This window comes from Sturnira hondurensis, unplaced genomic scaffold (genome assembly GCF_014824575.4).
Source record: "Sturnira hondurensis isolate 20B ecotype Veracruz unplaced genomic scaffold, ASM1482457v3 Scaffold0014099, whole genome shotgun sequence".
Taxonomy (NCBI): domain Eukaryota; kingdom Metazoa; phylum Chordata; class Mammalia; order Chiroptera; family Phyllostomidae; genus Sturnira; species Sturnira hondurensis.
The window spans coordinates 1,889,095-1,955,982 of NW_028086730.1; the positions used below are offsets into that span (position 1 = coordinate 1,889,095).

Below are 66,888 nucleotides of genomic sequence, written 5' to 3' on the forward strand. Positions count from 1 at the left end.
ACTTGGGTGCTGGGCACATTTCCGGCGTGGACCTGGGGACCGAGAGCCGGCCTCTCAGACCAGCAGGCAGCTGCAGCCACAGGGCTGCCGGCCCCGGGCAGTGTTGCCTGGAGACCCCTCCCCAGGGGACGGGCTGGCATCTGCTGAGTTTCGGGCTGTTCTCTGAAAAGGGGCCCGTGTTCTTTGCTGATTTATGCCTGGACGCGCACACAGCTGCACCCCGCCCCCCACGTCCCCACTCCCACCTTCCCTGGGGACAGGGCAGGGGACTGGTCTGGAGGTGCCCACCCCGGGGCAGGGTCCTGGCTCCACCCTCGCCCGGCCTCTGGTGCCTCCCTGGGCTGCTCAGCTCTCTCTGAGCCCCGAGGAGGGAGCCTAGGGAGACAGCAGCTGGATTGCATCACGCATGTTTACCTGGGAACCAAACACATTCTTTAAAAAGACGGTCTGGAGGAAGGGAAGCGGACGAAGCTCCGCCCGGTCGTCTCTCTCGGGGCCTTGGAACTTGGGCTGCTCAGCGCTGCCTGTCCCGTGTGAGCTGAGCCAGACACCCCCTCCGCAGCCCCCAGGCCTCTCCCTGCCAGACCCAGCACGGCCGGGGCCAGCACCTGGCACCCAGGCACCCTCGGCCATGCCCAGTTGCCGGCTGGCCCTGTGCCCAGGCTGCCAGGCGCCTGGCCAGGGCAGTGACTGCCGGTGGACACGTCAGCAAGAGGTGGGTGGTTCTGATGATCAAGGAGGGAGAAAGAGGGGGCAGCGGCCGCCCTCGCCTCACAGGGAGCATCACTGGGTGCCGAGTGGGGGTCATGGAGCTCGGTGACCCACGGGCGGCCGGCCCTCGGCAGCACTGCCTTGTTGACGGGGCTGCCTCCTGGGAGGGAGGAAAACTCAGGGCCTGGGTGAGGCCACCACGCACACCCCCAAAAGTGGGGGGAAATGCCTGTTTGGCCTCGAATGGTCCCCAAGGCCTACAGGGGCGTTGAGCTTGGGGACCGGCCATGGGGCAGACGGAGGGGCGGGGATGACGAGGGGCGGCCGTCTTTGTCTGCCGGCTGCAGCCTCCCCTGCACCCTGTTGTGTCCCCTCCCGCAGCGTCCCGTAGGGTAGGACGCAGAAGGAGGGTGCAGCTGAGGTGAGCTGGGGCCCCATAGGGTAGGTCGGAGAGGGCGGCCAGCCGGCACCTGTGGGAGCTGAGGGCGCACCGGGGCCCTGGCTCACCCTCCACTGCACTGGGGCGGGGGCCTCCGGCAGGCACTGTCCACCTGCGTGCGGGGGCTGCTGTGGGGCGGGTAGGGTGGTGGGGACAGCCTGTCCTAGGCCCTGGGATGCAGGGCTGGAGGGCTTCACGTGTGGCTCTGCAGTGGCGGACCCAGCCCAGGCCGGGACCCCAGAGTGTGAGGGTCCAGCGTTTGGAAAGCTGCAGCCCCCCAGAGTCAGGCCACAGGGACCCCTGGCTCCCCTGTGCAACCTTCCCTGGGAACTCAGGGTCCGAGTCACTCCATCCTCTGGCTTCTCACTGCTGGAGCCTCGGGTCAGGCTGGCAGCCACCTCGCCTGTCCCCAAAGGCACCTCCTCTGTCCTTAGTCTTTCAAACAGGGGGACGGGACTGGTGGGTGAGGTCAGCTGCTGCTTCAAGGCTTCTGCAAAATTCTCTCTTTGAGGCTGCAGCAGGAAGTGTGAGGCAGGCCACAAAAGCAGAGAGGACGGTGGGCCCAAGGCCCCTGGACACCCTGCTGTCACCAAAGCCAGGCCGACAGGGCTGTGTCTTTTCTCCTTGGACTCTGGTTTAAAATAGACCCCTGTGCTCACCTCTCCCCTCATTTGTCCTCCTTTGTCACCCGCCTTTGTAACTGCTGCCGGGAGGCACCCGGACCAGAAAGCCGAGGTTCCCCTCCAGGGGTGTGCAGGGTCTCTCCCGGGACGGCAGAAGGCAGTGGGGAAGGTTCTGGAAGATCGCACCCTGACACCGCTTATGACATTGCAGAGCTCCTGGTGGGATAGAGCCCGCCCTCCCGGAGACCACCTCCCAGGGACTCCAGGTGCTCTCCCCTCCCTGCTTGGGGCCCCCATCTGTTCTTGGCCACTTGGGGCAGCCCATGAGCAGAGCGAGGGTGAGAGAGGGCACGTCTGCGGTGAGCCCTGTGGGGCCCCTGAGCACCCAGCGTGTACCACCCCCCGGGGTCCTCATTAGCACCCGCTGTGTGCTGACTAGTGACTGGGCCCTGGGGGCCTCTCCCGGCTCCCCCAGCCACTTGTCCCTTGGAGGAGAGCCTTGTCCTGCGGCCCCCGGGCCCTGGTGGGCAGGGAGTTCCTTTTGTGCCCCGAAGGGTACAGCACCTCTCCCTCCTCACTGATCTCAGCCTCGTCACGACTCTGGGGTTGTCTTCCCAGAGTCACGGAGACTCATACGGGGCTGAGGTGGCCCCTGGCCTCAGGTTCGGGCTGTCGCTCAGAGACCTGCCCTTTTCACCCAGGCCCCAGGTGGCCCTGGGTCGGGGCCGAGCCTGGTTGTCACTCAGCCCCTCTCAGCACCCACGCCCTTTGCACCCGCACCCACCCGCAAACGGGGACTTCTCTCCCAGGAACGACACCGCGCCGCACTCGCCCCCCGTGGGCCTCTCCACACACATTCAGACTCCACGGGGTTGTGTTCCCTGGTAGGAAACTTCCAGAAGTCGTGCTATCGGCTCGAGGATGCGCACACTGGACGTTTTGGGTGACGTCCACCAACTGCCCCCCTCCCCTCACCCCTCCGTGGGGCTGAGCGGCAACAGGATGCCCCCCAGGCTGACCCCAGGACACAGGGCATAGCCAGAAAGCGGGGCACCCCCTCGACCTGCAGGCCTCGCTGTGGCTGCCCGGCCCGGGCAGCCCGGGGTCAGGTGTGGTTGTCCCGCTGACAGGAGCTGTGTCCCACCCCACGCCAGGCCCTTTGGGGACACGGAGTGTAAGGCGCATCTGGCCCGAGGGTCCCCACCCCTGGGGCCTCTGCCAGGCTCACCGGGGCCCCTCAAGACCCTGTGCAGCCCCCGCCCCCAGGCTGGCGGCCTCAGGCTCAGCAGCCAGGTGGCTGCGCACGCTCAGTGGTGCCCTCGGGCGTGGCTGGTCACCTGGGCCCGTCCGAAGTGGCTCCGAAGCCACCTCCCTGTGATACTTGGTTCTTCCTTCTGCGCTGGAGCTGGGCACATCCATCCCCCTGGGTTTGCCTTCATTGGCTCTGCCCCAGGCAGAGGGGACAGCCTGGGGGGGTGGTGGCCTTGGGACACAGACCCCTCCCGCCCACCAGTGACCCCAGTGTCTGACTCCATGGGGGACCCAGGAGCCACCGGGAAGACCCCCGAGCCCCACTCAGCCCAGGGCTGGGACGTGCTGTCCCCTGAGCCAGGGGGAGGTTTTAAGAGTGACAAGGGTGGCCCAGGCCAGCGGGATGGAGTGTCGTCCCGCAAACGGATGGTCAGGCTCGATTCCCCGTCGGGGCGCACGGACTCATCGATGCTTCTCTCTCCCATCAGTGTTTCTCCCCCTCTCTCCCCCACTCCCCACCCCTCTCTCTAAAAGAGCGCTATTCCCTCAGGTGAGGATTCACAGAAGAGAGCTGGGCCGGGGTGCCCCGTGCAAGCGTCTACAGGCGGCCGGGTTTCCCGGGGAGTCCCCAAAGGCGGGCACAGATGAAGGGGTGTCGGGCTGTCAGGGCCCACTGTGACCCAGGGCCAGCCTCCCGGCCGTCCCTAGGCCTCCCATTACTTCTGGCTGTCACCTGCTGCTCACGAGGTGCCCTCTAGGGCTTCCCACCGGGAGCCTGTCACTACCTGGTGTGACCAGCATGTCAGGGAACGTGGAGAACGAGCCCGTTCTCTCCCCGGCGGGTCGGGGGGACCCTTCTCCCCAGCTCCGTGACACCACCTGGCACCTCACGGGGGCAGTTGTCTGCCACGGTCTCTGTAAGATGGAGTCAGGTGTCAGAGGTCATGGATCAAGGCCACAGCGCTGGCCACTGTGGTTGTGATCAGCGAAAACGTGAAGTCATCGCTTCCATGACTTCCTTGTCAAGAAACAGCTCCTGTCACCTGAAGTCACCGCTGCTGGCACTTCTGGGTGTGGCCTTCTAGATGTTTGCTGTTTCCGTCCTTCAGTCCTTCTGGCCGAGCGGTGTCCCCTGTGTGGGCGCGCAGCCGGCCACCGTGGAGGGGCCTGGGCTGTGGCGTGCCCCTGTTTGCACTTCTCATTGGTGTGTTTCTATTTCGGTCTCTGGGGGCCCTCGACACGGCCCCCAAGGCTCCTGGGGCAGGCTGATGTCACACTGACACTTTCTCCGGAGGAAGCTGGGCGCTGAGATTCCTCCTGTGTGGTTTTGCTCAGGGCCAGGACAGGGGGCTCAAGGTCCACTGAGCACAGAGGCCCCGAGGCTGGGCCTGGGGACCTGCCAGCTTGGTCATCCCACCCGGACGTCACGCACCTTCCTGGACTCGCCCCCGAGGCAGGACGTGGAGGACGTGCTCAGCAAAGCGCCGGCCCGCCCTGCCCGACTGGCAGGGCTGCTTTCTCCGCCAGACGTACAACTCCTGCCTGACTCGTCTCCCCGTTACGCCCTGGGGAGGGCCCGGTGGGGCTGCGGCTGTGGGCCGCCCGCAGCCTGACACGGGGGGCGGCCAGCTGCCCCAGAGGGTTCCAGAAGGCAGGCTCCTGCCCACGGCCAGCACCGCACAGTCCCAGGAGAATAAGGCCTCGGCTGGTGGTGCGGACAGCCCTCTCCTGATGGGGGACAACCTGTGGACCAGGCTTCAGCGGGGACAGACGCTCACAGACCTGGCTGCAGGGTGGGCTACAGCGGGTTCTGACAGCTTGGGACCTGGGAGCGGGGTGGGAGGGCGGGGCGGCCCACCCACCCAGAGGGGTCCTGGGCTGTCAGGGCTCGGCCAGGGGCGCCAGGACTGAGGCAAGGAGGCCGTGGGCTTCCCGGTGTGGGAACCACAGCCCAGTAAACGTCCCCACCCAGGCTCTCAGGACAGCTTTTGCCCTCACTGAGGCATGATGTGGGGGCCCAGGACCTTCCCTGGCAAGCTGGGGGTCAGGGTGCCAGGCGGGAACCGGGCTGCGGGCCCCCGGGGGAGCCAGCTGTCACTCCAGCCTCAGCTGCCACGTCTGCCCAGTGAACAGAAGGCAGCAGGCAGAGTATTTGAACGCCAGGGGTCTCTCCTGCTTCCCACATGTAGGGTCTTCCCAGCCCTTGGAAAGGGGAGGGCAGGCAGGAGTGGGAGGAGGGGACGTCGCCCGCCTGCCACCCCGATGCGGGCTCTGTCCGTGTCTGGCTGGGGAGGGTGCACGCAGGGCAATGTGTGGTCGGTTCCGGGGGGCCACTACTGTGTGAGAGCTGGGACCTCTGGAGCGCCGGGGACTTTTCAATTTACATGAGAGCCGCCCTCGAGGTCAGGGGAGCCAGCAGCACCCCCTGCCCCTCTGTGCAACTCAGGTTGTGATGAAACCCCTGAAACCTGCTGCCTGAAGGCTTTGGGGAGCCCCCACCCTGGTGCCACATAAGGCATTCCACCCCCTGAAAGGCCAGCTGTGAGGGGGACGCAGGGGTGGGAGGTGGAGCTGGACCCTGTGCTGGGGAGGGCGGGTGTCTGGGGTCCAGTCCTCCCCAGTGCAGCCCCCAAATTGCTAGCCTGTGGGGCCACCTCCCCAGGGGGAGGTCAAGTGAGCAGGTGCCCCAGTGGGAAAGCGGGGTGGGGAGGCATCGGGGTGGCATTTGCACCCCGGGGCGTGTCAGAGGCTCTAGAACAGAGGCCAGCCCACAGCATGGAGGCTGGGCATCTTTTCTACTGGAGGGCGAGGGGTCCCCCTGGGGCCCGAATCCCCCGTCCTGTTTCAGAGGCAACGTGAGGCCCCGTGCTGGTCTGGAGTGGGCAGGGTCCCCAGCCTCCTGACACCCCTCTCCCCATCGCCCTGCACTCCTGCCGGCCCAAGTTTGCATCCCACAGCAACTCTCCTCCCCCCTGGGGATGCTGGGGATGGCAGCCAGGCCTGTGTAGGACATGGTGGGGCCACGCCCGGCCCAGCCGCCTGGCTGGGGCTGCCCAGGCCTGGGAGTGGCGGGCTGCAGAGGAAGTGGCCAGTGGGTGGTGCCAGGCTGGCTGACCATGGCGCTGAGCTTGCTGTTGGCCCAGTCTGGGTCAGGAGGCCAGGCGGGTGGGGGCGGGGGACCACGTGACCTGGCTCAGTCAGCCAGAGAACTTCAAGGTGTGGCCGTCACTGTCCCCTGCACAGGGTAAGCCCCTTCCCGCTCCTCTCCCCGGGGCTCAGCCCTTAGCTGCTGTCCGGGAAATATCCCTTTGGGGTCATTTGCCTGGCCCCACCCCCCCACCGCCCGGAGCCTGGCCTGCTGCCCTTCTTGTGGGGACCCGGCCGTGGCTTGAGCCACCAGACCTCATGCTGGTCTCTTCCCGCCTTGGGGCCATGGTTTCCGCCTCCGTGAAAGGGGGCGATGAGCTCCACTCCCCCTCACCTGAGTGTCACAGAGTCGTGTCAGGTGGGGAACAACTCCCTGAAGGGCCTGGGGCACCGAGGGTCCGTCAGCGCTGGGGACTGGACGAGACCCAGCCGGGTCCCCGGTCTGGACCGCAGTCTGGCACACCGGGGCGTTCTGTGGGCCCAGAAGCTGCTCCCGCAGGGTCCGGCCGGTCGGTCCGCCCACGTGTGGCCGCCCGGCATGTTCCCAGGCCCCGTGCTGGTTCTGCTCCTGGGGACCGGGGTGGCCTCCGCAGGGCGGTGTTCTCTGCCCTTGTGGTCACTGGCCTTAGGGCCTGAGCAAGTGTCTGGAAGACAACAGACACCCCCATGTCCAAGCACTCTGGGCAGTATCAACAGGGTGACCGCTATCCTGCCCTGGGACCCACCGCCTCTCCAGGGAGAGTGCAGATGGGGCACCAAGTGGGTGGGCTTACGCCACCTCCCCCAGAGACCCCTGTGACCTCAGAGCCGTCCCCCGAGTCCCGGTCGAATCCGCCTGCCGGGTAGCTGTGTGCGTGCGGGCACGTGGGTAGCAGTGTCTGGACCCGGTGCGCCTGCTTCTGCCCCCACCAGGCGTCGTGCTGGCGGCCGGAACCACGTCACTGCTGCCTTCAGGGGACCGAGTTCCCCTTCCCTGCCGTGCAGGGCACCTGCCTGTCACCCTGCACCCCTGTGGGCACCGGGGAAGGGCTCACACTTTCTTCCCTGCCTCGGCCTCTGCCCCCGCCCTAGAGCAAGCCCCCACTGACAGAGAGGGACGTAGAGATAGGCGTGGCCGGCTGAGGCCCCCCAGCCCCCCAAGGCAGGGCTGGCTGCTTCCCCCCAGTCCCGTGTGGTCCCCCCAGACCTCCGGGGGACAGTGACAATGATTATGACGGGAGGGAAGAGGTCAGCATTGTCTCCCCACCCCGCCCTGCAGGTGGGATGTGACTCCTCCTGAAAACTAGCCCCTCCCCCAGAGACGGAGGCGACCCCCACCCCCAGATGCTGCATCCGCCTGTGCAGCCTGGACCTCAGGCAGGGTGACCTTTCTCTACAAGAGTTTCCTTATTCTGGCCTGAAGGGGGGGCGTTTGGGTGGCAGGAGGGGCCACGGGGGGCGGGCAGCAGCGTGCCCCCTGGAATGCAGCGGGCCTGGGCTTCCTGTCTGCTCTCCAGGCCTTGTTCTTGCCCACTCGGCCTTGGTGCAGAATCAGAGAGCCTGTCACCTTCCAGGTCCCAAACAAGCACTCAGACTCAGGGACCGGGCGGGGCCTGACCGGCACCTCCTGCTCCGAGCCAGCACCACCTGGACCCAACAGCCCGCTGAGGCTGGGGTGCTGCCTTCCTCAGCAGCACCGGGCACCTGGTGTGGGGGTGTCGGGTGGCCCCGCAGGAACCTCACCAGGGTGGTTCTGGAAGTCAGCCTCTGACCCGGCCGTGGCCACCTCTCTGCCGACCCTCCCTGACCCACAGACAGGGAAGCCCGGGACCTTTGCTCTGACGCCCGGGCCACTCACCCCGCTGCACACCCTGCTCCCTGAGCTGGGGAGACGCGGGGGACAGGCAGGCAGGCAGGCAGGCAGACATGGCCCCCTTGCCCAGGACCCGTGTGCTATGGGGGAAGCGCTGACAGAACCAGTGAGTGGGAAAGCCTCGGGGAACTCACGCTGTGTGAGGCACGGGGTGGCAACCCCTGGGAGGGGACATTTGAGTCAGTGTGGAATCGTGGAATTCGAGAAAGATCCAGCCACTGGAGGTGTGGGCAAGGGCGTGGGGCGGGGCAGGGAGTTCCTGAGCACAGGCCCCGGTGGGGAGGGGTGTGAGTTTGGCAGAGAGGGTGAGGGAGCCAGGTAGGCGCCAGGTGGGAGGAAGGCGCGGGGCTGGTGGAGACCCCACAAAACCGCGGGACCCTGAGGCTGGCCTGAGCTCTGAAGCAGTGAGGAGCAACCGGGGCGAGGTGGCCTGGGTTTACCTTGGCAGTGGCCAGAAAGTTCCCCCCTTGACCCCACAAGGTAACCCGCGGCTGGCATAGGCGGCCCCCACCAGCAGCCAGGGGGTGTGTCTCAGGAGAGCTGGGCGGAGCCACCGAGCAAGAGGTGCTGCCCTCCCTGTCGGAGCCGATGGCGGGCAGGGGCCCTGGCCTTGGGGTGACGGGGTACAGAGGGGACGTTCGCCATGTACACCGGGCTGCATTCGACTTGGTGGGGATCAGGGACATTCCAGTGTCACTTCTGATGTGTCTGCTGGGCAAGTAGGAGAGTCCCGGGTGGGGGGGGGACTGGTAGATGGTGGACCGATGGAACATAGTGGATGGATGGATGGGGGATGGGGGGATGGGTGGGTGGGTGGGTGGTGGGTGGTGGACAGGTGCTCGCCCTGCCCAGGAAGGCCCAGGGCCCCGGGAGAAAGTGCAGCCATTGTCCTGGGCCGGGCAGTAGGCCGCTGGCCCATGGGGGGGGGGGGTGGCTAGTGGCAGCCCTGGGCCCAAGAAGAGCCTGTCACTCCACCCTCCTTCAGCACTTGCTTGGGAGCGGATGGAAAGCAGGACAGGGGCGGGACCGCCCCCCCAACACCTACAGGCTGGGACCGCAGGGCAGGGCCTTCTTGCCACAGCCACGTTGTGTCCTCTGCACAGCGGGCTGAGGTCAGAGGGCGTGGCACCGTTAGTCGTCGGTCTGCTGCCTGGGCAGGCCTGGGGTGGGGGCGGGGTAGGGCTGTTAGGGGGCAGTGGGGGCAGGGGCTGGGGTCGTGGGACTGCCCTTTCCTGGATGGCACCCTGAGCCTCGGGCAAGGTGGGAGGCCTGGTGGGAGGACTCCATCCTGGTCGCCCTTGCTGGGGGGCGGGGCGGGGGTGTTTCAGGGCGGGGCCGGGAGGCTGCAGGAAGCCAGTGCAGCGGTGGGAGCCTCGGGGGGGCACCCGGGCTCAGAGCCCACCTGTGCCCCTCCACGTCCAGGCTTCGTGGATCTGAGGGAGCAGGGCCACCAGGCTGAAGGGGGCTGCGACGGCGCGTGCCAGCCTCCCCCTAGCTGCCTGGGTCACCAGGCTCGCCTGCCTGTGTCCCCTCTCTCTGGGCCGCCTCCCTGTGTGTGTTGACGGCTGTCTCCCCATTGTGGAGTTCCATCACCAGAGAAGGAAAGCCTGGTGGTCTGTTTTGGGCCAGTGGCCGCCGCAGGGCCACTTGGCTGGGGCCGGGGACCTACAGAGCCAATGTGGAGCTGGGGCTGGGGCTGGGGCGGGGGCGGAGGGCAATCTCCTGTGACAGGCTGCGCTGGCACTCAGCTGTCACTGCACCCCCCCACTGGCCCTGGCAGGTCCACACTCCTCTGTGTGGCCCCCGGGCTGGCCGCCCCTGCTGAGCTGCGAGTCCCCATCTGAGACATAGCGGTGGGGGCCTGGGTGTGAGATGGGGTGGCCCCTACTGCTCCGCCTGGCTTGCCAGGGTGGGGGAGGTGGCCCCCGGCCTGGCGTCCCCACCGTGCTGTCCCTGATCTCGTAACAAGGGGGGCCCATGCTCTGCTTCCTTCCTCGCAGAAGCCGCCCAGCGCCCGCGCCATGAAGGAGGAGACCTTCCTGCGCCGCCGGCTGTCCCTGTGCCCACCGTCCTCCACCCCTCGGAAGGCCGAGCCCCAGAGGCGAGCCCGGGACCTGCTCCTTGGCGGAGAGAGCGATCTGTACCCTCTCAGCCCAGGTCAGTGCCCGGCCCAGCCTGCCCTCCCCGCTCTGCAGCCCCGCTCTGAGACCTCAGCAGGCCCTTCCCCCTCCTGTGCCTTCTGGGTCAGTGAGGGCCCCAGCCTCACTCACCCTGCCAACCCAGTGCAGGGAGCTGAGCTCCATAACCCAGGCCAGGTAAAGCCCAGGCAGCCTTGGGGGTCCAGCGGAACTCCCAGTCCAGGCTCCGGGGTCAGCCCGGCACCCTCGGGAGGGCGTGGTGCAGCGGCCCCACACTCAGGCTGCCGGGACGGGCAGCCTGAGTCCCCACCGCACTCTCCCGGCCAGGGGACGGTGCTGCTGGGCCAGCAGGAGGACCTCTTTGGCCTCGGTTTCCTCATCTATAAAATGGAGGTGCCATCGGGCCTGCTCCTAGCCTCAAACAAGTCCCAGGCTCTGGGAGGGGACGGTCAGACCAAGGTGCTCTCTTGAAGCTTGTGGGCAAAGTGCCAGGCACACAGGACACGGGGTCACCCCACTGCCACCTCACCTCATTCTCCAGAGCCCCACCCAGCAGGGTGGGGTGGTGACTGTGGGCCCGAGAGCCCAGCCCTTCCTTCTCAGTGCCCTTGTGAGGGTGGGAGGAGGGGCCGTGCCTGCCCCCAGAGACCTCCTGCCTAGCCCCCTCCAGCCTGCCCACGGCTCCCTGCTGCTCTCTGGAGGGTTGGCGGGGAACAGCCCCTTCCCAGCCACAGTAGCCGTCTGCTAGCCTCAAGGGAGACTTGGAGTGTCAGGCCCACAGGCTCTCAGCACTCAAGGGGCTCCTGGGCCCGGCCCATCCAGAGTCTCGTCAAGCACATGGGGACACTGAGGCTGTGGGTGGGCAGGGCCTTGTGGACATACACGGCAGGTGGGGGTGCAGGGCACCGGGGGAAGTAAATCCCACATTTATTCTCGGTCACCAGCCCTCACAGGAGGGGTGGGGAGAGGACAGGTCCTCAGACTTGTGGGGAACTGGCACCCCTGTCTCTCAGGTGCTCCAGGGCCCCCTAGCCCTCCCCACCCAGCAGGCAGCAAGCAGCCCACGGGGAAGCCAGAGGCAGGAAAGGGCCCCTTGCCGTGGAGAGGGCCCCTGTCACGCCCGGCGAGGGTTTTGGGTCCTTGGTGTGGGAGGCCGGGCTGTTCCTGGGCCCTTCCGCCCCGGGTGAGCCTGGGGCCTGCAGGACAGCGGCACTTCCTCGGCTCCCGCGCTGACTGCTCTGCTCCCTGGTCCCGGCCCCCCAGCCCCTTCGCAGGTGCCGGGCTGGTGGCTCTCAGGGTGCAGGTCCTCGCAGCCCACAGGGGTGGCTCCACCCCCAGGGTTCCCACCTCCGCCTCCCAGCCCAGCAGCAGGGGCCTCCTCCCGCCCATAAACCCTCGCTCTGGGAACACGCTTTGTGACAAAGAGGGTGGGGGAAGGGCAGCTGACAAGGGTTCCCACCCTCCCTCCCTCCGTCCCCAGGAGGGATGCAGATACCTGCAGGGACCTTGTCCTCCACCTCCCTCCCGGGGTCGGGCTCTCAGGGCAGCAGGGTTTGGGAAGGGGATTCGGGGTGTGGGAGGCGGCTGGGCACAGCCCCGGGAGGCCCTGCACCTGCCTGTGCCTCCCAGCCCGGACTCTGCATTGGTCACCTTGACACACCCACCACAGCTCCTGCAGAGGCTCGGCTCCGCCCTGCAGGCTGTAGAGGCCAGAGGTCTGGGTGCCTCCTGGCACTGACACCCCTCCCAGCTTAACGGTGACACTAGCGGGTGTTGATTAGATCTCCCAGGCAGTGCCTACAGCTGCTGCCGCCTCCGCCGGCTTCCTGCCCCACCCAGGCCGCGCACCACACGAGGGCAGCCAGCCGAGCGGCCAGTGCCTGCCGTGTGCCTCACCCCAGAGCTCTCTCGCAGGCAAGGACATGGAGCCGAACGGCCCGTCGCCGCCACAGGATGAAGGACCCCCGACCCCTGGCTCTGCCACCAAGTTGCCACTGGTAAGAACCTGGCCAACGGAGGATCCCAGGGCCGAGAGCCCGCCTAGGGGACCACGGGAAGTGGCCAGAGGAACGGGCTTCAGGGGCACCAGTGAGCCCGTCATTCCGGCCCATCGCACGGGGTCTGCTCAGAGTCCCGGGCTTGGAACCGAGGGACGGCTGCTGCCTGCTGGGTGTGACGAGGGACGGGCAGGCTGGCAGGGTGTGGGCTGCGTGTGAGGTGGCATTCGGGGACAGAAAACCATGGTACAAGGAGCCCCTTTGTCTGTTGTAGTGAAACCCGCGGCGACACGAGCCTCTCCCCCCTCCCCCCTCGCCCGTGCGGCTCCCTTCGCCAGGTCCGCCCTGTGCAGGGGATGCTGGGTCCTGGAGAAGTGTGTGTGCACACTCGCATACACTCCTACACTCACACACAAACACACACACACTCACAGCCACACATTCACACACTCATCCACACACAACCACACTCAAATACATGCACTCACGCACATTTACACACAGGCTCAGCCATACCCTCTAAGCAAACCTTCACTGCAGGGAAGGTGAGGAGGCCCAGGGGCCCCCTGCAGGTCCCCTCCCACCCTTCCCTCTCCTGGGGGCCATGCCAGGGAGCCAGCCCGCATGCCCTGGCAGAGCGGGGTGGCTCTGGGCTCTGGCCAGGGGGTGGGGGGCAGCACAGACAGAGGCCAGGCTCTCCCCCCACCCCAGCCACCTGCGACCCCCGGCCAGCCTGGCTGCTCGGAGGCCCGTGTCCAGGAGCAAACAGGGGGCCCGTGGAGGTTCTGATGGGCTGCCCCTGCGTCTGTCTCAGGGGAGCAGCCGCCAGACCTCCAGGGGGCGCCCCACCGCCCGCCCTGCATGCCCCACCCTCGGCCCAGGGCCGGCGGCTGCAGGGCCAGCAGTGGGAGCACCTCACCTGTGTGTGTGTCTGTGTGTAAGTGCATGTCACGTGTGCGTGTGTGCGTGTACATGTGTGCGTTGTGGAACTTAAAATACTTTTTTGGAAGATTTCCATTGCAGAAAAATAGAGAGGACGTAAAATCCCTCACCGTGCCCGTTTCTCAGCACACCGTGCAGCAGCGCTGAACACACTCACACCGCCGTGCGGCCGCCCCTCCGTCGTCTCCCCCACGGACAGTCCGTCCCCACTCCACCCTCGCTCCCTGCCTGCCCCCCGCCCCCCACACCCGGCGTCCACTCTCCTACTCTGACTCTGACCCCTCTGGGCCCCCTGTGAGTGGGTCAGGCAGCATCTGTCCTTCTGCGCCTGGCTCATCTGCTCAGCACGGTGTCCTCGAAGCCCAGCCGCCCTGCAGCGGGGGCCAGAAGGCCCTTCCCCTATAAGGCCAAGCCACCATCCACTGTATGAGTGGGCCACGTGTCCATTTATCCATCGAGGAACACTGGAGCTACTTGTTTTTTAAGATACAAGTTTATTGCGTCAAAACCCTGACCACATGGTTATGACCTTCTACAAGGTCATAAAATGGACTGCAGACACGCTCAGCTTGCTCCTGTTGCAACGCCATTCACTCGGCCAGCAGGCGCTTTCTGAGTGTCTTGTCTGCGGAGGGCCCATACAGCTGGGGCGCTGGGGGTGGAGTCCCGGGCACCACGAAGTCCCCGCTGCCACGAGCTGCTGCCCTAGCGGTCAGGACAGGTACCAGGCACAGCCCGTGGGCCTGTGATGTGGCCGAGGCTCTGTCCACCCCGAGGTCCCTTGGGGCTGCTCAGTGGGGGAGATGAAAACTCCCCCGTATGTGTCTGTGTGTGTCTATATATGTGTGTGCGTATATCTTTTGATGAGGTGAAACAAGTTCTTTTAGCCATTTTAGGTGTACGGTTCAGTGGCATGTGGTGCATCCACAGTGCAATGCAACCACGGCCTGGACTCGTAGAACGTTCCAGAACATTCTCCACAGGGACACCCGCTCCCACCAGCAGTCACTCCCCACTCTTCCCCCGCCCCTGCTTCCCAGCCCCACGCCCTGCCGGCTCCGGCCAGGCATGTAGCGGAGTCACAGCACGCAGGGCTCTGAGTCGGCCTCTGTCACACGTGTCATGGTGTGTCAGCACCCGGCCCCCCGCCAGGGCTGAGGAACACTGCCACGCGTGGGTGCACCATTCATCCCATGCATGGTGGTGCGTCCATTCATCACCGGTGGGTGTGCATTCGAGCCCCTTCCACGTCTCGGCTCTTGGGGATCACGCTGCCAGGATCGTGCGTGCACACACATTTGTTAGCCCACTGACTCCCTGCGTTTTCGGGTCCCTGCTTTCGGCTCCTTGGATGTGCTGGCGCCGGGGACAGCAGCTCTGAGCCCTCTGCGGTCCCAGGCCCCACACCCACGCCCCTCCCCCCTGCACCGGGCTCTCTTGCAGGCAGACTGCAGGCCCTACAACGGGTCTGACAAGGAGTGTGTGTCCCCGACGGCCAAGGTCACCAAGAAGGAAACTCTCAAGGTGGGCAGGGGCCTGGGGAGGGGCCCGGGCGTTCTTTGTGGGGTGAAGGGGCACCTGGGCCCGTGAGGACACCCCCCAGTTCACCAAAGGACAGGGGACGGCCGGTGCCCTCCTGTTCCTCTCCGCTCCCTGCCCCGCTGGACCCGGAGGCCCCACGATGGAGGCCCGGGTGGCCGCAGCACCGGAGGAGCCCGGGGGGTGGCCGGGACCTTCCCCGCTGACGCGCCTCACACAGGTGCAGAAGGAGAACTACCGGCAGGAGAAGAAACGAGCCACGAAGCAGCTGCTCAGCGCCCTGACGGACCCCCGCGTGGTCATCATGGCCGACAGCCTGAAGGTAGGCGCCACGGGCATGCACGTCGTCCAGTGTCCACCGGCTCGCTCGGGAGGCCTCCGCAGGGGCCGTGCAGAGTCGCCAGCCGCCGGCGGACCGGTTAGCCTATCTGTTACCACAAATCCGGGCCCCTGCACTGGGGCTGCCCCCACGAAGGACCGTGAGCCGGCGCTCGAACCAGAGGAGCTCATGCTCTCCCAGGCGGGGGCCAAAGTCCGGAACAAAGGTGCCAGCGGGGCCGTGCTCCCAAGATTCCAGGGGAGACCCTGCCTGCCTGTCCCAGTCCCTGGGGCTCCGGGGGTCCTGGGCTTGGGCCGCTCCCTCCACCCTCCGTCTCCGTCTTTATAGGCCCCTCCCCCTGCCTCTGAGTCTAGTCCCTTGCAGGGGTGAGTCCTGAGTCAGAACCCACCCTACTCCCCGCGGCCACCTCTGCACAGACCCTGTGTCCCACTGAGAAGAGGGTGAGGCCCTGCTGGTGGGGGCCCCAGGTGCCCCTGGAGCCCTTGGCTGGGGACGGGGCGCAGAGGGGAAACTCGGGCACTGTGGGAGAGGACCGGGGTTGGGGTCGCAGCCCCGTGTCTGGGCCTCCCAGAGGCAGTGGGTGGTTCCCTCAGCCCCCACCCAGCCTCGGCGTCCCCCTCTCTACACCGGGGTCGGGGGGCCGTGAACCGCCAACCAGACAAGCGTGAGAGGAGGCTGGTCGTCTGCAGGGCCCTGGGCCGCCCGTTCTGTGTGATTCTGTGGATCTGTGGGGAAAGAATGATGGGCCGGGTGTGTTTGGACTGGGAGAGGAGATGACGGACACCGAAGTTCACAAAGTGACGATGACGACCGTCACAGCCCGTTGCTGTGGGAGGGCCTTGAACCTGAGCTCTGTGAACTCCAGTGGTCCGGTCCTGGCTGCACTGTCTCCTCTGGACTCAGTCTAATTCATGAGCCTCTTTGGAAAACGGGGAGAGACCCGCGCCTGCAGCCCAGAGCCCCACCCCGCTCGGCCCCCGCAGCGCCGGCCGCCCACGCACTGACGCCCCTGCCCCCCCGCCAGGTCCGAGGGACCCTGAAGAGCTGGACCAAGCTGTGGTGCGTGCTGAAGCCGGGTGTGCTGCTGATCTACAAGACGCCCAAGGTGGGCCAGTGGGTGGGCACGGTCCTCCTGCACTGCTGCGAGCTCATTGAGCGGCCCTCCAAGAAGGACGGCTTCTGCTTCAAGCTCTTCCACCCGCTCGACCAGTCTGTGTGGGCCGTGAAGGTACCGCGGGGGGAGGCCCCTGGGCAGCCGTGCAGGAGACAGACACTGCCGGGCGGTCGGGAGGCTTGTTGGTGGGCGTGAGAGAGGGCTGTCTGTGCCACACGGGCCCGCCGGCCCGCTGTGGTCCCTGGCCCTCCGCGTGGAGCGCAGGGTGCGGCTCAGGGCCCGGGGGGCACCGAGGGGGCAGCATCCCACCTGTCCGGAGGTGGAGGAGTGGGGCCCTGTGGGCAGCTGGCTGATTCAAGCTGTGACCTCAGCCCTCCTTCCCGGGGCTGCCCGGCCCAGGGCCTGCTGCGGCCAGGTCACCAGATCAAATCCCGAAGGCGCAGCGAAAGTGGGGTGTCAGAGAGACATCAAACAGATGATTTAGTACAAGTATATCCCAAATATGACACGGAATATACTTAGGCTTTTAAGAAAGGTTCTATTATTTTTTTGAGATTCTAATTTAATTGGGCATCCTGGATTTGGACGTCCTGACTCTGGCCACCCTGAATCGGGGGGCTCGGAGCTGGAAAGCCACTAAGGAGGGGGACAGAGAGAGCTCCCCACCCTCACTCCTCTCCTGCTGTCCACCTGGGTGTGTGGCGGGCGCCTGACGCTGCCTGGAGACCCTGAGGCCCCAGAAGTGCTTGTGCGTGTCCGAGTGGCCCCGAGTGGCTGTGTTTGCGCCTGTCCCAGGTGTCCTTGGGGGTGACGTTGGGCGTCTTGCCCCTCCAGGGCCCCAAAGGAGAGAGCGTGGGCTCCATCACACAGCCCCTGCCCAGCAGCTACCTGATCTTCAGGGCCGCCTCTGAGTCCGATGGTGAGTCCCCACCTGCTCCGAGCGTCTCTGTAGTGACACACACCCCCACCGCCACCGGAGCAGTGCCCCTTGTCCAGGAAGCAGCCTGCCATCCTGACACTGTCCTGGTGCCCAGCAGGCCTGCCACTCACTAGTACCGGCCTCTCTGGGCCTCAGCTTCCCCATGGGCAGAACGTGAATAAATAGCACCTGCCTCCTAGTCATTGGGAGGGTTTGCTAACTTCAGATGACGCAGCCAGGTGGCAGTTACTGGGCCCCAACCACGTGCCAGGCAACCACTGGGTCAACAGATTCCACTGCGGTCACCCACCTTTGACTCAGGAGGCAGGGGAATCCCACCCAGCAAGAAAGTGAAGGAGTCGGGGTAGGAATCCTGATTTCCTCCTGCCCAGCGCATCGCACGTTGTTGGAGTGCCCTCCAGTGGCTGCTCCTTGTAAAGCGGCTGCTGCTCCACGCCCACAACCCCCACCCAGCCCTAAGGCCTGGCACCTCCTTGGGAAATGGGGTGAAGGGCTCCCACCCCACCAGCAGTCCAAGGTGGTCGGGGCCCTGCGCGCAGGGCAGCCTGGCCTGACCACTGGGCTGCAGCCGTCCGGGCGGGAGCCTTGGGCCCGCGGCGGACCTGCTGGTGGCACGGCGCCCCCTGGTGGTCGGACGCTGCATCCTTGCCCCCATGCGAGAAGTCCACCCTCCTTGCCCAGCCCCCACTCAGCACCAGGCTCCACGTGTGCCCGGGGATGGACAGGGAAGCCATGCCCTCCGGACCCCAAAGTCCGGTGGGGGGCGGGGCAGGACAAATAGGGAGCGGCACACAAGGGGATTGGGACTGCTGGTTCCTGGGCTTGCATGGGTCAGGATCCCCGAAGGGCAAGGGTGGAGCTTCGTGGGAGGGTGACTAGGGTGTTCTTTGGGGAGCAAAGGGTGAGTCCCCCATGTTAGAGGTGAGGAGGGTAGGGGTGCGGGGAATGGGACAGGGACGCTCTCTAGGGCAGGGGACAGGGGTCCAGGTCCCTGGGGGAGCCCGGGCGCCCCCAGGCAGTGATGGAGAGGGGGGCGGGACACTCTGGGACAGGGTGGTTGTCCAGGTGGGTGGGGCTGGGCTCCCGGTAGGGTGCGGGGCAGACGGGAGCTGAGCAGTGGGGCCACCCCTGCCCGTGGCTCACACAGCGTCCCCCGCCCAGGCCGCTGCTGGCTGGACGCCCTGGAGCTGGCGCTGTGCTGCTCCAGCCTCCTGCGCCCCAGTGGGTGCAAGCAGGGCGGCGACCGGGGGGAGCCTGGGTCCTCGCCGGATGCCTCGCCCTCCTCGCTCTGTGGGCTGCCGCCCTCGGCCGCCATGCAGCACCAGGACCTGTTCCCGTGAGTGGGGCGCGGTGGGCAGCGTCGGCCCTTCCCCGGAGTCCCGGCTGCTGCCGTGGGCGACCCGGCTCTCACTGGCACTAACATGTGGGTGCCCTTGTATGGGGAGGGGGACTGTCCCCGCAGTGGTGTGCCGCTGGGCACGGCACCTCCTTCACTGCACAGCGGACCCAGGAGCCTCAGTTTCTCTGTCTGTAAATTAGGCTCATGGTGCAGATGCCAGCTGCACAGAGGATTAGGCCCGATGTGGGGCGCCTCAGGGGGGCGCTGCCCAGAGGTGGGGGTGCTGGGCCTCACCTGTGACTGGGGACCCACGGACGCCTTCCAGACTGAATGGGTCCGCCCTGGAGAACGACGCTTTCTCAGACAAGTCGGAGAGAGAGGCTGCGGAGGGCTCGGACAGCGAGACCCAGGAGCGCAGTCGGAAGACCAATGAGGGCACGAGCGACCTGTTGGAGGCCCCTGGGAGCCCAGCGCCACGAGGGACCACCTACGTGGAGCAGGTCCCGGAGGAGTTGTGGGAGGTGAGACCCCGCCCAGCCTGTGCCGCCCTCTACCTCGTCCCCACCCGCTGAAGCAGCCCTGGCCACACCTGGTGTCCCCCAGGGCTGGTTTACAGGGTCCCTACAGGCCCCCTGGGAACAGGACAAGGGGGAGCAGGCCCTGCAGTGAGGGTGTGGGGAAGGCCGCGGGGGTTGGGCTGGGGGCCTGCAGGGTCCAGGTGAGGGCCTAGGGGCTGAGATGGAAGCTGGGGCCATAGGGGAGCGGCTGTTGCCCAGAGAAAGCCCAGGCACTGAGGTCCGAGGACCCGTGGCCGTGAGACGGGAGAAGTGGGACTTCGAGACACATCCGGAGGTGACGGCGGTTCCCCAGCAGACCTGACACCAGAGCTAAAAAGAGCTAAAGGGGGGAGCTTCAGGGGGAGACATCAGTCTGGACTTTCGGGCATGGAGCCCGGGCACCCCAGTCTTCAGAGGCGGAGCAGAGGCTCCACGAGGGGCCCAGGGGGGTGGAAGGGAACCGGGGTGCTTCCCCACAGCGGAAGCCATGTGGAGAGGTGGAGCAGGAGAGAGAGGGCACTATGGGTGGGGTGCAGAGGGCGGGGCTGACAGGGGTGGGGTGCAGGGTTCCCAGCTGGGGCTGCTGCCTCGTGAGCCCCGAAGGTGGCCTGGAAATTCAGGCCAGGAACCCAAAGCCTCTGGGTGTCGGGAGTGGCCCTTGGTCCAGGGCCTCCCTGTCCCCTAGGCGCCCAGAGATGCTGTAGTGCCCCCGCCTCAGCCACAACTGAGCATGAGCAGAGAGGTAAAGAGACTTGTCTGAGGCAGCCCAGCAGGGTGGCGACTCTCTGTTGTGTTGCTGCCACCTGTGGCCCTGAGTCGGACCCCCTTACGCAAGTCACTTGTCTCCTCTGTAAAGCAGGGTGACTGAGGGGGTGTCTGGGGAGGGCTAGGAAGAAGGAAGGGCCTCGCCCACAGCCTGGGGCCTCTGGGGATTCAGGGGGCAGCTGCCAGGGGCATCTGCACCCCAGGTCAGATGTTGGAGCCCCAGAGGCCCCCAGCAGTGCTGGCAGGAAGGCTGCGAGGGCCCAGGAGGCGGCAGGGGCTTGGCGGTGGCCCAGGCACTGGGGCTGACTGCGGCTTCCTGTGTGGTGGGTAGCCCTCGTAGGAGGCCCCACCACAGTGGCTCTTCCTGAGGTCCCCGTGGCTTCCCGAGGCCCCGCTGGGGTGGGGGGAAAGGCAGCATCTCAGGAAACACAGGAGGGTCCGGGGCAGCCCCCACCTCTAGTTGTGGGGCCCTGGACAACGGAGGGCTCTTCCGAAAGAAAGCGAAACCTGGAAGCTTTCTAGCATCCGTGTCAGCCCATCACCTGAGTCACCCAGCAGTCCTGAAGGTCAAGTGGGCTGGAGGGCGGCTGTCCTGTGCAGGTGACACAGGCACAGAGGTGTGCAAAGTCCCCAGCAGGGTTTCAGTAACCAGGATGAGAAGGCTCCACCCTGGGCTCCGAGAGTGGGGGGTAGGCCCAGGTGGGCAAGGAAGGGGGTTGGGCGGGGGGTGAGGCACAGCCTCCCCACCTCCCGTCCTGGCCCCTCCAGCCACAGGCCCTGCCGGTGCCCCGCCCACCCCTCCTGGCTCCCTGGGGAGCTCAGTGCTGGGGGCCTGACCTCTGCCCCTCTGCCGGCAGGGCGGCGAGGCATCCCAGGTGGAGGCGGTGTCGGAGGAAAACAAGAGCCTGATGTGGGTGCTGCTGAAGCAGCTGCGGCCGGGCATGGACCTGTCCCGCGTGGTGCTGCCCACCTTTGTCCTGGAGCCCCGCTCCTTCCTCGACAAGCTCTCCGACCACTACTACCACGCGGACCTGCTCTCCAGGTGAGTGAGGGCACTCTGTGTGTGCCCAGGGAGCGCGCCCCACCCGCGGCTCTGCCTGCCGTCCCCAGGTTCCTGGAGGGTCCCCCCAGCTGAGGCTGAGCTCAGTCCACTGTCCCTGCTGACTCAGCCTCCGAGGGGACCCAGTCTCCCAGAGCAGCCCCAGAACAGCCCCAGGAGGGACTGGTGGGGAGAGTGGAGCAGTTCCAGGTCTGGGCAGGGCAGGAGCGGTCAGGGGGAGTGTGGCTGGGGCCTCCCTGGGCACCCTCTGCAGCCCAAGCACTCTGCCCAGTGCTGGCGCCCTGAGCTGGACCACTGGCTGGGAGGAGCCCACTCAGAGGGAGCTGGGCAGGGGCGGGAGCATCTCGGTCAGGGAGGAGGGTGGCCCAGGGCCCTGGACTGGAGTGAGGGAGCTCCCTGTGCACCTGTGCGCCTGTGCGCCCGTGCACCTGTGCATCTGCACAGATGTGCACCTGTGCGTCTGTGCACCGGTACAGGGCCTCACTGGAGGAGGACGCCTACAGCCGCATGAAGCTGGTGCTGCAGTGGTATCTGTCCGGCTTCTACAAGAAGCCCAAGGTGAGGTGTGGTGGCTGCAGCCCTGAGAGATGCCCCCTGGTCCCCACTCCATGGCCCTGGGCTGTCCCCTACCCCTCAGTGCCTTGAAGGGTCCTGCTCACCCCCACACGGCCCCAGGCACCCAGATGAGGTACAGGCACTAACTTGTCACAGAGTCCCCCCGCCCCCGACTGGTGGGGCCCCCAAGGGTGCTCCTCACCCTCGAGGAATCAGCTGCCACACACGTGGGGCAGCAAAGGGTCTGCCAGCCCTGGAGCCCCGTTTGAGAGCACCAAGTGCAGGCTCAGACGGGTACCGGCTGCTCCTGCAGTGACAGGGAGGGGGCACCTGAGTCCCCCCCACCGGGCCCAGCCCCACCACAGAGCCCTGGTCTGCCCTGGGGCACAGCTTGAAGCCACGACTCTGTCTCCACGATGCGCTGTGTGGATGGGGAAACTGAGGCTCAGGGAGGGTGAGGGACAGCCCCCGAGTGACACAGCAGATTGGGAGTGGAACCAGGCCTCCCAGCTATGCTGGGGCCTCCTCAGAGATCGGCCCCATGGCCCCCCGCAGCACTAGGCATGGGCACGCTCAGCAGCCTGGAGCACATGGGCTGTCGGAGCAGAGCGGGCACTCAGGGGGACTTCCTGGAGGAGGAGGCTCCACCTGTAAGTCTGTCTGGGACAGGACAGTGGGGTGACACGGGGTCAGTTCAGAGCTGGATGTGGGAAGCCCAGCAGAGGAGGGACTGATGGGAGGCAGTGCAGAGCATTCTGCAGGCCACTGTCACGGGGCGAGGCAGAAAGCTGGAGGTGACAGAGAGGGAGGTGTGACCGGTGCGGCCCGGCTACCCCCCATCCCATCAGGGTGGCTGATCTGGACCGCCTGCAGACCAGGGTGAGGGCTCTGCAGCCTGGGGAAGGCTCCCCTTGGGGAGGGGGCGAACCTGGGCTGTTTGGGGAGCAGAGAGGTGGCCGGCAAAGGGTGGGGGACAGGGCCAGGGGGACAGGGGCCCCTGGTTCTGCCAAGAGTCCTGGGAGAGGGTGACCTGGTGAGGGTCTCGGGTCCCCTTGGAAACCGAGAAGTGGCCAGGACACCTCGTAGGATGTCTCCCCGCAACACAGACTGGGGCCAAGCGCAGTGTCCCCAGAGCAGGAGAGGTGCTGCACCCCGACACTGGGGGCAAACCAGGGGGCCCCCTGTAGCGACCCGTGCCCCAGGGTTGCCCCTGGGTCCAGCTGCTCCCAGCCTGACCGAGCTCCTCTGGTCCCCACTTTGGCTCTTTGTCGCCACCTGCAGGGGATCAAGAAGCCCTACAACCCGATCCTGGGGGAGTCCTTCCGCTGCTGCTGGCTCCACCCCCAGACCCACAGCCTCACCTTCTACGTGGCGGAGCAGGCAAGGCTGTGGCCCACACTAGGCTGGGACGGAAGTGGGCAGTGGCCGGGACTCCGACCCCGGGGGCACGATTCCTGGTGGCCTCAGCTGGTTCTGCCTGGGGTGCTCCAGGCCTCATTTCTGCCAGCCAGACTCTTTTGATAGGAGCGGACTGGGACTGGCAGGCCACTTCGTTAGGGAGGGGACTGAGCGAGCCGTGCCCCCAGGGCACCCTAGGCCGACACGGACCCCAGTCTGCTCCGGGCCCCAAGACTCAGCCCCGCTTCTCTGGGAAGCGCAGTGAGGGCCCTGAATGCAGGAGGGGTCAGGGATGTGGGCTGGAAGGGGGCAAGGAAGCTGGGCTCTCGATCGCTGCTGGGGCTTTCTGCCGCTGGGGCCATTCCAGGAGCCACCTCTGTGCCCACAGGTGTCGCACCACCCGCCCGTGTCTGCCTTCCACATCAGCAACAGGAAAGACGGCTTCTGCATTAGCGGCAGCGTCACCGCCAAGTCCCGGTTCTACGGTGAGGGGCCCCCCGGGGCTCCGCCCCAGGCCTGGGGAGTTTGGGGAGGACTGGGCTTGCAGATTCCGTGGTCCCCAAAGCCCCACCAGGTGGTGGCTGTGTGTGTGTCCCTCCCACCTCTCCTCCCCAGGGACCCTATGGGTGGGGGTGGGAAAGTGCTCCGAACCTGGAGTGAGGCAGAGCCCGGGCATCCGTCCCGACCGGCATCCACGCATCCAGGCATCCATGCGCAGGGCCCGGGAGGCTGCGAGAGGGAACCTGCCTGCAGGGCGCCCTCCGGAGCTGAGCTGCCGGCTTGGCACCACCAGCCACTGCGCTCTGTGTGGGAATTGATCAAAGTGAAATAACGCCCCCAGGGCAGCTCCTCGGCCACAGCGGCAGAGACCACGCGTGGATGGTGGCTGCCACGTCGGATGGCACGGGACGAGGTTTCTGTCGCCACAGAAAGAAAGTGCCATCGGGCAGTGTCACCCTGGAGCGGGGCACTGTGGCTGCCCAGAACGTTCAGACCCACTTTCCCATCGGCCATGCCTCCCTCCCTCCTGTTTTCTTGCTGGGCGGGTCTCCCGCACCCCTGCATGCCCCGCAGTCTGTGGAGGAGGCTTGGGTTCTGCCACCTTGGCAGGGACCCTCCACCCACACTCCCCCGCACTGGGGGGGAGGCTTAAATCCAAGCAGGGGCTCAGGCCAGTTAGAGAGGCCACAGCCCGCCCCCCAACACCCCTGCCTCAGTGACAAATAAGCAGCCAGTGCGGTACCTCCTGAGGACCCAGGGCACGAGGGACCTGGCAGGGCTGTTCCAGAATCTGAGGCTCAGAGAGGTTGAGTGATGGGCGCACAGCTGGGGTCTCCTCCCACCTGTGGGAGGAAGCTCCGAGCCTGTGATTTCGGGGTGGGGCCCCGGGACCCAAGGGCGGGCTCCACTCACGGGCCCCCCGCCCGGCCGCCTCTGCAGGGAACTCGCTGTCAGCGCTCCTGGATGGCCAGGCCAGGCTCACCTTCCTGAGGCGGGCGGAGGACTACACCCTCACCATGCCCTACGCCCACTGCAAAGGTGAGAGCCCTCCAGCCACCGCCCCCCACCCCGGGAGGGCAGAGCAGGCCGCCCCCTGGGCAGGGCGGGGTGCAGGGGCGCTGCGCCTGGTCCTGGCTGGTTGGGAGCCCTCTTTCATGCTCACTCCTCAGCGACTTCCCTGGTGGGGACAGAATTCCAGGCCGATGATTGTGCCTCTTCTCTCCTCTGCGGAAACATTTTCCGGCCTGGCCTCGGGCTTCCGGGCTTCCGGGCTTCCGCTGTGGTTGGGACTGGAGGCTGGGAGCTCCCTCCTTACATTTGCAGCGTCTGGGAAGCTGCTGACCCGCCGGTCTCCTGCAGCGCGTCGGGGTTTGGACGGCCTGTTTTATTTTTCAGTTAAAGGATTTGGGTGGGCTTTTCTAGGTTTACAAAAACAGGAAGCAGGAAACACTGAGGGCTCACGTAGCGCCCCCCGCACATGCGGACCCCCTTTTGGACACCTGGCGTGGGTGTGCTGCAGTGCGGGCAGGTGCCGGGCACGGTTACCGAGTCCAGTCCGCAGGTGGCGTCGGGCCCTCTGTGCTGTGCGTTCTGCGTGTGGGTTTGGGCGAATGCACAGTGTCGCCGTCCCCACCCCAGCAATCTGGCCTGGTCATCCCCGAAGAGATGAGTCTGCCTGTTCGTCCTTCCCCTCCGCCTTCTGGCCATGTCTGGGGACACGCGCCCTTGTCGCTCCGGCCCAGTGCCTCCATCCTGCCCACTCGCGGTGCCCCTGTGGCCAGCAGGAGCCGCCGGGTTGGCTCCCGGGCCCTTTCATTATTAGCAGTTCACGTCCTTCTGATGGGACACCACGGGACCTTGAGACCTGCCCTGTCCCCAGGGAGCCTCAGGTTCCTCCCAGCAGGAAGTGGGGTTTTGGAGGCCACAACCCGTGTGTGTTTGGGGGCTGGGTAGGTAGCTAGACACTGGGTCCCCTTTCTTCAAGTGGAGGGGGTGTACAGACACCTCCCGTTTAAGTTAAAGAAAAAAGCTCTGGAAATCGATCATTTCTGGTGGGCAGGAGGCTTGAAGCAGAGACCCTGGGTCCCAGGCTGGCCCGGCCCTCAGCCTCACAGGGGAGGGGCTGCAGGACGCTCCCCAGGCTCCCTGGGGGGCCGCCTTCCACCGCCACGCGGGACATGGCGTGCTGGAGACTCCCGCGTCGCTGGGGCTCATGCGTAGTGTGACTCTATGAGTGTGTGAATATAAACACATCTTTTAATTCCCTGGAGCTTCTGGCTCCCACCAGACCCTGCTGTCAGTCATGGAAGGAACCCTGTCCCCTCCCTAACACCCACCTCCTTCTTCTTTGTGGTTTTGTTTTATAACCTCAACGTAAAGAAAAAAAGAGACCACAGTCTGTACACGAGACATTTTCTTCTTCCTTTGCTTTGTTTTGCTTTGCTTTTTTAAAAAATATTTTATTCATTTATCTTTAGAGGGGAAGGGAAGGAGAGAAGAAGAGAAACATCAATGTATGGTTGCTTCTTGTTCATCCCCTGCTGGGAACTGGCCTGCAACCCAGGCATGTGCCCTGACTGGGAATCGAACTGCAATCGTGTGGTTCACAGGCCCGCGCTCAATCCACTGAGCTACACCAGCCAGGGCTTTGCTTTGCTTTTTAAATCTCCACCCGAGGATATGTTTATTGCTTTTAGAAAGACAGGGATGGAAAGAGAGAGAAACGTCGAAGTAAGAAACATCAATCATTTGCTTCCCGTACAGGCCCTGACCGGGGATTGAACCCATAACCTCCTGGTGTGGGGCACGGTGCTCCAACCCGGCCAGGGCCTGATCTGTGTCTTGAGAGTGGTTTTGTCATTGTTTCTGGACCTTCCCATGGAGCTGAACATAGAAGTCTTTTTTTTAGATTGAAAGTCACTTCTCGGCCTTGGGTTGAAAGAACCGGTGGCGACTGAGGCAGGTCGGGAGGTCACACATGCCCTTCCAGGGGGCTCTGTCTGCCCAGCAAGCTGACCTCTGAACCCTCTGTCCACCGACCCCTGGTCACTCAGAACACTGGCCTGAGCGTGGCTCCCACACGGTGGCAGCTGCAAGGGCGCATGGCTTGATCTCTGCAGCCGTCCCTGTCCCCAGTGGGTCCCTCTGGGACGAGGACGGTCCTCTGGACCGTTACCTCTGAGGCTGGGTCTCCCGGGGGACACCGGCTTCAGTGCCCCCCTTTTCCTCACGTCTGATTTCTAGACACTTGCCTCACTCCAAAGCCAACGCTGCCCAAGGGCCTGCAGCGAGAGAAGTCGTGCGTCTGAGACCCCCGCTGCGCTCACCCGGGTCGGGGCAGCGCAGAGCCCCGACCCCGGCTTTTCTACCCTGTGCGCAGAAGGCCGCGGCGTCTTCGCCGCCTTTTGCTAACTCGCTTGCTTTTGCCTTTCGGGAAAGAGGCACCGTGGGCGCAGGTTTCTGAGTGGCCTCAAGGGGGGCGGCGATTCCTTCCTCTCTGAGACTGAGGGTTTGTGTGGCAGGGGTGGGAGATGGGCTCCTTCCTCCCCTGATCCTCCCTTCCTTCCCCACGGCTCTGCCTGGCCGCTGCCACCCTCTCCCCTCCCCTCCTTGTCCTCCTGGGGTCACACAGTCCCCAGGGTCCCCTCGCTGGGTCCTGACGCGGCAGGGGCCTGAGCGCCGACCCCCGTGCCGCTGTGTTTCAGGAATCCTGTACGGCACCATGACCATGGAGCTGGGCGGCAGCGTGGCCATCGAGTGCCAGAAGAACAACTTCCAAGCCGAGCTGGAGTTCAAGCTCAAGGTAGCGCTGGCCACAGTACCTCCAGCCACTCAGAGGGCCTTGGGGCCATGGGGCCTGAACCGGGGCAAAGTGAGGCCTTGGGGACCCCCTCCTGCGCTCTTTGGGCCCAGAGATGGTTTCCTGAGCACGGGCACCAGGAGGAGCCGTTCCTGGCTCCCCGGCCGTGTGCAGCTGGGGCCCAGAGAGGGGAGGGGGGTACCTGCGTGCCACACTCGGAGTCAGGACAGGCCCACAGTGGGGCTGGGAGGCCGGGAAGGACCCCTCAGGTCCCGTCCCAGCTGGCATCTGGGGAGCTGAGGGGTCAGAGCCTGCACCCCATGAGAGCGCTCACTCCTTGTCCCAGAAGATGGGCCTCTGGCAGGGGCCTCCTTGCCCAGCTCACCAGGGGTGCACGGGGCTGCAGGCAGGCCACCAGGCTCACGGGCGTCCGTCTCGGGCGTGTCCCCTCAGCCTTTCTTTGGGGGCAGCACCAGCATAAACCAGATCTCGGGCAGGATCACGTCGGGAGAGGAGGTCCTGGCGTATCTCTCCGGACACTGGGTAAGAGGCCGCCCCTGGGACCCCGGGAACCGGGAGGGCCACAGGCCAGCGCCGCTGACCCGCCTGGCCGTCTGCGGCAGGACAGGGAAGTGTTTATCCAGGAGGAGGGGCGGGGAAGTGCCGAGCTCTTCTGGAACCCGAGCGGGCAGGTGCGTGAGCAGCGGCTGCGGCGGCGCACGGTGCTCCTTGAGGAACAGAAGGAACTAGAGTCGGAGAGGTGAGGCCACCCAGCCCCCTGACCCCAGGGGTCCCCGGCTGACACAGCCAGTCCTGGGCAGGCTTCTGGGCTATGAGCAAGTCCCCAGGACTCCCTGGCAGGGTGGACCTCATAGTGGACCCTGGGGCAGCTAAGATGTGCAGTGGGGGCGAGGTCAGCTGGAGGGCCAGGGAGTGGGGCTGCCGGCAGGGGGCCAGCAGCCTGTAGGAAGGGCCCTGCTGGCGAGAGGTGTGAGCTCGATGTAGGAAAGAACCATCTCGAGTTGAGTAAACAGTGCCCTGGGAGACACGGGCACCCTGAGAGGCAGTGAGCTCCCTGTCTCTGGGGACAATCAAGTAGAGGTTGCTCTAAGCCTCCCCTCTGATGCTGAGAGGGCGTGGCTGCCCAGGTCCCCCAGCTCAGAGGAGGTGCCCGCCCGCAGGCTCTGGCAGCACGTCACCAGGGCCATTAGGGACGGTGACCAGCACAGGGCCACGCAGGAGAAGTTTTTACTGGAGGAGGCACAGCGGCAGCGGGCCCACGAGCGCCAGCAGAGCCTCACGCCCTGGACACCCCGGCTGTTCCACCTGGACCACAGCACCCAGGAGTGGCGCTACCGATTCGAGAAGTGAGTGCTGGCAGGGGGCACCCAGGGGCCAGCAGACTGTCCCCAACCCGTCTGGGCCCTGGGCCTGAGAAACATGTAGGGCTCTACTCCCCCCAAGGAACAAGTGATGGGGGTGGCGGTCCTATTGGGGCTGCTCTGTCCGGCCCTCGGTGCGGACCCTGCACACAGGTGTGGACAGCGGTCACTGTTTCTATGGGGCTCTGGCTGGGATGGTGTCCTCTCCCCCCGCACTCCCCTCACCAATGGACATCCTCTGGACCTCCAGCCACAGCCCCTGGGACCCCCTGAGGGATATCACCCAGTTTGAGCAAGACGGGGTGCTATACACCCTGCAGCGAGAGAGCCTGAGCCCCCAGACCCGCGTGGAGGGCAGCCCACGGCCTGGGCACCAGGTCAGCACCCCAGGGCCCCTGCCCAGGTCCTCAGCCGTGGGAGGGGCAGTCCGGCTGCAGGTGTGCCTCACTCCCCCCAGCGGGGCCTCCTCCTCTCTGTCCCCTGCCATCACAGTCCCACACCCCCCAGGCAGGCCCCATGCCTCGTCCCCTACCCTGCCTTCCCCAGTGTGGGGCCCGAGGCTCCTGGACTCTCAGGGACTTGGTGTGCAGGCTCTGTGCCACGGACGGGTCCCAGCACCCTGCTCCCGGAGGCGCCCTCCCTGGTGTCAGCACCCCATCCCCTTGCACCCAGCGAGGCAGCTGAGGCTCAGGGGAGCCGGGGCCTGGCCAGGGGACAGCGGAACGGACAGCCTTCGCGTGGACACCAGCCTCCAAGGGCGGCCGGAAGGGGCTGTGCTCTCTGAGGGAGGCTGGGCTGCGGGTGGGCTCCTGCCCAGCACCTCGGTTCCTACACAGGGGCCTGGCCCAGACCAGCGACTTCGCAAGGCCAGCGACCAGCCCTCTGGCCACAGCCAGGCCACCGAGAGCAGCGGCTCCACGCCAGAGTCCTGCCCGGAGCTCTCAGATGAGGACGATGACGGAGACTTTGTCCCCGGTGAGTGCTCCTGAGCAGGCCCTTCCTTGGGTGCGGAGGCCAGGGAAGTGCCCTCCCCGGGGGGTCCAGTCCCAGGAGGACGCTCCTCCCCCAGCCTGGCTGTCCTCTTAAGGCCCTCCAGGGGTCTCCCTGGGCCCAGGGCACATGGGAACTGTGCAGCAGAGCCCAGGCTCCCCAACCCTGGGCTCAGAGGGGAGGGACCTCCCTTGCTTGGCGAGAACGTGTCTGCACAGTGTCCCTTTGTCTGTGACCCTCTGGTCCCACCCCACCTCTCCTTCTGTTGCCCTTACGGGCCCGAGTGCCTGTGTCTCCCAGCTTGGTCCCCACCTCTGCGGTGATGGGCCACACTTGGCCAATCCTGTCTCCCAGTGCCTATTAGAGGCCAGCTGAACCCAGGCTCCCTCCTGAGACGCCTCTTGGTGCTTCTCCCTGTCTCTCAGCACCACTGGCTTTGTCCCGAATGCTCCCATGGGGCGGGGCGGGGCCTCCAGCTGGGCACAGCCCGGGACCCCCCCACACTAGCTTCCCAACCTCTCAGCTCCTCCTCCAGTCTCCCTCCCCTCCCGTGCTCTCTTGTCCCTGGCCCTGCAACTGGCGGCCTGTCCTCCCAGGCAGCGAGAGCCCGTGCCGGCGGTGTGGGAAGGAGGCCCGGCGGCTGCAGGCCCTGCACGAGGCCACCCTGGCCCTCCAGGAGGCGCAGCAGGAGCTGCACAGGTAGCCCCTGGGCGGTGGCGGTGGGGCAGGGAAGGGGGCCGGCAGGGAGTCCTGGGGGAGCAGCCGAGCCGGTGCGGGTACGGCGGGCTGGGCAGAGCAAGGGTGCCTGAGGAGGATGCGGGGGCTGTGGGCCGGGAGGGGCCGAGGTGAATCCGAGCAGTGGCCTAGGTCACAACCGCCCGGAGCCAGGCAGGGGTGGAGCCAGCTCTGCTGGCAGTGGCCGCCCCTGGGCGCCTGGGGGTTCACCGCTGTGTTCCCAGCCACCCTCATGGCAGACTCTCGGGTGGGAAGGGTGAGTGAGGCCTACTCAGTGACCATGATAGGTAAGGGCCGCCCTGGCCACCTGGGCCTTTCCGTGGGCAGACTCCCCGGGGGGGGCACAGAACCACAGACCCCCCAGGGTGGGGGCGCAGAACCACAGACCCCCCAGGGAGGGGCACAGAACCACAGACCCCCCAGGGTGGGGGCGCAGAACCATAGACCCCCCAGGGTGGGGTCACAGAACCACAGACCCCCCAGGGAGGGGCACAGAACCACAGACCCCCCAGGGTGGGGGCACAGAACCACAGACCCCCCAGGGTGGGGGCGCAGAACCACAGACCCCCCAGGGTGGGAGCGCAGAACCACAGATCCCCCAGGGTGGGAGCACAGAACCACAGACCCCCCAGGGTGGGGGGCACAGAACCACAGATCCCCCAGGGTGGGGACACAGAACCACAGACTCCCCAGGGAGGGGCACAGAACCACAGACTTCCCGGGGGGGCACAGAACCACAGACCTCAAGGGTGGGGTCACAGAACCACAGACTCCCCAGGGTGGGGTCACAGAACCACAGACTTCCCGGGGGGTCACAGAACCACAGACTTCCCGGGGGTCACAGAACCACAGACTTCCCGGGGGGTCACAGAACCACAGACTCCCCAGGGTGGGGTCACAGAACCACAGACCCCCCAGGGTGGGGTCACAGAACCACAGACTTCCCGGGGGGGCACAGAACCACAGACTCCCCAGGGTGGGGGGCACAGAACCACAGACTCCCCAGGGTGGGGTCACAGAACCACAGACTCCAGCTCTGCTCCAAGGCTGGGCTCCTGGCTCAGGCCTAACTCACTGGCTGTGGGATCTTGGGCTGCCCATGCCTGTTTCCCACTGTGTCCCTGGGCTGCAATGAAGATGGTGCAGGGGCCTGGACTCTGCCCAGTACCTCGCTCCTGGCTGCCCCGGGAACCCAGTGGCGGCCTCAAAGCCCAGTCCTCCACCAGAAGTCTCCCATGTTGCTCCCAGAGGGCCCAGCTTCACCGCAGCTCCAGCCCCCTGGGAGGCTGCGGGAAGCATGGAGAGAAGGCAGCTGGCACTTTGGAAGACTGCCACCTGTGTGGTCAGGGAGGGCTTCCTGGAGGAAGATGCAAGTGGCCGGGGAAGAGTTGCAAGAGGGAGAGCAGAAGGTGCTACTGAGAGTGGTGGGACCACAGGAGGGCTCATGCTGGGAAAAGTGTGAACCCACCAGTCTCGTAGGGTGTGAGTGTCCTGGGGCCACATAACAAAGTCCCACATACGTTCAGCTTAAACCACAGACACTCACGGTCCCCATTCTGGAAGTGGGAGTCCAAGACCCAGGTGTCACAGGGCTGGTTCCCCCTGAGGCCTCAGTCCTGAGCATGTAGACAGCTGTCCTCCCCTTGTGTCCCCACATGGTCATCCCTCTGTGCATGTCTGTGTCCTGTTCTCATAAGGACACCAGTCACATAGCATCAGGACCTACCCTAGTGACCTCATTTTCCCTCATCGCCTCTTTAAGAGCTCTTTCTCCAAATACTGTCACATCCTGAGGTCCTAGGGGTCAGGGCTCCAGGCTATGACTTTGGTGGGTGGCAGGAGGTGGAACACAACTCACCGCCAGAGCCGGTGGGGGGGGCGCTCTGCTCCCCCACCCCTGACCTTGCTCCCTGGAATGGGTGCCCAGGAGCCCAGGGCCACCCCTGTGCCCTGGGTGCCCTCCCCCGATCATGCCCCAGCACCCACATCCCCGGAGGGTGGGACGGGCCCCCCGTCCTGGCTGTCCTGGCTGAGCCGCCGCGCCTTCTCCTTGCAGGCAGCTTGCGGCCACGCTGAGCTCCGCAGCCAGGGCCCGACAGGCAGCGGCCTCGGGCCCCCTGCAGAGCCCCCGCGCCTGGTGTCTGCTCTGCGTGCTCCTGGCCTGCCAGCTGCTGCTGAACCTCGTCCTCACCTGAGCGTCCTTCAGGGCCGCGTGGCCACCACCTGCGCACCTCAGCCGCTGCCGCCCTCCCTCCCGGGCACCCAGCACTTTAAATCAGCCCAGGGAGGCGGAGGGACACTGTGACCTCAGCCCCTATGAACAGAGGGGCCCTGGTAGCAGGAGGACAGAAGGAGGGACCTGGGGCCACCCTGCTCTTCTCCGGGAGGCCCTGGCCTCCCGGACGGGCCCTCACCCAGCACTGGCCTTAATGCTCAAGCCAAATGCCCCTTCGTCATGCAGCGCGTACCCTGGTCATCTGGCCTCTCTCCTGGTCCAGTTCCCCCCTGCCCTGTGGAGTTGACACAGGCAGGGAGTAGGAGGGTCCCGCAGCATTGGACATCTGCTCCCCAGCCGGGTGCAGGGGAGGGAGGGGCAAGCCAGGGGTCCCCGGGGCTGCCTGGTCCTGGCGCACGGGCTGTCCCTCCTGAGACTTTGCCCCTGTCACCCTGGCATGGCCCTGACGGGGCCCCTGGAGTCAGTCTGCCACAGGCCTGTTTGGAAGGAGCCTGGTTAGAAGTGAGGAACCTGCCCCACCCCCGCAGCCCAGCCCCCTGCAGTGTGGTGCGGGGCTGGGGGGCACCTGTGATCGCAGGTGCGTGGGCGCTGGGCCGTCCTGTGACACTGGCCGTGGGTGGAGCACAGCCGCCCTGCGCCCGCCTGGGTCGCTTTCCCGGGCCCAGCGGGGCCCCGCTCTCCCCCACTCACTTGCTGGACAAACGCCGCGGCAATACCACACTGGGGCGGCGTCTGCCCTCCGCTCTGTGTCGGGCGCCACGCATGTGTGTGTGTGTGTATACGTGCGTGAGCTCCCACACGTGTAGGCGCACACGGAGCCTGAACTCTGCTGTGGCCATGCCCTCTGGGCTGATGCTGCATTTTCCGGCTTTTGTGCCCATGTCCTGGGCCCCCCCAACAGTGTGGGGACAGGTCTGTGCCCCATTCCCTGAAATAAAGGAACACATCCATTGGCTGTTGTCTTCTTGGGGGAGTTCTGGAAAGGAGGGGCGTCTTCCTGGGCACAGACTCCATTCCAGCAGGGGGCTGCCTGGGGCCCAGGGCAGGGGTCCAAGGTCATGAGGATGGAGGGGCCCCCGGGGAGAGGGGAGGGGGGGAACAGTGAAAAGCAGGCCCACCCTGTGAAGCCCATGCAGGAGGCAGAAGTCCAATGAACCAGCTGGGGACACAGACCAACACTGTCCTCTAGGACACTCCAGGGAACCCCCAGGCCTGGGTGGCCCCCAGGCTAATTTTGCCTGGTCCCTTCCTCCCACCGACTGCCCGCTCCCTGCCCTGCTACCCTGGCCCATCTCCTGCTTCGATTCCTCAGGGAACACTATCCCCAGTGCTCCGTCACCAGGGCCAGAGTGGGTGGCCTACCTTTGCTGGGACAGCCCAGGGTGCCAGTGAAGGAGGGTGGGGCCGCTGTCACAGACCCCACAGCCCGCTGCAGAGGGAGGCCGTGGCCCCGCGCTCACAGCTCAGGACGGAGGAGGGACAAGCTAGAAAGGGGAGGGCAGGGCACAAGGGGACCCCTGGGGCCCCAAGATGTCTCCAGGCCTCTCTCCCTGGGCCCCGAGACCCAGGGGCTGGAACTGGAGTCCCACAGGATCCAGCAGGGGCAGCCTTAGGCAGATCGCACTGCGCCCCCGAGGGGCACCCTGCTGGAACGTGAGTGCTGTGCGATTTCTGCAGGTGGGGTCAGGGTGGGCTGCTCTGGGCCCTTCGGAGCCAGAGTGGTCCTCACGACCCCCCACAACTGACTCAGGAGCCCCCGTCCCCTGTCCTGCAGCCTGGGGTCCTCTGCACAGTTCTCTCTGTCTTCGGTGTGAGAGCAGGCATCTGCCCTCACACGACAGGCCCAGGTCTCTGGGCTGCACCACAGGTGCTGGTGGCCATTGTCCAGAATGCCGTGGGGTCCAGAGCTGGGCCTCCAATCCCACTCCCCACGCAGGACCCCCCACCAGTCCAGCCCTCAGTGTGTCTGTGGGGCTGAAGGGCTGGATGCTGTGAGGAGAACTCCTCCCCAGACAGGGGGCCAGCCACAGGACATTGCAGTTCTGGGGACGCAGACTTTCCAGTGGCCTTTGCCAGCTGGAGGAGGGAACATGTGACATTTTGGAGCTCTGTTTGGACCCAGGAACCAGCTGCGTTTCCCTCCTCTCTGGGTCAGTGGGCCCGGGTGGGGGTCCTTGGAGGAGGGTCCGCAGATTAAGGGGGTAGAGCCACCCCCACTGCTGTGCCAGGGCTGTGCCTTGCCTGGTCACCCCCTGGAAGGAGGGGTCCCCTTCCCCTGGAGGACCCTGGGAGAACCGTGTCCTCGCCAAGCCCCCACTGTCCCCCACACTCCCCATCGTTCCCCCCAGAAGCCGCAAGACCTTGTGCGCTGAGCGCAGAGAGAGGGGCAGCGGCGGGGTCCAGGATGGTCCCCGGGCTGAGGTCGGAGTCCGGGGCCACCTGGGTGTGCGTCTGGGGTCCGGAGGGAGCCGCGTCCCTTCCCTCGCCCGTGCTGAGAGGGCGCGTGCAGAGACCCGGCGCCTGGGAACCCACGGGGACCCCGAGGGTGGAAGTCTGGACGCGCTCCCGTTTTCCAGTCCGCGGCAGCGACCGGTGAGATTCGAGGGCTGCTGAGGCCGGGGGCTCCTGCCGGGTCAGGGAGCGGCCCCGAAGCTCAGCCGGTGGCCCCGCTGCTGCGTCGGCCTATTGGGAAGCGGCCGCGTGGGAAACCGTGTGGGCGGAGAGGCTAGCCAGGCCCGCCGCCCCGGTTTGGGGCATGGCCACTCTCTAGCCTGCTGGGGTTTCAGAGCCGCGCGCCTTCCGCGGTCAGGGCACCGGGTCCCGGGCAGCTGGGCGCCCGCAGACCCTCTGGCCCGACCCTGCGGTCCACCCTCTTGTCCCTTAGTTGCCGCTGCCTTCCGCGGGCGCAGAGGGGTCAGGGCGCAGACTCCGAGGAGGGAAGACCCCGAGCCTTGGAGGGGCTGAGCGCAGGTGTCGCGCAGTCTCGGGAACCGTGGGAGTGGGCGCGGGGGGAGGGACGGGCCCCCCCGCGGAGGCTGAGCGCTGCGGACCCCGAACCCGGGTCCCCGTGCGGGGCCTGGAAACGCGAAGTGAATGGAAACAAGATTCTCAGTGTGTGTCAGCGTCAGGTTGACAAGTTCCGGAACTTTGAACGAAGTTTTTAAATTTGCGTCTTGGCTCAGAAGTGGTGACTCGGTGGGTCGGTGAATGCGCGGCTTGCGGAGAAACCCGTCTGCACGTGGAGAGCTGTGTCGGCGCCGGTCTCCGATTTCCTGTGCTGTTGAATGATGCTCGTTTGATCTCTCATTATCTCGTTGGATAATGAAATGACTTCCTCTTGAAACGAAAATTCTTTGCAGCGCTAGAAAGAGGATTTGCCTTTATTTTACACAGATTGTATGTTCATTTTAGAATATGCTCATTTTAGACATCGGTCAGCCGTGCGTCACTTCCTTTTTCTCAACTCAAGAACTCCTGGCCGCAAGGAGGAGAGCCGCTGAGGGACGTGATTCGGCCAGAGGCGAGAGGCGCCAGCCAATCGCCGGGCTGCCAGGGGCGGGGCGGGCCGGTAGGAACCACGCCTGTTCTGTCTGGAGGATAGTTGTCCAGCACAGAAGAAGCGCGGTTTTTCCAGGCTCCACACCTCCGTCCCGCGGTCCACGCAGCCCGGCAACACATGGCCTTGCCGTCTGCTCTCTTGTCGCAGTCGCTACTGCTGCTGTGGCTTCTGCTGATGCTCGGGGAGCAGGTGGGTGTGGCGGGGGCTCCGGGGAGGGCGAACCAAGACAGTGCAGCTGGGCCGCCCAGGGCGAGACCACGCCTTCGGCGCAGTGTGAGTTCTGCAGCCTGGAGGGAGACCAGCCGCGTTCCGCGCGCCCCGTCCCCACCAGCACCCGAGCGCCCATCGGAGCGGCTCTGGGTGGGAATCCTCCCAAAGCAGGGAGGACGACAGATTTTAGGAGGACAACAGGCTGCTGTCTCCTCTCCTCGCCTCTCCCCACTCCTCTCCCCTCTCCCCCACCCTGTCCTCTCCTCTGTCCTCTTCCTCCCCCTCTCCTACCTTCTCTCACCATTCCCCTCCTCTCCCATCTCACCTCCCATCCCCCCTTCCTCTCACCTCTTCCATCCCTTCCCCTCTCCTCTCTTCTCCCCTCTCCCCTCCACTCTCCCCCTTTTCTCTCCCCTTCCCTCAAGCCCCCTCCTTCCCCTCCTCGCCCTCTCCCCCCCTACCTACTCCTTTTCCTCTTCCCCCCTCTAACCCCTCTCTCTTCTCCCCTCTCCTCCCCCGTCTTCTCTCTTATCTCTTCCCCCTTGCACACTGTCCTTCACACTGGCAAAACCCACGGTGTGCAGAGATTCAGAATGTAAATAGGGAAAAAGAAAATAGGGGATTTGAGAGAAGACAGTAAATGAAACATGTAGGCCTAAGCAGGTGGGAGGGCCAGGAGGTTTCTGTACACCAAGAAGCCCTCGGTCTCCTTCTGTGCTGGGCGCCCCCAGATGGCTCCTTGCTGGTGCTGGCGTCACTGTTACTAATTCCTGTAGTTCCCCAAACCTGTGCATTGTGACCCGTCCCAGCCCAGGCGACGGGGTGGGCGGGGGAGGCCCCCTTCCTGACCCCACGTGTGGAGCCAGTGAGCTGACAGCCTCGGGTGCTCAGGTGGGGGCACTGGCTGGATTCTTGGGGGGGTCAGGCGTGTGAGGGGAGGGGCCCCAGCTCTGCAGGGAGAGGGTCTGGGAAGGAGACCTGCCGGGTGTCGGGGAACAGCACCTGCCACTTGTGGGGGTGCTGGGATTCACCGAGCTGAGACGTGTGGGGAGATGAGGGAACCGCCCTCCGATGCCCAGGGGCCAGGACAGGCGGGCAGTCTGGGAACATTTCTTGTTCAGTTCCAGCTGGTGGGGACCGCCCCGACCCACTGGACCTCCCAGCAGAGTCCGGGGCGCCCCAGCCCCACCGACAGGTGCGGGCCCCGTGAGTATTGGTCCACAGGCCGCTGCTGCCAGCTCTGCCCCGCAGGTGAGTCCGGGATGAGTCTGCCTGGCGGGACCACGGAGTGCACGTGAGTGGGGCCCTGGGGAGGGGCCCTCTCCTGACAGTGAGGAGGGAGGGCTGGCTAGCAGCACCCCTGAGGGGGACGTGGCACAGGGGGCACCTTCTGGAAGGAAGCGCTGTCTGCCCTCAGTGAGCCTGGCGGGAACCTGCTGGCCCAGTGAGGTGCTCTGGGTCGTGAAGGGCACGCCTGTCCCCTGTGAGTGGGAACTGGGCGGAGGTCCTCCTGGAGGCCGAGCCTGGGCCCTGGCTGGGAGGCGGAGCACTGGGACGCGGTCCTGCTGACAAGAGGCACGTCCTCCAGGTCCTCAGTGTCTGCCGGTCTGGGGGCCGGGGTCCCTGTGGTGCCCACAACACAGCTGTCAGAGGGGCGGGTGCAGGGCAGGGACAGGAGTGCCGAGGGGGGACCCCGGGCGGTCTGTGCTTCCTCATGTCCGAGAAGGTGTGACGTCCAGAGGTCACTCTGATCCGAAACGGCAGACAGAAGCACCTCTCTGTTCCCACTGGCGAGGCTGCCCCCAGGACGGGGCGAGCAGGCCCCACAGCAAGGATGCCCCTCGTGCCTGGGGGGGTCCAACCACAGCGCCCACCTCCTGCACAGGGGAGCATGTCCGTGAGCCCTGCAGCCGCCCCCACACCCGGGGACAGTGCGAGAAGTGTGACAGAGGCACCTTCACGGCGTCCCCCAACGGCCTGGAGTCCTGCCTGCTGTGTGGCACCTGCTCCGAGGGTGAGTCTCTGCCGGGCACCTTGCCTGACCTTGACCCTGCCGTGGCCTACCCTCAAGTCGGCCTCAGGACTTGGACACAGGGAGGCTGACGGCTCAGCGGAGCAACGCTGGGGGGGTGGGGAAGCCGGGGCCCTCAGGTGAAGGAGGGACGTCATGGCCCTGCAGAGACGTGGCGGGAGAGGCCCATAGGCGCACACATCAGTCCCCAAGTAGCGTGACAGCAGGAGAGTGACGGGACCCAGAGAGCCACCCGGGTTCCACGTTCTCGGCCCCGTTTCTGTTCTTAGTCGTCGCATGCAAATGGGAAGGCGGTCAGTTCTATGTGGAAAAGTGGGGACACCCTCTTTTTCCAGACAAGGAGGCAGCCCGGTACAGTCACCCCTCAGGATGTCAGGGACTCTTTATTGTTCACTGCCAATACCGTCCAAACCGGGGGGGAAGTGAGGAATAGAACAGAGGCCACCGACCATTTAACAGTTGGCGGTGTTTGATCACCTGTGTGTGTGTGTGCAAGCGTGGACCAGCATGTGTGTGCATAAGTGTGTTTTTGTGTGTGCAAAGGGGTGAGAACTACTCGTATGTCACCTGCAGATGTCACTGTGTTCCACCCCAACTCACCACCTCCCGCACTTCCTACACCCACCAGGGGTGCCTCACCCACCCAGGGGAACCGGCAGCGACCCCCAACACCAGCCCACACTCGGACGGACTGTCACCCGTTTCCCTTTGAAGACGCCCCCATCATGTACCTGCAGAGAGCGAGGTGGAGGCTCTGCCCACCCGCCTGCTGCCCCGACGCCCTGGGTGTGGCGGAGGCTGGACTCCTCCCTCACTCCCAGTCAGACGACCGTGACCTCACCTCCGGGGTCCACTGGCTGTGACCCCTGAAGCCTCAGTGTTCCCGCGGGCCCAGAGGCCATAACCACACTTTACAAGTGGCCAACCCCACAGGAAAAACACCCCGATTTTCTCGTAGCCACAAAGCTAGACACGCAGTATTGATGAAGAACACGGTCAGGCAAGTTCTTCCTTTTTTTAAAAAGGAAACTGCCTGGTGGTGGCATTTTGAGACTATGGTTCACAATGTGTCCATGTGACCCCATTCCTGTACCAGCACCCCAGCTCCTGGCGCGGCCCCTGGGGACACAGATGTGGGACCAGGTGGCAGAGGTGTCCCCTGCAGGTTTACAAGAACCCTCGGACCTGCCCAGGGTCCAGCCGTGGAGGCCTGAGCTCCAGCCGGGCCACAGGGTCTCCAGCCCAAATCCCGAGCAGGTGGCCCTGTGCACGGGGACAGGACGGGTCCCCAGGACTGACGCAGGCTTTCCTGAACTGCAGATCAAGTCGAGGTGGGGGAGTGCACTGCCACTAGCAACCGGATGTGCCAGTGCCGACCTGGCCGTTTTTACAAAGCCCCCGGCGAGGAGGAATTCTGCAGGCGGTGTAGCTTGTAGGTGGCTCTGTGCGCAGGTGCCGTGGGCGGGGCACGGGGCTGTGGGCGGGGCTGCTGGGGGGTCGTCCTCTGGAGGAGCAGGGGACCAGGTGACCACAGGCCGCACCAGCCCAGGGACCGTGCAGACCCCACCTGGCGGTTTTCCTCTTTCTGGGCTCCCCCCGGTTCTGAACTCTGCATTCACTTTCACACTGTTCCTAATTTGCACAAATTCTACTTTCCATAGTTTATTTTCTTCCTCCTAAAGTTTTCCTTCTTCTTTTATAATTTTATTGATATTCAGAGAAAGGGGAAGGGCGGGAAAAAAAGAGGGAGAGAAACAACAATTTCCCAGAGGAACATCAATCCGTTGCCTCTTGCTCACCCCCAACGGGGGGCCTGGCCTGTGACCCAGGCCTGGGCCCTGACAGGGGATGGAACCGGCCATCTTTTGGCCGACAGGTGGCCCTCAGTGCGCTCAGCCACATGGCCAGGGCTCATTCCTCCCGTCTGCGGACACCTGTCCGTGCTTCCCCACACAGCCCGCCGTCCTCCAGCCTCGAGTTCCTGATAGTCTTGGCGCTGCTGTCCCTCGCTTCGTCCCCAGCTGAGGCCCCCGCTCAAGTCTGCACCCAGCAGCCCAGACAGGGCCTCCGCTCCCTGCCCTCCTGGGCTCCCCCCACCGCCCCCCCCTGTCCGGGTCCCTCCTTTGCTTTGCTGGAAAGGCCCTGATGTCACCTCCTGGGAACAGGTGCCATCGGGTCGCTGGGTCCCACAGAAACGTTCATTCTGTCCTCTTGACTGCTGGCCATCTGTGTGCACACTCCTGGGTCACCGCACCAGTGTCCTCGGTCACCCAGGTGGCTGACCGGTTGCCCAATCGTCCCAGGGGAACGACTGTGTCTCGGGGTCCAGGACCTGCGTGTGCGGCCTCTCTGAGGTTGCATTCAGTCACAGGAGAGCAAAGGGACAGGCTGGACAGGCTTTCGGCTCCTAAACGCTGTCAAAGCTGGAGGAGTCTCCAGCATTTTTCACGTTGTGATCTGGGGTTTGGGGTCTGAGAATAAGCCCTGAGCTTCTCCAGAAAGAAGGTGGGGGACCCGGGGGTGGAGGAAGCATGGGGCCGGTGACAGAGTCCTGGACAGGTGCCACCCTGCTGTGCGGTGCCGTGGGGGCTGTGAGCACCCACACGAGGTCCTTGGTGAGTGAGTCGCGCCCCCGGGAGTGAGCGAACCTGCCCTGGACGTCAGAACGTACTGCACTGAACCGGCGCTCTCAGCTGGCAACAGTGAGGCAGGAGCAGCCGCGTCCCAAGCCTTCGTTAGAAGCAGGACGAACCCCTCTCCTCCAGTTCCCAGGCCTACACACAAGGCCATGGTCATCCATCCGGGGGGAAACAGATCAACTGTCCTCCCAGTGGGACCAGGGCTGGTTCTGGGGTGAGAGCTGCGGGCTTCCCGTGACCCCAGGACCCTCGTGGAGTCTGTGATCATAGCACACAGTCCTCCGCAAAAGTGGGCTGGGGAAGTGCCCCACGGAGACACCATCTGTTGGTGACAGCGTGGACCCTGGTGCCTGGGCCCTGGAGAGAGTGGAAGCAGGAACAGTGAATCTGTGTCACCCCCACCCCCAGGTGCCCCCAGGGGACAGTGGTCCTGCAGCAGTGCAACTCCACGGCGGACAGCGTGTGCGGCCCGTCCGGCCCAGGTGAGAGGGCTGCTGTTGTTAAGGTGTCTGTCTGTTTGAGGGGAAGAGAACCCCATAACCCGGGGAGAACCGTCTGACGGGGGGGGTGCAGTGCAGGTCCTACTGGTTCCCATGAGCCCTGGGACCAGCCTCACTCCCCTCCCCTCGGCCCCCAGCAAACCTGAGTTACTTTCTGGGACGGGTTCCCCTTTCAGGGTGTGTCACAGACATGAAATCCAATGACAGGTGGCCTTGTGTGCCCGCCTTCTCTCGTTCAGGCTTGAGTCCCCAGCCCTTGGGTCACGGTGGGACCTGCCAGGGCGTCCCCTCTCTGTGTGGCCGAGTGACACTCAGATGTAGGTGTAAGCAGACATGGGTGGTGGTGTTCACTGTCCTGCTCATGGACTCGGGGACATTTTTAATTAAACAGACCCTGAGCCCCACCTGCTCTATGACAAGGACGGCTTCTCAGTAAGTGGTGTTGGGGACCCTGGACGTCCCCAGGCCCAGAAGGAGTTGGGCCCTGACATCACAGCAGACACAGAAACGCACTCACAACCACCCAAACACCTCCCTGCAATGTCTGAACACGACAACACCCCTGGAGGGGTCAGAGGGGATGTCTCATGACACTGGGTGGTGTTTGGGGCCCTCCTGACACGGGGTCACCTGGGGTGTCTGTGTGAGTGCCCCACGGAGCCCCCGTCCCCTGGTGTATCCACGGTGCTAGGATGACAGGGGTCTCCTTCCTGTGGTGTCTGGTCCACTGTGTGTGTGTGTGCGTGTGTCTGTGCACACACGCGGCCGCTCTGTGCATCTCACCGAGGGTGTCCGTGTCTCCCCTTAGTGAGTGGCGCTGCGGTGGACGCGGAGTGCAGGTGCCCCGACCCGCGGCTTTCCCGCCCTTTGCGAGCGCACGTGGGGTCGGCTGGACTCGGCCCCGCGGCTGCTGGAAACGAGGTCGGCTCTGACCTGACCCACACGCTTTCTGTCTCTCCTGAGGTCAGAGAGCAGACACCGGCTGTGGTTGATCGGGACCTTTATCATCTTGTCCGCGGTTTGTCTGGGCATCGTCATCCTCACTGCCTACGTTAAGAAGGTAAAAGACGGAGGATTCCAGCCCGGGGGCAGCAGACTCCCCAGCGATGGTCTCTGGGAGCTGGAGCCACTGGAGGAGAGTGAGTGACAGCCGGGCTGGGGGCGGGGCCGGGAGCTGTGTCAGGACTGGGCGGGGCCTCGGCCGGGTCTTCCAGGTTCTCCTTGCCTCAGTTCCCCACAGAAAGGAGAGCAGCCTGGAAGCCATCACGGTACTTCTGTGATGAACTCCAAGCCCCTGGGGCTGAGGGACGGGTCTGGCTGGTTTTGGGGTCCCGAGGCCTCATTAATCAGTGTCAGCTCCATCTCCAAGGCATACCTGGCATGGCACAGAGGTGTCTGGAAGGTCCATGGCAAAGATTTGGGGGCTGCTGTGCTAGATGGCGCTGGGTATTCTGGGTACAGAGAGAAATGGGTCTGTTGGAAGGTTCCAGAAGCTGTGGAACTGGAACACTGGGGAGGGGGATGAAGGACACCAGGCCCTTCCTGCAGCTTCCCCGGTGGGGTTCTTGGCCTGGGGAGGAGTCGCTCACCTCCCAAGCCACCCCATGGCAGAGAGGACCCTCCTGGCAGCCTCCTGTGACCACACTTTGCTGTCTGTCTCCACAGGAACCCGGGACCGAGGAGGAAGCCTGGTGACCACCACCCTGGTCTGTCTCCACAGGAGCCCGGACAGAGGAGGGAGCCCAGTGAGCGCCTCCTGGGGCACAGGCAGCCCCGTCCTCACCTCCGCGTGGGCGCAGGTCCTGGCCCTCACTCCCGTCTTGGTCAGGCAAGCCCCACCTGAGGAGGTGGTCGCATCAGCTCTAAGGGCCCCTCGCTGCCCAAGTGTTGGCCAGACATGAGCCCAGGGCTCAGAGCTGGGGGAGCCTGAGACTCTGGAGGATCCCATTCACAGTGGGGAAACTGAGGCACCCAAGAGGCCTCGCAGGGCCTGGACTGAGGCCAGCAGGACTGGCGGTGAGGGCAGAGCTGAGACCAGAGCCGGGCCCCTGAGCCTGGGGTCCTGGGACCCTGTCCTGTGGGGAGGCCCCTGCGCTGAGCCCCCTCAGGACCCTCCTTGTGTTTTCAGGGCCCTGAGAGCTCAGTGTGCTCCAGGTCATCGCATGGGACCCGAGAGGCAAACCTTCCCAGCCCCACAACAGAAGACGATGGCCTGTCTGCATGAGGCTTGGGCTTGGCGTCTGAGGCCCTGAGCCCCGCAGCATCCCGGAGAGCCTGGCGGGTGTGGGGGGCCCGCGGGCTGCAGCAGGTGAGGAGGCGGGCCCTGCACTGCCCTCCGCCCCCTGACCCCGCATCATCAGGCTCGCTGAAAGAAGTAGCTGAAAGAAGAGACACGGCTACTGGGAAGGCCTCCTGGGGGCTCACTGGGCGTCAATAAATCACTTTATTTTTAAGATTTTATTTCTATTTAGAGGGCAAGGGAGAGAGAAAGAGAAGAGAGAAATATCTATGTGTGATTGCCTCTCACATGCCCCATGCTGGGGACTTGGCCCACAACCCTGGCATGTGCCCTGACTGAGAATCGAACCAGTGACCCTTTAGTTTGCAGGCCGGTGCTCAACCCACTGTGCCACACCGGCCAGGGCAAATTTAATTTAACTTAGAAGCAGAGCCTCTGCTGCCACTTATCAAAGCACAGGGCCCACCAGCAACACAGAAGCCAGCTCCAGACGGCAGAGATGGTCAAAATCCCGGGACACATCGCGAACGACTGTGTGCCTGTGAACCTGGAAACCAAGGTGAAATGGACACGCTTTATGGAAATGTAAACTGGTATGGAAAAGGTTTACAGAGCCCTGGCCAGTGTGGCTCAGCTGGTTGGACATCATTCCGCGAATGGAAGGGTCGGCAGTCAGGCTGTTCCTCAGGGCACTCGCCTGGGTTGCAGGTTCAATCTCAGGTCAGGGCGCCTACTAGAGGCAACCGATGGATGTTTCTCTCCTTGTCTTCCTCCCTCCCTTCCCCTGTCTCTAGAAGTCTACACATCAAATCTCTTTTGAAAGCAGTCTGGGGAAAACCCATGGGGCCGAAAGCTCGGTGGGGACCTTGTCAAGGCCAGGCTCCAGCCTCCGAGTTCTTGGCTTGGAAGACCGAAGGGAGACAGCCCTTCAGGCTTGCGTGCGGGCAGGCCGAGGGGCTGGTCCTGGCCGGTGCGGCGGTCCCGTTTCATTTCTGGGAGAGAGCCCAGGGGAATGTGGGATGAGCCCACGGATGCCAGAGACGCAGAAGAAATTTCTGCTGTAATATGTGAGAAGTGGGAAGATCTCCAGAACCGTAGAGAGAGAGCCCTGGCTGGTGTGGCTCAGTGGACTGAGCTCGGCCTGCGAACCACAGCGTCGTGATTGGTTCCCAGTCAGGGCACTCGTCTGGACTGCAGGCCCGGCCTCCAGTGAGGGGTGATAGGGAGGCAACGGCCCATTGATGTTTCTCTCCCTCTCTTCCTCCTCCCCCTCTCTAAAACAAACAAACAAATAAATACAACTTTAAAAAAATACGGAGAGGATGAACTTTAACGGTATTAAAGATAAAAAGTTGATAAAGCAATTCTGTCCTACAAGGGACGTCAGCTCTTGTTTAAATTGTTACTACATACTTCTTGAATTTTTAAAATTTGTCTTTAGAGGGGAAGGGAAGGAGAGAGGGAGAGAAACACCAATGTATGGTTGCCTCTTGTACGCCCCTGCCGGGAACTGGCCTGCAACCCAGGCCTGTGCCCTGACTGGGAATCGAACCGTGATCCTTTGGTTCACAGGCCAGCACTCAATCCACTCTGAGCCACACCAGCCAGGGCTTACTTTTTTGATTTTTAAAGATTTTATTTCTAGAGAGGGGAGGGAGAAAGAGAGGGCAACATCAATATTCCACCCAGGCATGTGCCCTGACCAGGAATCAAACCACTGAAGCTTTGGTTTGCAGGTGACCCCCATGGGCACAGAAACATCGATCCATCAGTTGCCTCACACACACCGCCAACCAGGGACCTGGCCCACAACCCAGGCAGGTGCCCTTTTAGTTTGCAGGCCTGCACTCAATCCACTGAGCCGCACTGGCTGGGGCAGCTACCACGTTCTTAAAGGGAATGAACGAACATTCTACTGGGCAAGGGCATAATCAATGAAATACAATTAGAAACCTTTTGTTTCTTTTTTTATCCTCACCCGAGGACTTTTTTCATTGCCTTGGGAGACAGAGAAACACGGGTGAGAGAGACGGGGAGGAGGGAAGCACCCGCTGCTGGTCTCAGGAACGCGCCCGACCCGGGAGGAACCCCCTCTGGGCGCGCGCGCTGCCCGCGAATGCAACCCGCGGAGCCCTACGGCCCTGCGGAGGACAGTTTAAGACAATTGTCCCCAGCGTCACAACTAAACGCATGGGGCCCCGCCCACGCGTTCGCCCCACGGACCAGCTCCGGGACCCAGGAGCGGACACCTGGGGCGGGGAGGGGAGGGGAGGGGAGGGCCCGCTCCCCGCCCCCCCGGGCCCCGCCCGGTCAGGACACCCGGGCGCGTCCGCCATCTTTCCGCGATGTCGTGGTGGCTGCGGATCCTGCTGCTCACGGCCGCGGTGAGTAGCTTTGTGGCCCCGGGGGCGGCGCGGGAGGCCTGGGGGCGACCCCCGGCGAAGCCTGAGGAGACTCCGGGACGGGGGTCCCGACCTCCGCCTTCCCACTGCTGCCAGGTCCCGGCCGCCGGGACTCGGGCAGCGGTCTTCCGCCTTTTCGGCGCCGGGGACCCGTTTCTCCACGGGCAGGGGGCGCGGGGGCCGGACAGGAGGCGAGCTCCGGCCAGCTTCGCTCCAGGCCAGGTTCCTAGCCAGCCCCGGGCGGTAACGGGCCCGGGCCCCGGCGTCCCCGACCGCCTCCCCGGGCAGAGTGCAGGGCCGCGGGCGCCCGGCTCTGGGCTGCGTCGCCCCGCACCGCGGGGTGCGCGCCCTGGTGCAGGTCACGCGGGCTCAGGGCGGCCCGAGATGGGTCCCCCGTTTTGCGCGAGGGATGGAGACTGTTCACCTTCCGCCCAGGCCTCCGTGGACGCGGTGGGCGGACTCCCTGTGGGCGCGGCGGTCCGGCCCTGCGGGCAGAACTTGGGGTGCTGGCGGGTGTTGGTTTCCCGGAGAGGGGAAGGAATTCCACGTCCAAACCCACACCGTCCGCGGGTAGGGCGGAGATTTTTATTTTAATAAGGAGTGTCTTTTATTCTCTAAAAATCCACTTGGACGTTTTAAATTATCTAGCTGGAAAACGGTTGCCTGCAGCTACCCTGTGGCAAATGTCACCGTTTCCACAATTACAGGGTCACAGTAGGTGACCAATGGGTTTAGTTTGTTTTGTTTTTGAGAGAGAGGCCAAGGGAGGGAGAAAAAGGACAATGTGACCCTCGCCCCCAACCAAGGACCCGGCCAGCAACCCCGGCCCCAACCGGGAATCGAACCTTCAAGCTGTGGGAGTGGGTCGTGACGATCTGTAGGTGTGGATTGTGGGACAAGGCCCAACCCGAAACTCGGCGAAGCCTGAGGGTGATGCCCCGTGCTGGCACTGCGTGTCCGGCTCCAGGCAGGTCTCTCCCCTCTGACCTTGGGGAGGGGCCGGGGAAGCCAGTCTGCCCCCAGCACAGCCCCATCCCGGTCCCCTGCCAGCAGCGGCCTCAGCCCTGCGGCAGCTTCTTCCAAGAGCCTGTCTGTAGTGAGCCTGGCCGGCGTGTGCCCAGCCCCTGGGTGTTGTCAGCGAGACCTGGCCCCATCCTGTCCTGACCTCCACCTTGCTGCCCCTTCTGGATTCAGCCCAGCAGCCTGCCAGACAGGGGCACAGGGCACACGCCTCTGTCCAGTCCGACACACTGGGTACCCCTGGGCCCAGGGGTTCTCAGGTCCCCCGTGCTGAGCCTTTCCACAGCAGGGTGTGGCAGCCTGTGACTCTTCCTGGCTTTGCACATCCCTTCGTGGGGGAGGGCTGGACGGCGGAGGTGGCAGGATCTCAGTCACTTCTGTCCTCAGCTTCCTCCAGGCTCCCCAGGGCTCCACAAGTGTGTGTGTGTGTGGGGGGGGGCTGTGATTCCCACAGGGCACTGGGGGATGGGTGGGCAAGCCTTTGGGGCCCTCCTAGGACAGGAGGGCAGGGGCTGGCAGGGACCGCTCAGCCAGAGGGGCTGGGGGTGTGTGGAGAGCTTCTGGGGAGGAGGGAGACCCTGCTGGGTGAGCCCCTGGGAAGGCGGGGCCAGGTTGGCAGTGAGTGGGAAGGTGGGGGTCGCTTGGTCATCTGCAAGGGATGGGCTGTGGGAGGTGCGTTGGTGCTCACATCTGGTGTAAAAGTTACAGGGGCACCCCGAGAACTCAGCAGACAAGAGAAATAGTGTTTGGAAGCAGTACTTAGAACTGGATACCAGAAACCGATATAACCTTATTAACCAATGTCACCCCAATAAATTCGATAAAATAAAGGTATTGTGGTGCAGTATTTTTAAACAAAAAATTCATGCAAACAAAGGAAGCATGATAAAAAGCTTAGACGTATTTTAAATAGAGGCAGAACACGAGCCTGCCTGTGGCCTGACCCCACCCCCCAGAGGCACTCCTTGGCCTCCCACCCGGTCCGGTAAAATGTCGTTTAAAACAGCAGGCTGCAGTTGACACATAGGACACTGCTCTGGCTGTGGCTCCACCAAAGCCCCCAGGCAAGGGGCGCAGTGCTGGGCCGATGGCTGTCCATCCGCACTCACACGTGTCCATGCGGAGGACACGGGCATCTGTGGGGAGCAGAGGCCACCGTGCGTGAAGCCAGTTTACCTTTGTCCCTGCAGGTGGCCGTGGTGCCCCGTGAGAGACCCTGTGAGTCTGACCAGTATGAGGTGGGCGGCCTCTGCTGCGACTTCTGCCCGGCTGGTGAGTGTCAGGATGCGCCCCCACGCCTCGGCTGCCTGACCCCGGGGGGGTCGGGGGTGCTTAGCCCCCGGATCAGAGCTGTGGGAGTGCCTGGTGGGTGGAGCTTTCCCCGGCAGGTACCCACCCCCGACCCAGCACCCTCTTCATGCTCCCGGGGTCCAGAGGGCGCCTGTGTTTCCTTTGAGGTGGACGAGGCACGTTCACCCCACCTGGAGGGCAGGAGTGGGGTGCAAGCCCAGGCAGGGTGCGTCCACGAGCACCCCTGCAGGAGCCCAGCCCCGTCAGGTGCTGGTGCAGACCCCTGAGGACCGAGAGCTCCTGGGTAGGTGGCCGTAACTGCCCCCTGGCCAGCAGCTGGAGCCACAGGCCCCCAGGGCCTGCTTGGCCCACCCTCCAGCTACACCCCTCAGGGCCTGTCCCCACCAGGCACTTGGGCCCTCTGGGGCACCTGGTCAGGCCACAGCCCCTACACCAGCAGCCCTGTGTCTGCACGCGGACAGGTGTGTGCACGTGGTCCGGGACCCTGCCTTCCAGGGTCTCCTCTCTGACGGGGCCGGCCCCACAGCTGCGCCATCACCTCTGACCCTGCCCCACCCTCATACTCACCTCCATTCAGCCACGGGCCTGAGACTTCACAGAGCTCCCAGCTCAGGCACTGACCCTACTCCCAGACCGCTCACACCTGTGGATACACCCCACACATGTGCACAAACACTCTTGCTCACTCACCTGCACACCCGAGTGCACACGCCACATTCAGAAACGAACCACAGTCCAACGTGACACCATATGAGCTCTCGGCGAGTGTGCACAGTGTGCATGTACGTGGTGTTCATTACAGCCCCGGGCGGTCTTCGCCCAGGGCAGAGGCTCGTTTCTGGATGACCAAGGCTTTCCTGGGCACCAGCCCAGATGCCACGGAGCAGCCCCGGGGCGGAGGGGGCTCGGGGTGTACACTCAGCACCCCTCTTCCCACAGCCGCAGCATCTCGAGAAGAGCTGAGGGTGAGCCAGGTCCCCAGTCCCTGGGACACGTGGACCTGGGAATCAGTCCAGAAGGTCCCAAGGAGACTGGACTAAGGGTCGGTGCTGTGCTGGGGACCAGCCGCCAGGTGCTGTGGCGCCTCCTCGGGCAGAGGCCACAGGGACCAGGTGCTGTCTGTGCCCTGGCCCCACCTCACCTCTGCCCCACCTCTCCCTCAGGCTCCTACGTCAGCAGAGTCTGTGACGTGGACCACATCACAGAGTGCAGCCCGTGCGAGCCGGGCTCCTTCACTGCCCACCGCAACCAGGAGACCACGTGCCTGCTGTGTGCCGAGTGCCGGGAGGGTAAGTGCGCACAGTGGGGCACGGGGGCCCCTTGGTTTCTGCGGCCTGCCCCGTGTCCACCCAGCTGGTAGGAATCACCCCAAGGGCAAGTGTCACAGGTGAACAGGGTGACGGGGCGGCCAGGACGCATGTCTACTAGGGGGACACGGAGTCTGTGGTGAAAGGGCCCACCTGAGTTCCCCGGGATTCGCCGTCCGAGAGAGGGACGCACGCTAGGTTCTGCACACCAGCAGTAGAGTGTTTTAAAAAACGTGACTTTAGAAGAAAGGACATTCTGAACGTGACTTTAGAATGTCCTTCGCATCAGCAAGGACAAAGATAAGGCACTTTGCGAAGAATCTAGCAAAGTGTGTGCGAAGCGCTTCCGAGAACAAACCTTGAAGGAAACCCCCGTGTGCGGAGCATCGCACACGAGGCTAAGGAAGAAGAGTCTAAGGAAGAAGAGTCATTCTCCATGGAGAGGGTCAGAGGTCGGTGTCCCCACCCGCTTCGGGGGCACCGGCCAGCCGTGCCGTGCTCCCCCACACAAGCAGTTTTTCCTTCTTAGAAACCCCAGCGGGGCTTTCGTGAACCCAGACACGCTGACGAGCATGAGGCCCAGCTGGCTCCTGGCTCTCCCACGTGTTGGGTCTGTGCAGATGGGGAGCGGAGCTCGGCTCGCCGTCCCACTGGGGTGCCCGTCGCAGCCACAGGGCGGAGCAGAGCGCCCCCCTGACAGGCCAAGGGGTGTGGCCTGGAGAGCGCACCCCACACAGCCAGACCCTCGATGCTGCTGGGGTGGACCGCTGCCTCCCCCACCCCAGGACACGTCCCAGGGCCAACAGAGTGCCATGCCCCGTGTCACCACCCACGAAACCCTTGCTGCCGCATCAGGGCCGCAAGTGGCAAGGAGAACTGGAGCGGGAAAGAAAGGCTGCCTGTGGGCCCAGGGCCATGAGAGGCACCGAGTGGCGGTTAGAAAAAGGCGAACAGCCAGAGTGAGGCGGGCAGTGTGGCAGTGTTCCGACTGACAAACTGGCGTCTCAAAGGCGCCCACGGGTGACAGGTTGACCCATGACGCAGAGAGCGTTCTTACCCTGTGGACAACACACAGACTTAGACCCAGGACCCACGGGTGCCCGTCAGCTGCCCCTGAGCAGTGTAAGCGGATTTCCGTGGAGCGGGAATATCAGCGGCTTTCAGACACCCTGGCACGGGAAGACCTGTGCCCTTCCGTATCCGATGATCGTCTCGTCCCAGGAGTGCACGCCACATGTCGTGGGTCAAGGGGCATTGAGGGCTCAGATGGGGGTGGGGGGGCGTGCATCAGGGCCGACTTTGACAGGCAGCTTGGGCTCGACCAGGCCCCTCTTCCCCATGTGTGCTGAGAGCTGGGGACAGTGTGCAGTGGCATCACTAGAAGCCACCCCATGAGCACGGACAGAGAAGTGGGCATAAAGCCCCTTGTGACCTCACGCTCTGTCCCCCAGTGAGATTGCGCCCCCACACAGGAGTGCGACCCAGAGCAATGTGCACGGCACATCCGTCCAGTCCACGCTGAACACGGGGTTGGTGGGCAAACGCCCCGAGCGCTGACCCGGGGCTGTGGGATCCGGGGACTTCGGCTTGTAGGTGACCGTTTGGTCTCCAGTGGACATGGGGGTCCCCTGTGACTTATTTCTAGCTCACGGGCAGTCACACTGTCTCCATGGGTGAGAACGGGAGGCTGGGCTGCTGGGCCGGCGGTTTTGAAACCGGCCCCCTCCATAAAGGGGTCCACCCCAGGGAGGCGGCAGGGCCCAGGGGGCTTGCACAGCGCGCCCTCTGTGTGACCGCAGGGCTCCGCCAGCAGGTGGCGGCGGGAGGGGTTCTCTGTGCGCTATCCTCCTGGGTGGGCCCCTGGCAGGAGCGCCCAGTGACGCTCACCTTTCCTTTGGGGACAGACTATGGAAGGAGCACGTGAGGGGCATTTCTGCGGAGTGGGCTCCAGCCCCGCACAGACAGACCGATTGCAGGGACTGAGGACTGGTAGTTCCCTGGTCCTCTCTGAGTAGGAGAACGGAGGGAGGGAGCAGGTCCGATGCCTGCGACTGAGTGGCCGGCGTGGGAGGGGATGGGCCGCAGCCCTGGTGACTGACCCACAGTCTCCCGCCGAGCAGATCAGGAGTCGGTTTCGGACTGCACCCGGGACAGCAACCGGCGGTGCCAGTGCAAGACGGGGAGATTCTACTGCGACTCCGAGGACTGCGTGGAGAAATGCTACCGCTGCTCCAGGTGCTGCCCCAGGGCCCCGCCCACTGCCGCTCTGCTCTGGACACTTAGGGAGCTGCCCCTGGTTTTCCCATCTGTGAAGTGGCACCACCTCCCACGCCCCGGCTCTGAGGATTCAGTCAAACAAATGGCCTGACCGTTTCCGCCTGTGGCCGCCCTGGGCCTGTGCTCAGTTGCTCCCGAGTAGGGGACCCGTTCCTCCCCCAGGGACTGGGCCCGTGGCAGTGTGCAGGGCTGCAGGTGGAGCCAGAGGCCTCAGCCCCCCTGGTGCTGGGGATGGTCACAATCCACTGACAGTGACGGTTCCCTGAGGGTTGAGGGCATCAGGGGCTGTCGTAGGCAGGACTCTGGAGCAGAGGCCCTGAGGGAGAACAGATGGGGGCCATAGAAAGTTCTGGGGGAAGGGAGCTCTGGGCATGGAGAAAGCAGTGAGTACCATGCCCTGGGATGGCTGAATGACCCCTGTCACTCCCCCTGTCCCAGGCTCTGCTGTCACAGAGCATCAGCACTGCTGGCTTTAAACAACACAGAAATGGGTCCTTTCGAAGTTCTGGAGACCAGAAGTCCCACATCCAGATGTCACCCGGCCACACCCCCTGGGAAGGCTCTGGGGACAGTGCTTCCTGCCTGTGCGGCTGTGGGTGGTGGCCGGCGCTCCTTGGCTCGTAGGCGCGTTGCTGCGCCCTCTCCTCCTGTCTGCCCAGTACCTTCAGCACCTGTCGGCATCTCTGCCCCGCCGCCTCTCTGCGCTTTCCCTCCTGTGCTACAGGGTCGCTGAGGAAGCCCTGCCCTCTCCGGTAGGACCTCCTCTTAGCATGGTTTCATCCACAAAGTCCGCGTTTCCCGACGCGTTTCCTTCTGAGTTTCCGGGTGGGCGTGGATTGGGGAGGCGCCTTCTGGGGGACTTTGCAGTGGTAACGCCTTTTGCAAAATAGGTCCTTTTTGTGAGGCCCGCTGGGGGCCTCTTCCGTACAGCTCTGACCTCGTTGAACTGTCAGCTCTTGTACCTGACAAGTCCAAAGTCAGGGCAGCCCGCAGGTCTGGTTAGATCAGGACTCTGGCTTCTCTCGCCTTGCTTGCTGTCCCGTCTCCGTGGGCTTCATCTCGGGGTTGACCTCCCTCTCCGTAGAGATGGCTACAGAAGGCCCCATCCGAGAGCCACGCACAGCCCATTCAGGAACAGGCAGGGGGCGCTCTTCCCCAGACATCAGGGAATCCCAAGCCCCACGCTCCCCTGTGGGCTGCTGTGGGCCAGATAACCTGCAAAATGCCAGGCACAGGTGGCTCGGAGCGGGGGCCATCCTGAGACCAGAGTGGGGCTGGCCAGGGAAGTGACGCTCGGGTCTCTTCACCCTTTCCTCCCAGGTGTGACGGCCCCATCCTGGAGACATGCAATGCCACTCGGGACACCATCTGTGCCACCGGGAGAAATCCAGAGTCAGGTAAGAACCCGATGCCACTTGTCTGCTCCGGATGTGCCTTTCGGTCCTCGGCTCTACCACTGGAGTCACCAGCTGGGGACAGCAGGTGCCCGGGGTGCTTGGCTGTGTGCCTGCGAGACTTCATTTACAGAGCTGGTCAGCGGGCCGGATAACAAAGCCCCTGCTACAGCAAACGAGCAAAGCCCTTGGGGACCAGCTGTGGCTCCCCTGTCCTCGCCCCCGAGTTGGGGCTCCTCAGGGCTCAGGCTCTGCCTCGCGGGGAGACGGGGTCGCCCACCACCGGCGTCCCGCCTCACACTCCAGGGGCCACCGTAGGGGGCCGATTCCAGGAGGCCTGCAGGCTTCTCTGTTCCTGCACACTCGGCCCGTGTCCTCTGTCATGTCGTCCCCGTAGCCCTGCCAGGTCCCTGCCCTCGCAGGCACTCAGAGGTGCTCCTGGGGCTTGCCTGGGCCTGTGTCCCGGGAGGGCGGGCTGCCCAAGGCTCCTGGGGCGGGTGTGGGGCCCGCGTAGGACTGCAGCCTGTTTTCCGTTCGGCGTCTGGTTCCCGTCGTGGGTCGTCAGCACTGGTGACTGCACGAGGCTCCGGACGCGGGCCCTCTGCTCCAGACCTGCACCTGTCCAGGGCAGGCGCCTTTGTGATAAGGGGGGTGGGCCGTCCGTCCCCCTTATCCTGTGTGGTTGGCGCTTTCCGAGTCCCCGTGCAGAAGCAGCACTCGTCCGCGAGGGGGTCAGGTGACTGGCCCGAAAGCCTTTGCGTTTCCTTCCCCAGTGCTCCTGCAGTTGGGTTTTTGCGGGGTGAGGCAGGGTCATGATTCGGGGCGGTTCTCCCACACACGCCGGGGCCCTAGCACCACGTGAGCAACAACAGCGAGCCTCCCGCATCGCTGTTACGGGGCCGGGAGCCCCGCGCTTGTGCGTGGCTGGGACGGTCGCCATGCTGGGGCCTGTGCTCCGTTCTACTCAGCACCGTCAGGGCTGCTCACGGACGTGGGGTGTGAAATTGACGCGAAAAATTGACGCGAAACCGCACAGACACTAGAGAACATTGTAATGCCCCGAAAAGCCGAAGTTAGGGCCTAACCGGAGAGTAAGGAAAGCAGGCGGAGTACCAGTGGCATCGTGTGGGGGAGCTGTCGGCGTCCTTCCGTCCCAGCGGGGGCTGAGTGTCCGCGGCTCCGATGGGCCTGCGCCGCCCATGTGTCTGTGTCTCTTGCTCCCTGTTGGAGCTGTGATGTCACTGGGGGGAGAGCAGGACCCCGAGTGCTGCCCGCAGGCCTTTCCTGGGTGTGGATGCTGCCCTGTCCCTTGGGCCACCTTGGACAGGCTTTGCTCTGGGCAGGACGGCTGTCCTCTGGGCCCTCTCAGCCTCTAGGCTTTTCCTCCTGCTGGCCTGGGAGTAAGCGACTGCTCAGAACGGACCCCTTCCTGGGACCCCAGGACCTTGACCGCCCCTCTGGGAAGACAGTCACCTCCTGGGGCCCCTGGGAGAGCATCGGGGCCTGGAGACAGGACGCTGTCCTCCATCCGGGAGCAGGCACCCGCCTCCTGTGGCACTGCCCTCGAGTGAGGGGACGTGTTCACTGGGCTGTGGCACTCTCTGCCCCTTTCAGGGGACCTACCCAGATCCCATGCCGACTCCTCCCTCGTTTGGCCTGTGGTGGTGCCCATCAGCATCGTCCTTATCGTCATCGCCGTCGCCATCGGCATCACCCGCTGCAGGAGACCAGGTGAGGTGAAGCTGTTCCGCCACCACGTCAGGGGCTCCTGCTGAGGACCTGGGCCTGGCTCTCGACTTGGTGTCTTCGCTGTAAACGCTCCCGGGCTCACGTTCTAACACAGCCCCTGTACTGGGCCGGTGCTCAGGGCAGGGAGCCGGGCACTGTGTGTCCCCAACCAGGCATTGGGCTGCAGACCAGAGTCCCCGGGCAGCGGGTGGAGGCGGGGCCTCGGGTGTCCTCGGCTGGGAGCAGGGTGACCATGCTCCTCCCACCCGGGGCCCTGGGGCAGGTGGGCACCCCACAGACACTCATGCCCCCTGTGTTCACAGGTGTGCAGCTTCCCCACCTGCTGGTCCGTTGGTTGAAACGTGAGTCCACTTTCTTTGTAATAATCTCCAGGCCTGGGCCTCACACGAGTCCTTGTCCAGGGGAGGTCAGTTATAGTCACGTGCCACATGACAGCAGGGACAGGCTCCAGACAGGCGTCCTTGGGTGATTTCGTGCAGAGCAGACATCACAGGGAGCACGCACATCTGGTGGGCGGGACCCCCACACACGGGGCCGTGGGGGGCAGCTGCTGCTCTGGGCGCCCACCTGCACAGCACTCGGCTCAACCAGCCCGGGGTGGGAGCAGGCTGGAGAGGGCAACGCAGTCACCCACGTGGTGAGCGCATGCCTGCGGCCACCACGAACATGACCCCCGCTGCTGCCCCGCACGGGGCCGGAAGCAGAACTAGTGCACCCCAGGGCACGGGCCCGTGGTCACCGAGGGGGGCGTGCCGCCCAGAACTGAGTTGGCTGCGTTTCCGCACGACTGCCACGTGGCACTTCAGTTCACACCAGCATCGCCACCCGCACACGTGGTGCGCTGGCCCTGTGACAGGACCCTGTTGGGGCAGATGGCTGTCCCTCAGCTCCATCCCCTTCTTCGGGGCCACCGTCCTACGTGGGGCCCGTGGCTGAGCGAGGCATCCATGTGTGGTGTGTGTCCATGTGTTTATTTCCTTCTCTACCATTTCAGATGAGTCCAGGGACTCAGGTGACCCGGTAAGTACCTCCCGGGGGTTTCTCAGTGGCAACTTTAGGCCTTGAGGGCAGAGGGGTCACCCAGGCTGGGCATGAGGCACCAGACCAGGCCCCCGGCCCCCTGCCCAGTGTGGGCAGCTCAGCCTTTCGGGCGGCGTCCGCTCCCCCCACTAGAGCCCAGAGCAGCCGTGCTGGGGAAGACCCCGCTCTGCTGGTCTAGACCGCGGGGTGCACACGGGGTGAGGAGGGCACAGGGCGGGTACCCGGGGCTGCAGAAACGTGCTCCCCAACTCGGGGTGAAAGACACAGAACTGACCGTCTCCCGGATGTGGAGGCCAGAAGTCTGACCCAGGTGTTTGGTGGGGGTGCGCAGGGGCTGGCTTCCTCCAAGGCCCTGGGGCGGGTCCCACCTGTCTCTGCACTCACCTCCTCTCTGGTGGCCAGCTGTCCTGGGTGCCCCTTGGTGTGGGCGCCCATCAGTCAGCAGCAGCCTCGGTCCTCACCCCACCTCTTCCCTGTGGGTCTGTCTCCTGATGACCTCAGTGGGCACTGGACGTAGGGCCCACTCTGGTCCAGTACGGTTCCTTCATCTGCAAAGGCCACATATGCTGGTCCCAGGGGTCCGGATTCTGACCTGTCTTGCTGGGTTCAACCACAGCCCCCCTGTGTGGGACGCCCCTTGGAGTTGGGGCGGAGCCTGCACCTGAGCCCACGAAGTACTTTCCCTGCTACCACAGGGCCCTGGGCGACCTGTCACACGAGGTGGCATTTCCTCCGAAGTGGTTGGGGAGGGCTGCGCTGCAGGCCCCTGCCACCAAAAGTCACGGCTTTGCTCTTCAGTCACAGGGAGGCACCCTGCCCGGGGACCCAGAGCACGGCCAGCCATCTGCCAGCAGGGACAACACACCACTGCTGGAACACCAGGATGCAGCCAGGACGCCCTCTGAGGACCCTGAGGGAGGGGTGGAGCTGCAGGAGGTGGTGCCCGCAGGGGGCAGGGCCTCCCCGGAGCAGGCACTGCAGACCCAGGCTCCCTCGGCCCCCGGGGGCTCGGACCAGGCTGGGCCGGCAGCCCCCCTCCACGCCCTGGAGCAGGTGAGGGGGTCTGGGCAGGCCTGACTGCAGGGATGCCTGCGTGTGTGGAGTGCGTGCCGTGTGCATGCAGGGTGCGTGCACAGTGCTGCCCTGGGTTCCCTAACTTCCTGTCCGAATTCCCCAGGTGACTGCAACACCGTGCCCTGCTGAGACTAACTGTGTCGCCTTCCATTGTGGGGGTGTGATGAGGGCATGACACCTGCGTAGGGCTTGAGAAGATGAGCAGACTTCCCTATGTGGCCCTGGGGTGGAGGACCTTCCTGAGAACCGGGGGACAGTGTGTGCGGCACCCCAAAGGGGTGCAGAGCCTGTCTGGCACCCAGCACAAGCTGGGTGTCCCTGAACTGGAGAACCACTTTCTCATGGGGCCTTCCATGGATACGTGTCCTCTCCCTTAGTAGTGTCCCCAGCTGTACAGGCCACCCCCAGGTGACATCCTTCTCCTGCTCCAGTCCTGCCTTCCAGGGCAGGGCAGCGGGAAGCCCAGTATTGCCCCGGCCAGGCTATGTCCTGGAGGAGTGTGACCCGAGGGCACGTGGGCTGTGAGCTCTGCGCCTTCTGAAAGGCTGGGCCATGTGCCCAGACGCTGACAGTGGACGGCGGTGTGGAGGCCCAGCTGCCCCTGTCCACCGCGCCCACCCCACCTCCGGCAGCTCTGTTCCCGCAGGACCCCGTCAGGAAGCCACCTGGTGTCTCCTGGAACAGTTTTCTTCCATTCTCTCCACAGCAATACCAACGAAAGTACGTTTTGAAGGACGGGTCCCCTGAGGGTAAGTTGCCCGAAGCCTTTTTTTATAGCGACCAGTCAGGGGTGACGTCAAGACTCAGTATCCTTCCTCCTGGGAAGCAGGACCCTGGGCCCGCAGGAGGCTCAGGGACGTCCTGTGGGCATCAGACTCTCGGCCTGACACTCACTGCCCAGGTTGGGGCTCATGGGCCTCCGTCCAGTGTCAGTTCTGGCCGTGAGGACGGACACAGGCGGCCCCCGGTTACTGCGCATCCACGGGTTTGAGCAGGGATATGAGTGGCCGGTGGGAAGGCCTGGATGACCCTGGCCTGGTGAGGCCCGGGGGGCTGCGGCGCTGCTGTCAGAGGCACGAGGGTGGGCGTTTCCTGTAGTTGAGCTGACAGGCTGGGTGCTGCTTATACTCTGCCAGCTCAGGGGGACCCCCCACGTGACATCCGAAGGTGGGGCAGTCGGGAGCCCAGCGAGGTTACAGGCCTCGCCCTGCTGCCCGCACAGCCGCTCTGGTCCCGCTGCACTGGAGGGGGCCGCCTCAGAGGACGTGTCACCCACCTGGCTTCTCACCCTTGGGCCCTGTTGGCCCCCCTGTCTGGAGCCTGGCCAGGTCACTTCCTACTGCGCTCTCCTGTCCCCGAGCCTGGTCCCTTCAGCGAAGGGCCGCCCGGGCACCCAGGGCCTCCCCTGACCCCGGGCCCTGGTTGTCGGCTGGACACTCACAGCGCACACAGCCCACGCCACACCTGCCTTCCAGGATCGAGGCCAAGTGTCCCTCCTTGATTTCCTTTTTTCAGCCATGAATAGGATCTACTTCGAATTCGGGCAGGAGGTTCCCAAAAGTCACTGGAGGATGTTCATGAGGCTGGCGGGACTGGAGGAGAACGACATCGTCATCTGTGAGCACGAGAACCCGGGGAACCTGCGGGAGCAGCACCACACGATAGCGACCCCCTCCAGGCTCATGGCGGCCCTCTGTCAGATGCGGCTGCGGGAATGTCTGGAAAATATTACAAACAAGCTGGTTGCGGAAGATATCTTAGGTAGTAAGGACGCAGAGCCCCCGAACTAGTCGGCCTTTTCGGCATTGGCTGTGACACAAATAAGTCAGTCGGTGTGAGACAAACCAGCGGCCACTGTCAGCTGTCACTAGGGCAGCTGGGGTGGGGCATGGCAGGTGACAGTAACAGCTACGGAGGCCTTTTTACAGTTCTGTAAGTGGTCCATTTTATGTTTTTACTTTCTTTACATGTTAATATTTATATCTTAGTGTTTTCACATGGTTTTATAATTTTTTTCACCCAGTAAAATTTATATTCTAAATTGTGTTTTCTGTCATTCCTGTTGTGGGGACAACTTTGGGTGTGTTGTCCTTGGGAGGTGAAGTCGTGCAGAGAGTCACGGGAACCTCAGGCGTGGATTGTGGGTACACGGCCCNGCAGAGTGGCGGCGAGGGGTGCACGGGTTGTAACACAGTTGGAAAGGACACAGGCTGGCATCACTCGCAGTGAGTCAGGGACCTCGCCTGCGTTGCACAGAAAGTCACTGCCAAACCAGGAAGATGCCGGGGTGGGGGGCACCGAGGGGCAGTTTTCAGAGAGGCAGAAGGACCTGTCACACACACGGAGTCCAATGACATGTGGCCTTCTGTGCCCGGCTTCTTTCGTTCAGGCTCGAGTCCCCAGCCTCTGGGTCATAGTAGGACCTGCCAGGGCCTCACCTCTCTGTGTGGCTGAGTGACACTAGATGTAGGTGAGACAGACACGCATGGTGGTGTTCACTGTCCTGCTCACGGACTCGGGGACATTTTTAATCAGACAGACACTGGGCCCCGATCATTCTATGACAAGGACAGCTTCTCAGTAAGTGGTGTTGGGGACCTTGGACGTCCCCAGGCCCAGGAGGAGTTGGGCCCTGACGTCACAGCAGACACAGAAACGAACTCAATGACCCAAAGACCTCCCTGCAAGGTCTGAACACGACAAAACCCCTGGAGGGGTCAGAGGGGACATCTCACGACATTGGGTGGTGTTTGGGGTCCATGTAACAGGGTCACATGGGGGGTGTGTCTCCGAGTGCCTCATAGAGCCCCGTCCCCCGTCTGTCCACGGTGCTGCAATGGCACGGTTCCAGTGCATGCGTCGTCGGTGCACACACACAGCCGTTCTGTCAGTCCGTCTGTGCATCTCACTGAGGGGGCCCCTGTCTCCCCGATGTCAGCGGCGCTGCCGCGGATGTGCGGTGCAGGTGCCCTGACCAAGGGCTTCCACGTCCTTCACTAGAGCACCGGGGTCTGTCTGTCTGGACTCGGCCCTGTGGCTGCTGGAAAATATGGCCGCTTTGGGCCTGACTGAGAAACGCTCTTTTTCCCAATTTCAGAGAGCAGACACCAGCTCTCTTTATTCGGGGGCTGTTTAATCTCGTCCGCGGTCTGTCTGGGCATCATCACCACCACCTGTGTCTTCGTGAAGAAGCCTAAGGACGACGATTCCAACCAGGGTGCAGCGGGCTCCCCCCAGCGGTGAGCGCTCGGAGCTGGAGCCACCAGAGGAGAGTGAGAAAAATTCCGCGCCGGGGGCGGGGCCGGGCCGGCCAGGTCTTCTTGCTTTTCCACCCCGGGGCCCCTCCCCCCAGGCGCGGCCCGGAAGGGGAACTGTCCGGAAAACACCAGGGTGCGTCTCGCTGAGTCTCGCCCAGTTCCCTGGACTGAGGGAAGATCGGCCCCTAGGCCATCTGAAGGGGACCCGCTTTCTTCGGCATTTCCTTCCCCTGGCTTGGCTGCAGGTGACTCAGTGGGAGCCCTTGTCTCCCGGGAAGAAGCTAGAGCAGAAGAAACCCTCTAATTGCTCGTCCATTAGGGGGCGGAGTTGTACGGGAGGCGCCCTGAGCGGGACAGAACGCACTAGACGGGTCTGCGGTTCCCGCCGCCATTGCCCGCCTGGAGGACCCACGTGGACTGCGGAGTAAGTGAAACATCCGCACCCGGCTGCGCCGCTGCTCCGGAGCGGGGCGCGCTCCGGTCTCTGCGCGCCCCTCTCCCGACTTTGCCGCCGCTCCTGGTCCGAGCGCAGGTGGGTGCTGGGCGCACGCGGAGGGCAGACCCCGACAGCGGGGCCGGTGTCGCCCGGGGCTGGACAGCATCCCGGGCAACGTGCGAGTTCTGAGCGGGGCTGGGGCGAGGGGCGGGGAGTGGGGAACCGGCCCTTCCGCTCTGCGGCCTGCACCGGCCCAGTGGGGTCCGAGAGGCTCAGGGTGCGAATTTTCCCAGCTCAAGGTCGGCCCCGCGTCCCACTCCTGCGGGACCCCAGATTCTCTACGGGAGAGGCCGGGGCCACAAGGCCTAGTTCACCTGTGGCCGGGTTCCTAACACGGCGTCCCCAAGACCGGTCCGTGGGGTTCGTGCCCTGGTACATGTCAGGCTGGTGAGGCGGACCTGAGGTGGGTCCCCAGTTTTCTTGGGGAACTGGAGACCGTCCACGTTCTGCAGGGGCCTCCGCGGAGCCTGGCAGACGGAGTCCCTGAATGTACGGAAAGTGTGAGGAAGCAGAACCCTGCTCCCCTTTCCGACCAGCTCCGGGTGGGGGGGGGGGGGGTAGCGTTGGCTGCCACCCAGAAAGTGGGGGCGGGGATGCGGGTGGGAGGAGTGTAGGCTCGCAGCCCTAGGCCGGTAGGTTTAATTGCTGGGGGAAGAGCAGGGCGCGGAGACTGGGGCGGATGCGCCCCCAGGAAGTAGGGGCGGGGAAGCGGGTGGGAGGAGTGTTGGCTCGCAGCCCTGGGCCGGTAGGTCGATTGCTGAGGGAAGAGCAGTGCGCGGAGACTGGGGCGGATGCGCGGGGTTAGGGTAGTTGCTGCGGTTGTCCACAGCAAAGCTGCCCCTTCGGGGGAATGAGCGGAGATAGTCTCTTAAGAAGCCCCGCCTTTTATTTGCTAAAAATCAACTCTAGTAGGATGGGGCGGAAGCCTGTTCCTGAACGACCTGGGCTGCCCTGCGCCCTCTCCTGGAAGCTGCGGAGCGACCCCGAGGGTAGTGGTGGGCTCAGGGGCGACCCCTCAGCACCCCTCTTCCCCCAGCTGCAGGATGTCAGGAAGAGCCAAGGCTGAGTCAGGCCCCCAGTCCCTGGGACACGTGGAGCCACGTTATCAGTCCAGAAGGTCCCAAGGAGACTGGACTAAGGGTGGGTGCTGTGCTGGGGACCAGCCCCCAGGTGCTGTGGCGCCTCCTCAGGCAGAGGCCACAGGGACCAGGTGTGGTCTGTGCCCGGGCCCCACCATCACCTGTGTGGTTCCCCCTTCACAGGCTCCCACATGTGCAGAGTCTGTGACGTGGATCACATCACGGAGTGCAGCCCGAGCCAGCCTGGGTCCCCCTTGGCCCACCCCAACTGGGACACCACGTGCCCGCCACCTGCCCAGTGCTGGGGGGGTGAGTGGGTGCAGGGCAGCACGGGGCCCCTTGGTTTCTGCAGCCTGCCCCGATTGGACCCAGCTGGTAGGAATCACCCCAAGGGCAGGTGTTCTGGGAGAACAGGGTGAGGAGGCAGCCAGGACTTGTGTTTACAAGGATGACATGCATCTGTGGTGAAAGGGTCCACCGGAGGTCCCCTGGTTTCAGGGCTGCTGTCCCAGAAAGGGACCCACAAGGGTTCACCCAGCACCTCTGTGTGTCCCACAGTCTGGGAGGGAGCTCGGGTTCTGCCCCTCCAACCCAGACCACAGTCCCCTGCACTGGTCGAGGAGGGGGTGGGCGCTTAAATCTGAGCAGGGCCTCAAGCCAGGTAAAAAGGTAGCAGATTTCCGCCCCCCCCCCCCAGACAGGTCTGCCTCAGCGACAAATAAATGCAGGGGATTTAAAATAATTACATTTTAGGATTCCTTGTCCTTCTGAGAAGGAGGCCATCAGTGTTTTAACAAGGACAGCCTGAGAGTGCGCTTGGCTTCAGGCAGCAAGGACGGTGTGACAGTGTTGCTCCTGCCGACCCTGAGCTGAGCGTGTCCCCCATGGCGTGTCCCCCTTCTCAGTTCTTATGGCCGTCAGGGCGCAGACTGTCCACTCTCTGGGTGCACTTGTCCCCAGGTGCTTTCTGCTCTGTGGTGCAGTTGCAGGAGGGGCTGGTGACACCGGTTACACATCACTGCTGTGTGGAAGGGCACATGGTGTCCACTTCGGGTCCTGTGGCCTCTCCACACTCATTTCCACGTCCTCAGAGGTTTCCGAGCGCCCTCTATCGGCCCCACACGCGGCATCCTGCCGTCTGCCAGCCGTGCGAGGGCTCCCTCGCCCTCTCTGGTGTGTTTCTTCTTGTCTCCCTCTTGCGTGACCGCTGTTGCTAGGATCCCGGGCGCTGTTGCAGGGAGGAGGTGGGTGGCGTCTGTCCTTACCCCTGACCTCAGAGGAGGAGCTTTCAGCTTCTCACCGAGGGTGCGGTGTCACTGTGTGTTTCGGGATCACGTTTTGTTAAAGATTTATTTTTAAGAGCCATACCTGGCAGTGTAACCTGTGGGGCTAAGGATAAATTTCTTAGGGCATTTAGCGTGACACGAGTGACCGAACCAAAAACAGAATCCACAAACAGGAATTACCTTCTGGAGGGCGGGCCCCTTGTAGTCCAGGCTCCCCCACTAGGGGAGAGTTCCAGGAGCCAGTCTGCATCGGTGACCAGCTGGCCTTGCTGTGAGACGCTGTGTTGGGCTTCAGTGAATTGTTTTTGACGTATGTTCCAGAGCGTTGGCCCAGTTCACGACAGGCGATTTACCTGCCCACCTGCGCTGAGTGTTCAGCAGTTTCTGACGAAAAACCCACATGCCCCACCCTCCCTATTCACCCAGTCTCAGCCAGAGCAACCAATTTTTCTTTCCTGCATGAACGAGTCCCCAAAGGGAAACATCCAGACATGTAAGACATGACATAAAATGGCAGAACCACTAAGAGGCATCACAGTAACCGGGTCCAGAGAGTGTTCAGGGCAGTGGAGGGATGTCTCCGTGGGTGTCCCCCTTCCAGGGCAGAGCATTTGAGGGTGACTGGGGGGTGAAGGTGTGAGAATAAAAACGCAGTTTTTACGAGTAAATTCTCCTTCTGGGCCCCCCTTGTGTACATGTGGCCAGATGCCTCCACAGGTGTTCACAGTCCCAGGAAACGAAGGAGGTAATTACCATTGTGAGTTATGTAAGTTTCATGGTTTTACGTTTTATGTTTTAAAATGGTCTGTGATAGGAATGAAAAACAGGAAATATCCTCCAAAATATGTGGGCATATATTCCCCACTCTGGAAACTCTTAGACTCTAGACCATCCAGGTGATTTAAAGCACAGGGTGCAAAGACCATGGGCTTCTGCCCTGGGTGACAAGGACCCTGTGTGAGGGGCTGAGCAGGAGGGAGGTGAGGGGCCAGGAGGAGCTGGCTGCTGTGCGGACCTCGGCCTGCAGGGGGCAGCAGTGGGATCGGGGGCTCAGGGCACAGGGGCCGGCCCTCCTCAGAGGTGGTGCTGTGGGCAGGCACCTGGCTGGGGCAGGGAAGTGTGGGCAGGTGGAGGGCTTCTGAGCAGGTTCGCACAGGAGAGCCCGGTGCTCCCTGCTGCCGAGGGATAAGGTACGTCCGTACATTACCGCTCCACGTTTCCTGTCTGACTTCCATGGTGGGATCCAAGGTGAAGAGACGCCCCAGGGGACATTTGCAGAGGAGGCTCTGGGGTCACCAGTGATCAGGGTGGTACCAGAGGCAGCCTCTGCATGTGGAATTCTCCCCCTTCCAGGTGATCACTGCGCCCCAGCCCCTGTTGGCCTCTCCCTGTGCACAGCAGGTCAGGATGGTGCGGTGCCTGGTCCCCCTTCTGCCTGCCCTCGCTGTCTGCCTGGTCACGGTCCCGCTGCTCAGCCCCTGCTCAGGTAGGACCTGCCCTGTGTCTGTGTCTGAATCCCTTACCTTTGGGCCCAGCCAGAACCCGGGACTCTACCCGCCCCTGCAGGGCCCGTCCACATGGCACCTGTGTTAGGACTGAGTTCCCGTCTAGGTGTCTGTCACCTCGCCCTCCCTGCCTGGGGGACCCCCTGGCCCTCTGGCCCTGTTCACTCTGATGGAGCCCCCCTTCTGATGACCAGCTGACATTGCTGTGCTTGGACCCCCTGAGCCCATCCTGGTCATGGTGGGTGAAGACACACACCTGCCCTGTCACCTGTCCCCGAAGTTGAATGCTGAGACCATGAACTTGATGTGGGTGCGACCCAGCCTCAGGCAGGTAGTGCACAGGTACGCACACGGGCAGGAGGACACGCCGGCTGAGGAGTATCGAGGGAGAACTTCGGTGTTAAGAGAGGACGTCACTGCGGGGAAGGCTGCTCTGCAGATTCGCAATGTCAGTGCCTCGGACAATGGGACCTACCTGTGTTATTTCCAAGACAGAGACTTCTATGCAAAAGCCCAGGTGGAGCTGCAGGTGGCAGGTGAGTCCCAGGTTTGTTCTGGGCTCCTCTCTGAGGGCCAGGGGCCGAGGCTGCAAACCTACCCCAGAGCAGGTGTGGCTGCTCACCAGCAATGGCCTCCCACCTCCGTCTCTGCGCCTCTGAGGCCTGTGACAGACCCAGGTGTCCCCCAGGGTGACTTCCTCCTGCATCCAGTACAGATTCCCCTGTGCCACCCACTGGTCTCAGCAGGGGAAAGGTCGGGGACGGGAAGGATGAGGACACCTCCCCCCAGTGGGAGGCACATGGGTGTTTGGGTTCAGTGTGACCCAGACCGTGGCCGAGGGCCCCCCGGTGCCCGCTGCTGTGTGTCCAGGAGGCTGGCCTGTGGGGCCCACGTCCCCCACGAACCCCCGGGAACACACATGCAGTTGATCAGGCTGTGTCCGTCCTTGGTGCAGCGGGGGAGGACGCTCACATGGGGACGGGGTCGCTGGGGGGTGTCAGAGAGAGGGCGTCAGGGAGCACCCTGTGCGGTTTGGGGGGATGCGGAAGCAGCGCTGTGCGTGGGGGGTACACTGTCAGGATGGTGCGGGGGTGTCACTGGTCACTCTCAGCCGGCACAGGGAGGTTGGTCACTGCACACGGTTCCTGTTTCCTCTGTGCTGTCCCCCAACCCTTGAGTGGCCCTGACCCATGCCAGTGACCAAGCGCCTTGTCTGAGGTGCTACCCATGAAAGCCCTCGTGTCCGGACATCAGGGCTGCAGTTCGAGTTCCCTGGACACAGCCCTGCCCTGTGGCTTCCAGTGCAGGGGCCCTGGTAGAGCGTGGATGATGGAGCCCTCCCTGCAGGACTCTGTGTTTTCTGGTCCTCACAGGGCTTCCTCCCCCCTCCTTGTGTTCAGGGGGTGGGGACAGGTGGCAGTAACTCCTCTCTTCCTGGCCCTGGGTCCACTGTCCTCCATGGGAAAGTTTCCCCCCTGCACAACCTCGCTGTACACACTTCTGGGGGGAGGACCCTGTAGGGAGAGGCGAGGGGCCTGGCAGTAGGTGCAGCCAGAGCCTCCCGAGGGGCCTTGGACACACATCACCTCCAGGCGGCCACAGGACACCCTGTGTCTCTTCCTGCTCACAGGAGGGCACGTTCTCCGCAGGACAGAAGGGCAGTGGGTGCCAACCCCCTTAGGCCAAGGGGCACCACCTCCATGGTTGCCCAAGGTTGGGGGAGTGGCTGTGCCTGGGACCAGCCTGTCTGGGGCCTGGGAAAGGGGGGCGGGGCATTCTCTAAGGGGACTTAGGGGGAGCAGCCTCTGCTCTGGCCCAGGTCCTCCTGGGTCCCGTACGAGGGTGCAGCCATGGTCAGGCAGGGTCCCCATCAGGGGTCAGTCTGGGGACAGTTCCCTGTGAGTCCCTGCTGGGCTGGTGGGTGTGGGTGCCCCTCCTGCTGTGGAGACCCCACCAGTGCAGAGGGGCCCCCACGATTCAGTTCACTTTTCCTCCCCAGCACTGGGCTCCGATCCCCACATCAAAATGAAGGCCTATGAGGCTGGAGGGGTCCGCGTGAACTGCACGTCTGCCGGCTGGTACCCGCAGCCCCAAATCGAGTGGAGAGATGCCAGGGGACAGAGAATTTCCGATGAGGTGGTCACAGAGGCTGCGGACCCCC

At 64.2% G+C, this 66,888-nt stretch overlaps 3 protein-coding genes across 11 annotated transcripts in view; all 3 read left to right on the forward strand.

The window, feature by feature from the left end:
- The first annotated feature begins 391 nt into the window (after window positions 1-391).
- On the forward strand, window positions 392-33,301 carry OSBPL5 (oxysterol binding protein like 5). 2 transcript variants are annotated; one of them, XM_037062603.1, is made up of 22 exons: window positions 392-715; window positions 10,024-10,180; window positions 12,076-12,158; window positions 14,544-14,624; window positions 14,860-14,961; window positions 16,004-16,207; window positions 16,928-17,012; window positions 18,195-18,369; window positions 18,698-18,893; window positions 20,552-20,736; window positions 21,231-21,312; window positions 22,591-22,689; window positions 23,096-23,192; window positions 24,148-24,246; window positions 26,913-27,010; window positions 27,461-27,550; window positions 27,631-27,767; window positions 28,189-28,374; window positions 28,640-28,766; window positions 29,226-29,364; window positions 29,980-30,078; window positions 32,171-32,292. In XM_037062603.1, exons 1-22 carry the CDS (start codon window positions 407-409, stop codon window positions 32,188-32,190), a joined length of 2,850 nt encoding a protein of 949 aa, XP_036918498.1. In that variant the 5' UTR covers window positions 392-406; the 3' UTR covers window positions 32,191-32,292. The 2 variants fall into 2 exon arrangements, with proteins under 2 accessions (XP_036918498.1, XP_036918497.1); XM_037062602.1 differs by having other exon boundaries at window positions 393-715; window positions 29,976-30,078; window positions 32,171-33,301.
- A 6,083-nt stretch (window positions 33,302-39,384) lies between these two features.
- LOC118998414 (tumor necrosis factor receptor superfamily member 22-like) lies at window positions 39,385-42,437 on the forward strand. The gene is made up of 3 exons (XM_037062620.1): window positions 39,385-39,583; window positions 41,199-41,272; window positions 42,259-42,437. Exons 1-3 carry the CDS (start codon window positions 39,513-39,515, stop codon window positions 42,435-42,437), a joined length of 324 nt encoding a protein of 107 aa, XP_036918515.1. The 5' UTR covers window positions 39,385-39,512.
- Window positions 42,438-45,827: 3,390 nt separating this feature from the next.
- Window positions 45,828-66,888, forward strand: part of LOC118998406 (butyrophilin subfamily 3 member A2-like) — a 24,525-nt gene continuing 3,464 nt past the window's right edge. Inside the window, exons 1-11 of one of the 8 annotated variants that reach the window (XM_037062608.1) lie at window positions 45,828-45,913; window positions 48,142-48,223; window positions 49,426-49,551; window positions 51,690-51,804; window positions 53,167-53,243; window positions 54,855-54,971; window positions 55,292-55,330; window positions 55,984-56,009; window positions 56,829-57,083; window positions 57,811-57,853; window positions 58,620-58,711. In XM_037062608.1, the coding sequence (XP_036918503.1) occupies window positions 45,875-45,913; window positions 48,142-48,223; window positions 49,426-49,551; window positions 51,690-51,804; window positions 53,167-53,243; window positions 54,855-54,971; window positions 55,292-55,330; window positions 55,984-56,009; window positions 56,829-57,083; window positions 57,811-57,853; window positions 58,620-58,711 (1,011 nt within the window). In that variant the 5' untranslated portion in view covers window positions 45,828-45,874. Of the gene's footprint in view, window positions 45,914-48,141; window positions 48,224-49,425; window positions 49,552-51,689; window positions 51,805-53,166; window positions 53,244-54,854; window positions 54,972-55,291; window positions 55,331-55,983; window positions 56,010-56,828; window positions 57,084-57,810; window positions 57,854-58,619; window positions 58,760-60,703; window positions 60,894-62,406; window positions 62,424-63,870; window positions 63,882-64,575; window positions 64,709-64,921; window positions 65,264-66,726 lie in introns of those variants that run through there. The other 7 variants (XM_037062607.1, XM_037062613.1, XM_037062606.1 and 4 more) reach the window with 7 other exon arrangements.

Coding starts and splice junctions, on each gene's coding strand:
- OSBPL5 (XM_037062602.1), top strand. CDS start 407: ATGTTTACCTGGGAACCAAACACATTCTTTAAAAAGACGGTCTGGAGG. Junction 18,894..20,551: donor TCCCGGAGGAGTTGTGGGAG/GTGAGACCCCGC, acceptor CTCTGCCGGCAG/GGCGGCGAGGCATCCCAGGT. Junction 29,365..29,975: donor TGACGGAGACTTTGTCCCCG/GTGAGTGCTCCT, acceptor CTGTCCTCCCAG/GCAGCGAGAGCCCGTGCCGG.
- LOC118998414 (XM_037062620.1), top strand. CDS start 39,513: ATGTGCCAGTGCCGACCTGGCCGTTTTTACAAAGCCCCCGGCGAGGAG. Junction 39,584..41,198: donor TTCTGCAGGCGGTGTAGCTT/GTAGGTGGCTCT, acceptor CCCCACCCCCAG/GTGCCCCCAGGGGACAGTGG. Junction 41,273..42,258: donor GTGCGGCCCGTCCGGCCCAG/GTGAGAGGGCTG, acceptor TCCTGAGGTCAG/AGAGCAGACACCGGCTGTGG.